Source organism: Strongylocentrotus purpuratus, unplaced genomic scaffold, assembly GCF_000002235.5.
Source record: "Strongylocentrotus purpuratus isolate Spur 01 unplaced genomic scaffold, Spur_5.0 spur5_scaffold_2, whole genome shotgun sequence".
In the NCBI taxonomy this organism is placed as follows: Eukaryota; Metazoa; Echinodermata; class Echinoidea; order Camarodonta; family Strongylocentrotidae; genus Strongylocentrotus; species Strongylocentrotus purpuratus.
In genome coordinates this window covers 17228837-17300925 of record NW_022145605.1, presented here as the reverse complement: position 1 = coordinate 17300925, position 72089 = coordinate 17228837, and the positions used below count along the sequence as shown (strand labels likewise).

The window sequence follows — 72089 nt, the reverse complement described above, 5'->3', positions numbered from 1 at the left end:
ACTTTGTCTCTTGAATGAAAGTACTAGGAATGTCAAGCTCTATGAATACTCTATTAAAGTAATGATAAATTCTATCAATTTTGACTTTCATTAGCGTAAAGTCTACAATTCAAGAGAAAGGTGGTTTTTCTCACTTTTTCTGCTTCTTCCCGCTGATTTTTTCTTCCTATCTTTCTCTAGAAGAAAGCTCTCAGTTGATATGCATGTTACTTTGTTTCTTGAATGAAAGTGTCAACAATTTCATGCTCTATGAATAATCTATTAAAGTAATCCCAAATTCTATCAATTTTCTAAATAATATGGACTAGATCTGACTAGCTATAAAGGCCTACTGCAGACTTAGATTTCAATTATAGCGACAAAGTTCTAAAATGTGTTCCAAATTCGATGCCATTCTAAATATTTTCATATTCTTTATTTCTGATCTTTGTTTCTGAAATCTGATCCCATTATTGTTAAACTGCTGACCTCTGGAAAATTACAATAAGATGCATTACAAATCTGTTATTTGCTTGTTTTGTGCCCCACACAATTGTGTACATCAAAATATGAAAAGAATGAGCATTGAATGCAAAATAGGAGAAGGGCAGCAAATGGGGAAAATTGGGGAGGAAGGACACACAGATAAAAAATGAAATCCTACCTATAATAACAAAACACTCTCAATCTCTAAAGAAGAATTAAATATTACAAATAAAGGCTGACCATGGACACAAACATTAAGGTTTACATGTATGAGATGGCATGAATAGATGGGCCAGGTAGTGAATCATCTGGTCTGAATTATGATACAATGCTGCTCTTGATCACGAATCCACTGGTGTGTCTCTTGATAAGGTCAATACTCATAATGCCACTTGTATGTGTGCAGATAATCTTTTGATTGCATTGATGTCATCCTTCGTCGAAAGTAAACAACAAGCTATGACTAAGAGCTTCATATTTGTGAGAGCTTATTCTTAAGATCATCAACGATGTATGATCAGATTGGCCGTTGAGAGCCAGAAGGGCGTTAACTTGTATCCTTTTTAAATTGAGTTTACGCCTTTCTAGCTGTCAGCAGACGAGATGTACCTCTTGTCATGTTTGAGTATAAGGGAAAGATGGGAGATAGAGAGGGAAAAGTGGTGTACAGAAAAATGGTATCTACTCCGGATCATTTACAATGTTTGAACAGATTGAATGCTGAACGGAAGAAAGGCGTTTATCCTTTTACAATGAATGTATGCCCTTCTGGCTCTCAGCAGATGAGATATGTATCTTTTGTCATGTTTGAGGACAAGGGAATTTTGGATGAAAGAAAAGGAATTGAAGTGTAAAGAAAATTGTAATCTTCTTCGGATCATATACAATGTATGAACAGGTTGACCGCTGAACGGGAAAAAGGAGTTCAGTTAACAAGTTTTACTGCCTTTCTGGGTTTCAGCAGATGGGACATACATTTTGGCCATATGCAAACAGATACAGATAAAATCCATATCATACAAATATGGGAAATGGAAGGGGAATACTACTACTGCATTTAAGAATACAGAGACATCGTGAGAGAAAGAGAGAGTGAGAGGCATATATATACATGTACCCAGCGAAAGCAAACTTATTTTCAAATCGCTATTGGAAAGTGAAAATTCCTTAACCACAGAGTATTCTTATCAACCACAGTTTTTTTTTTTAATGTCCATTTATTATTTCCTTCATTCATAAATAATTTCATATGGCATCATTCATGCAGCAAATATCGAGGGAGCATTCACCACTGATATGCATGACTTGTATTTCTAGTGCATTATTCAAAATCTGTAAAAAACTGGCCAGAGTGGAGAGAAATCGATCCCATCTCTCTATACATGATTCAGACTCAGTATACAACTTTGCACTACCGGTATACCATGTTTTGGTCACGCTCCTATGCCCCCCCCCCCCCTCCTCTCTCTCTCTCTCTCTCCCTAACAGAAGTAAACACATTCAGATACCAGTCTTGCTCTCTGATGAGCCTAAAATCATCTTAACAAATTGAACAAATTAAATATTTTTTTCTATTTAACATCCCCCCCCCCCCCAAAAAAAAAAAAAAAATTGGAATTGTTGATGCGAGTTGCCAAATTGGTAATCTTACAATCCCAATCCTTCTTTGGCATTTGGAAAATCCTTCTTTATTTGAAAATTATGACTATATTTTATCCCCTTTCTGGGAGCGGGAAGGCAGGGTTTTCTTCAAGTTATACATCTAAAATATGACCGAGTAGATAATTCCCTGTTCATCATCACTTAACTACAAATTTACTGTATGCAGACTTGATTCTATGAATAATTCAACTTCATCAGAATAAGGTGAACGACCCATATCCACCCCCCCCCCTCACCCCCACATTGTCAACTTCATTATAAATCTAATGCACTCTGGTACTAAATACATCTTTCCCTAAAGCATCATTAGCATAGTGTCACTGGGGACAAATTTCTCTCAAATCCCCCCCCCCCCCCCCCTCTCCAATCAAGAAGAAAAAAAAATATCCCGATCCTTCATCCCGAGGGCCTTGTTGTTCCTATAAAGCAAAGACATAAAAATGCACTGCTGGAACACGTTCCTTGCAGGAGCAGCGGAGGCCATTTAAAAATCAAGAAACAAAAATATTATTCAGACATGATACATGAGCCATCAAACTGCTAGTGTAAGTGCCCTAGGTGGAATTCATAAGGAGAGCGAGTAGATACACACTAGAGGGTGATTCACACTAGTAATTTAACTTTTGAGTAGGTAGAATGTGTAATTGCTCAAGGAGGAATTTACAAAGAGATTGAGTACATACACTATAGGGGGTGATTCATATGCACTAGGGGATGATTCACATTTATAGATTAATCACCAAGCAGCCAATGTAATTGTCTAAGGTGGAACTCAAGAGAAAGTGAGGGACCATTTCACATTCATTATTTAGCCATGAAATTGCTGGTGTAAATGCCCTATGAGGAATTCAAAGACAAGTGAGTAATTATACTTGCAATTTTAACCATCATTCCCGCAAGTTAATTTTATGGAAGAAATGCTTTGAGGCATGGATTGTCCTAGGGCAGAATTTTCAGTTGTTTTGTGTTACAATTAAAGCGATAATTTGATAGACATTTAATTAATGTTAAATGTTTCCTAATGAGGCAAAATAATAGCATGGCCTTAATGTTGAACTGCAAAAAAATAAAATTAAGTTTTGATCTGACTTGTTAATGATCTTTGAAAAAATATATCATGCACCTGCAATTTTTTTTTTTAAAGCTGCAGGTTGTGTTACGGGACAAAGGATGAAATACATGATTGTGTCTCATATATTCTGACAAAATACATGAAAATTTAAAATAACATGAAACTTGTATTTTTACTGCTAACTTGCAAAGATCTATCCACACTTGAAGGAATTACTTTGATGAATATCTATTGCTCTTGATCAACAAGATAATGGAAATGTAGCAAAGTGTGAACACAGCCTAGTTAGAGCCCTTGTAATGACAGAGTATCGATGTATACTTCATATTCATCATGTGTTATCGTTTGTCTTTCATTCATTCATTCATCACTCTCTCTCTCTCCCAAACTCCGACAACACATCCCACCTTGTTATCCATGCCTGCGTACTTGGCTTGGCTTGGCGGTGGAGATAATTGGGTGTAGATGTATGCATAAGTGGGGTAAGATGATGACGACCAGAGATCCCACAAGAATTGGTTGACTTATCTCCCATGCATATTGGAGATGAATTACAGCCGAGACTTGATCCACATTTTCTTAAACCGAGCTCAGTGACTCAACCAGGCTTTTTTTCCTCCCCTCTGTATCATTCCATCTTTTAGATACTATATGCTCTGGCCAAAAAATTGTTCAGTTGAAATGATGTTGTCCCTGTTTCCCATCCTTTTCTGGAAAATCATACTATAGGCTAGTCTTGAGTAGCGGATACGTACTACTCACCCGAAAACTGGAAAGAGCAAATTTCAACAGTCTTATAAATGGTAGTAAAAAAAACCTGATGATTTTTCAAAATGATCTTTTGGTTATGTTAATGGGCATATTCACAATCTACCTAGTTCCTAACCTACCAGCAAGATGCCATAGCATTTGTTAAAGCACATTTCATAGTACATTTCAGGAGATATCAAGTACATTTCATAGTACATTTCAGGAGATATCAAGTACATTTCATAGTACATTTCATAGTACATTTCAGGAGATATCTACATGTACTACATCATTCCTGGCATAGCACAGAGATGAGCTGGAATTGTCTATGGTCAAATCAATGCTAATTGGGCTCTCGCTTTACACTAATGTGATCCTTCAGAGACTATTTGTTTGACAAGCACTTCAATCTTCAACAGCCTGCCATTTAACAATCAATATCAGAGAATACAGAAAGAGGAAGAGAGCACAGGAACAAGACAGAGATATAGAGAGAGAGAGAGAGAGAGAGAGAGAGAGAGAGAGAGAGAGAGAGAGAGATGATGAAAGAGAAGGGAGAGAGAAAGAGAAACAAAGAAAGAGAAAGAGAGAAATAGAGAGAGCAAAATAAGAATTACATAGTGAGAGCAAAAAAAGAAAAAGAGACAATTATAAACAGCCTAAGAAAGAGGGAATAACATAAGAAAGAACAAATCTCCAAACAATGGTAACAAGACACACCTTCAAACCAATATTGTATTGTTTAAACTAGATACAATATTGATTTAAAAGCCGACTAATTACATGTACTTTCTACTTCTACATCCTATCACACAAGTATTTTTTCTTCATGAATTGAGCTCATCATTCTATTTGGCCTTCACAGTCTATTTAACATGTGAAATGTAAACATGAAATATATGTTGTAATTAGTTTTGTATAATTAGCTTTTATTGTATCAATAAAATTGCTTAAAACAAAGGTTTGTTGTCTCTAATTAACGTAGCATGATGTAAAACATAGAGCATGTATCATCTCATTCAGGAATTTACAAATGATATCCACCATTTCAATTGAGGTTTGTGTATCTTTTTTTTTAAATACTGATCTATTTATTGCTGAATTAGTAGACATCTTCAAAATAGATGTTGTTAAGTATGGCAACTAAAGTAAGGTCCAACTGTAATGAACACTCGTTTATTTAGGGTATGCTATTTCTGTAAGCTAACAAGATGCAAATGCAGCAAACTGTGAACTAATATAATTTGTTTTTAAATCATGACATTAAAGATGTTTTAAACTTGAGACACTAAGGGATCTCAAACAAATATCTTTGATATTCTTTTTACTTTTATTAGCTAAACAGAAAGCATATCAGACAAATGCAGAGAATGTTAAACAGAAGTTCTTGCTAAGCACATGAATGCACCATTTTATGCAAAGCAAGGTGTCTCCCATCATCTTCAATGAAGAAACTATGTGAGAGAAATGATGTCAAGAGCGGATGCAACCCATGAAGGCTAGCAGAAGCCCTCCAGTGGACGAGGCACTGTACTTCTCGGCCAGGTTACGATTGAGTCATCCCACGGACACGCATTAAAAGAAAGTCGAGAACGACCCGGAGCCTCTGGTTCTCCGGGCGTCCTCGTCACGGCTCGTCGGCCGACATATCAGGGTTAATGGGACGGTTAGGAGCGCAATGTGAGCAGGGTGTAAGTCAATGGGACAGAGACGGGGCTAGGAGTGGGTGTCGGGTGACCCGCGCATCCGCTTCCTAAACAATGGGGTTGCGATCCCGGCTCGAAGCGTGGCGCGGGGCTAGGAGGTTAGATAGGGATGAATTCCATTAGTAATGACAATGTTACAGTATTTGTGTCTTTGAAGAAATAACAGAGGACAGCAGTATGCATCCACTTAGACTTTAGAATAGAAAATTTAGATTAACAAACATTAAGTTAAAGTTCTATGTCCCCCTCCCCCCCCCCCCCCCCCCCCTCGAAAATGGAAAAGAAAGAAAACATTGTCTGCTGGAGCTATATGAGAGTTAATTTATGGTCTTAAATAACAAGCTTCTGACTCTAAATGTTTTCCTAAGGACATTCATTTTCAATAAAGTAACAAACTAGCTTGTACTTTTTGTAACTCAGTGAGGGAATTGGATTTACATGGTCCTGACTGCACTTGGGCTCAATATTTCAAAATTATACCTAAAATATATCTGAAAAACTATTTCCATCATCTCTTACATCCTTGTAGGGATGAGTCAGAAAGTGTTTATTCTTCAGTGTGATAAAGACAAATCTGAACAACTTGATTCTTCAATGTATTTACATTTCACTGAGGTCAAATCAATAATCAACACCAAGCAAATTGCTTCCACCAGCGACATCCAAAGATCCCCGGGAACGCATCGGTTGGACATCGGCAAGAAGACCGCTCCCTTTTATTAATTTGCGCTGAAATCCAAGACAAATGCGGAAAAGCAAACAAAAAATCAGGTCAGAATCTGGGCCATCTATGTTTTATAAGTGACTCGTAGGAACGAGAAGCGGAACGGAAATGGAGAAAGCGTTTTTACTGAGGGTCGGTTTTCTGTTGATGGCGATTCGGCTATTATTTTGCCTTACGTGGGTACCATTTGCACTATTTTCACAGTTATGTGAAGGGATTTGGTTTCGCCATTGGCCTGATTAGAAATGCATTTCTAGTTGGGGGATGGTGTGAGTGTGAATGTGTTGTGTGTTTGTGTTGCTGAGCTGAGCAAACAGGTCATAATTCATCTGCAGAGAGCCAGAAGGGTGTTAAGCCTATGTTGAATGGTATGGCTTAATGCCTTTCTTGTTCCGAGTGGAAGATGTTCATTGGCTAGCCTAGACATGTTCTTATTATCACCCCAACGAATACGTTAAGTACAATTCATTTCTGAGAGTCAAAAGAGCATTAACTCATTGTACTCTGAGCCAGAAGGGTGTTAATTCTGTATATATAATGATATAAGTTACTGCCCTTCTAGTTCTCAGCAGAGGGTAGCATAGGTTCATATCTTGACCTGAAAGCATCACTACATCATTTGCTAAGATACAGAAGGGTGCTTGCTATGCATGCAAAATGACTTGGTTTAATGCCCTTCTGGCTCTCAGCGGGCAATACCATCTGTTTGGAGCAAGAAGGGCATTCCCTCTGTATATAATGGTACAAGATAATGCCCTTTTGACACTGAGGAGACAATGTGTGTGGTGGATAGCTTAAATAATATGTTCATATCTTCACCTGCAAGCACTTGTATGACGTATGTGAGAACCAAAGGGCATTAACTCAATTCCATAAGATGTGGCTTATACATCCTTCTGCTTCTAAGCTTACAATATATACTTTCAGATTGCATTTAAAGCCCCACCGCACTAGTTTAGCCAGGAGGGATTAGACCTCCCTGCATGGTCACTGACATGTGATTATCTCATCAAATAAGCTCTCAATTAACATAAGAAAAAGAGGATCATGGGGGACCAATGGTAGGCATTGTTTGCTATATAGAGGGCGCAAGTAGCTATAAGTAGTGCAGTGGGGCTTTAATTTTGGATTAAAACAGGGTGCCCCAAACCACATCAGATGATTTTACCTCAAAGGAAAGAGGATATGGGATGCAGCTGAAAATGGTTGCAGAACATATTAAAAGAACGAATGCACCTGCTCATCTACTTGGCCGGTTGCATAGTTACAAACCACAAGAGAATGATCTACCCTGAAAGGAAATATCATCTGTTCAGAGCCAGAGGGGTGTTAACTCATATACCTTAACACATAGTTAATGCCCTTCTGGCGCTAAACAGATGATATGGGGTACATAAAAATGTGGTTAATACTAATGAATGAATCCATATTCAGGCAAACATAAATGTTTTCAGTAACTTGAAGCAGGCCCTTTTCAAAAATAGATTTGATTGATTAGGTGAGCTGGGTTTTCTTAGCACATGCTTGGAAAAAAAAGATTGCATGGGTGAGCACAATAATGAAATCTTTAAATTGTGAAAATCTACTGGTAATCAATTCTACACATTTTTTACAATTTAATTTTCACATGAGTAGTTCACTAGTTGTGTCTCATATCTTAATTTAAAATGGGGCAATATTTAATGGATAAAAGTCCCAGGGACTTCAGTGAGAAATGGGGCTGGGTGAATCCCCCCCCCCCTAAAAAAGGACTTTAAATTAAATGAGTGAAAATCAAGTTATATTAGGAAAATAAGGTTATATTATGAAACTAATTTCTTCTGAAATACTCAAGAGGTAGAAGATAATACAGATAGGAAGCAACAAGAAAAGTGTGTACAACCGCTTGATTTTACAACAAAGCGTCCTTCCTTTCATGACTTGGTCTCTATACCCAAACCCTATACCAACTTCCTTTATCACCCAAACACCTTCCCACATGCCATTCAAACCCACACAATAAGAGTCATTATCATCAACTTGGGAAATACAAAGGAGATCATTTGGCAAGCCAGCTAACACCAAATAGCCAACTTAAGCACTTGTTTACAGACCCATTCTATTAGTTTGGTGTTGGGTGTGGGGGCCTATTAAGCAGACCCCTAACAGGGACAATAATGGCTTTGTCTTCAATTAGGAAACGTCTTAATAGGTTGAATAGGCGGTTTATTGCTTTTGTTTGACACGCTGGGAGTGACAGGTTCACACAACACAGGGCCGCTTTAATTTGTTCTCAATGAGCCTTTATGATGAATGCTGGTGATTAGCGCGCACACATTGACCGTGTATTAGAGCATGACTGTGCCCCTTACCGGCTTCTTTGAGTTATTCATGACAGGATCATTTACTGCATTCCTGTGAAACATTAAATGATTGTACATTTCTTTGTTTGATTTCATTCACATCAGAATTCTTTCCAGAATCAGGGTAATTGACGTCATACCCATGAAACATTCAAAATATTGCTAGCAAATTTTTCATTTTTTCTTCTCCTTTTTTTTCTTGGGGGAGGGGGGGGGGGGGGGAGATACAGAGTGATTATAGTCGAGAAATTTTTTTAAAATATAAAATACTAATGAACAAAATCAACCTAGAACCATTTTCCGTCTCCTACAATACAAAATTCTGAATATTTCAGTATTTACACAATTAAGTTGAGAGAGAAAACCTTTCAAAATAATGTTTTATAAAAATGCAGTGAAACTTTGCATTGAAACATTACACCATCTATCATTTTCAGTTCCTTTGCTTTCAATGAATGAAACTTGAGGAGGAAAAAGTAATGTTTTTGAAGCAGGATTATGCGTATTAAATGTCTCCCGAGTCTCCAGTGGTTTTAATACGCAACTTGATTCTCTGAACGTTCCTGCATATTTACAGTAAATATCAATTACACCGTACCAATCATGATTAATTGCTTGGTGCCAGCTCCTACTCAAGTGACCAACTCAACATATCCGTCCGTCCGCTGAGAGCGAGAAGGGCAGTAACATGTGAAGTGATAGGAATTAATGCCTTTTGACTCTCATTAAAGGATATCATCGACACAATCTGGATTCCAGTGACCAACTCAACATTTCCATCTGCTTAATGCCAGAAGGGCAGTAACATGTGAAGTGATAGGAATTAATGCCTTTCTGGCTCTTAATAGAGGATATCATTGACAAAATCCGGATTCCAGCGATCAACTCAACATATCCGTCCGTCTGCTGAGAGCCAGAAGGGCGTTAACATTATGTGAAGTGATTTGAGTGAATGCCCTTCAGACTCTCAACAAAGGAAATCATTGATAAAACCTGGATTCCAGCGACCAACTGAACATATCCATCTGCTGAGAGCGAGAAGGGCGTTAACACTAGGGAAAGTGATTTGAGTTAATACCATTCTGGCTTTCAAAAAGGGATATCATTGACAAAATCTGGATTCCAGCGACCAACTGAACATATCTCTCTGCTTAGAGCCAGAAGGGTGTTAACACGAGGTAAAGTGATTTGAGTTAATGCCCTTCTGACTCTTAATAGAGGATATTGTCTACAAAAGACTTACAGCTGCAATGAGCAGTTTAGATGTAGGATGGATGTCATTTCATGGTGAAGGAGAACGATGTATCAGAAAAAAACTCACATCACCCTCTTATATCGTAAATGTCTTTAAACTAACTTCATTTTTCAATAACTTCTGAGTTTTGAAAAACCCAATTGAAATAATTTTTTGATTCAACTAATCCAATGTGTTTATCAAGGAACGTGCATGGTCAAAGGTAGAAGTAGAAGAGTGAATCAAATTTAAATTCATAATATCAAAAGTCCCTTGAAGTCTTTCTGCAGTAGAAAGATGGAATATAACGCCACAAACCAAAAACATTTTTCCAATATCTCTCAAAAATATGAGAGAAAGCACCCCCCCCCCCCCATGGCCCACAACAACAACTTTGAATATATTTTATCCCCACTATGAAAAACTTCTCGAAAATAATCTTCACAATGTTTAACATCAAATTGAACAACTGTATGGTATATCCCTTGAATGAAAAGCTTAAAAAATTAATCTTCGTGATGTTCAACATCAATGAGAACATCTCCATGGCAACACACACACACAACTCCATTTTCCTGTTTTCTCTGGTATTGGGAGATGACACCACTTCAAGCATGAGGAGTTGGAGAATAAGCTTGAAACATCATCCATTTACTCTCTCCCAGATACAAAGCAGAGAAGATGACAAGAGGAGGTATCCATTCAAGAATCAACTTCTACTGGATCTCCATTTTGACAGTATGAACCACCATCATAGGACAAAACAGGAATCACAAAGGGTGTGTTCATATCTTGTGAAGCTACAAGGAACATGACATTCTAATAAAAATTGCCAATTTGAAGTACAATCACCTTCAAAGGATTTGTAGGTGGGAGAGGCAGAATCAGGTTCCTTGTTCACATATATACAACAGTCTGTAGTGCAGACTCCACTTGCAAGCATACTCATTTAATGAATTTTGGGTTGAGCCATGACTAAACCAGATTGATGTTGTTTTTTTTTTAAAGCGAATGTAGAATGGAAACCTCCTACTCAGGGTCTAAATATATGTAAGTCTACAGCCAAACTAATAAAAATGCTAGATACTCTCCATTTTGGTGTTGCTTGCAGAATAACAAGGTGGCATCATGTGATGTCATTTCAACATGTATTGCAGTTGGATACATGCAGAGACTCCAGAAAGTTTGATTTGACTAAACTCTTCTTTAATACACACTTTTAGCTGTACCTTAAATCACTGATCTCATGTACATGAAAGGCAAATATCTAATGAACGTAACCATTGTTAAACCAAACATCTTTCAAAGCAAAGATTCCAGGCTGGGGAAAAAGAAACATTAAATGAACACAGCCACTGAAGAACAAGAGAGAAATCACTACAAACCTTGGAGGTACACGAGGATGATTTTCAGGGCTCTGCCAGAGTAATTTTGAAACACAATCCACAGCTCAATCCTTACCTGACAAACATTACAGGGAAAACTTGACATTCCCGATAGATCAATAGCCACAAGAAACTCAGCTAGGATTACAGAGACATGCACGAATAAAGCTAAATCTGAGATCTCTGTTACCAATGTCAAAGGGAGAAATTGGAAATGATTGTACCGAATGCTTCTCCGATGTCTCCGATGAAGAAAACAGTGACAGAAAGTTGTAAACATCTTTTTACGGCTATACAGCAAAATCGTGATATTGATATCTTTTCTATATTACAGATTAGCATAAATTTGGAAGGGATTGAATCAGAGTTTTTTCATGCACCGTGAGATCTGAGCTCTAGGGTTACATATACGTAAAGCTCAATCTGAGTTCTTGGTTACTCGCGTCAAGGGAAGAAATCAGAAAGGATTGCACAGCAGCAAATGTCAATGAAGAAGAAAACAATCACAGATAATTGTAAACATGTTGTCATGTCCATACAGTAAAGGCATGATGTTGATCCCTTTTTTTATGTTACAAAGTCAACATAAATCTGGACAGCATATATGCAACTGCTTTTTTTCATCACATTATCACATTTACAGGGTGAAGAATGATTATAGAACACACTAGACATGTGTGATTGAATAAAATAGAGAAAGTGATAATCTCTAAAGACGTCTTTGAAGAAATTTCTATCATCGATGAAAACTTCTCGTTTATGCCTCTCCAGCTATCACAATTGATTGTAAGATTAAAATAAAAATAAAATTAGGATGCTCAATAATCTGGCAAAATCGATGCAAACAATACATGTCTTCAACACAGAGGAGAAAGGAAATGTGGGATGAGAAAGAGACAACAGATTATCATTCATTTCCTCTCCATTTAACATTCTTAGAAAAGAAGATATCAAGAATTACACATAAGTAAATCATTGTTGTTTCTTCTTCAAGCATTAGCATCTGTAATAAGTATAATTGACAAAGGATACAATCATGAATGAAGAACTAGTAAGGCGTCCAATAAAGGATGATTTACCGGGCTGGCCCACTAATAGGATTGCAGACTGTAATCAGATTTCCTCTCAATGTCTGAAGAAGCACCCCTAAGGTGACAGCCGCTTTATTCCAATTATATTCCATCATCGTTTCCTAATTCTATTGACAGCTGCATAATCATGGGAATCGGAGAAGAATCGATCACATATCTGGAAAGTTTTCTCCATGATCATTTGTTGTTGTTGTAGAATTCAGACTATAACGTTTATGATATAATATAATGGCGATTGTTCCTTCCGGCCACTCTTACAAAGAAGAAAATGTTTCACTTCTTCATCACTTTTGCTCAATGTTCATATATACGTGAGACAATGGAATCATCATGAATATCCAGAATAGAGAGTTGTAGGCCTACACATAGTTGCAAATCAATAACTAAATTGTAAATCATTTTCTGCAAACTGCCTTCCAAACTGAGATGTTTTTCTATACCAAGTTGGAGGAATGACAAATATGCTGTGATCCTTCAACATTAAATGCAGGATGTGTTCGATATTTTGGTTCCAAGATCAAAACCACCTTCCAGAAAGCGTCACACTGCTAGTCTCTCCAATACACACATCTTCAATGAAAAGATGATTCAGCAGGCCACAGCATCATAACTTCCTGTTGTACTTTTCCAGAGATCCTATTAGAAGTCTAGATGCTGCACATCCTCCATACAATTCTCAGAATTTAGTGATCCTTGGAGTTTTGAGAAGTATTTCTCATAGAGATTTAACAGTTGGTAACAATGCCATCTCCTTCAAGTATACATCCATTCCTCTAAGCATATTTTTTTTCTGATAAAAAAAATACATGCTAAAAGTGGCTGTGGTGCATAATTCCATCTTCTAGATTCCCATGTGAAAGTATTCACAACATCTTTGTCATAACCACTTGAAGATCCGTAACAATGGACACAAACAGAAAACACCTTCCCTCTCATCAAAACAACATTTTACAGGATCCTGTGGCTCATAATGGTAAGTCCTGGATCGTGCAGAGTATGACGGACATCTATACAACTGCTCAAATTAAGAAGCATTTAACAGTGGACACCCAAACACGCCGAGATGTAAACCAGACCACCTGCTGGCTCAAGAGGACAAAACTGTTCTAAACCACTCACTGTCCCATCCCATTGACTGACCGATCATTGATGGACGGACAGACACTGGGCTTTGTGTAGGGTCACTCAAGTATAGTTCCCACTCTCACTGGATAGTTGGCACTGTCTTTGGTTCAAATTCCTCCTCCAATGTTGGCAGGTATCGGTCACTTTGGAAGTGGCAGACTTTGTGACGGACTCGGTCTCGGATCCCTTTAAGGCTGTACCACCAGGGAAAATGATAAGTAGGCTACAAGATGTAAGATGGTTCTGTACAGAATGGTGCCTTTGAGCGGAGAGATTCACAGCTCCTGGCTCCCACAATATGGGAACTTCAAAACTTCTTGCATAAAGAAAAAAACATGATAGGAAAAAACTCTCTTTTTTAGAGAGAATAGCAGTTCTGCAAACATTGCACACCTAGGAATAAGACCAGGGAATATTAAAGCCCCCTCTGACTCATGTTTGGGTGAACTAAGGGGATCGAGGCTTTCGGAAGACTGGACAAAGGACGTTATTGACGTTTAAGCCTCGGACTACTAATGCCAGAACATTTCACCCTTTTACCATCTCACTCTATCGCAATGTCTTGATACAAATTCTTGTTCCATCAGCTCAAGTCTCAAGGACCTCAACATCCTTTCTTGTAACCCCTGATGGGTGCAGATTAATGTAATCCGCTCCCCTTTTAATCACCATTGTCAGGAGGATGCCACCACAAGGCTTAATCGATTGATAAACTAGATGGAATTCGACTGCGCGCAGTCGAAAATGATGCCTCCGTTATAGAGCAATTTTACAAACCAAAACAGAAAAAAAAAATTGAATTCACGTTCAATGGTAATCCATTGACAGGTTCTCAGAATATTGTGATTACAAGCAATTTCTCATATACATATATGACCCTTTGATCTTTGACCTCATGACCATAAAATCTACTCAGTTCATTGGCTCTGCAAGATGTTCTGAGTTAAATAGTAATCCATCTGTCAGTTCTAATGAGAATGCGTTCACAAGCTATTTTTGCATACATAATGGGCCCATGACCTTTGACCTTTGACCTTATGAACCAAGAATCTACTCAGTTCATTGGCTCTGCAAGTAACAAACATGACCTAATTTTGGCATGAATCCATCAATCGGTTCTTGAGATAACGCGATCACAAGCTGTTTTTGCATTCATAATGTGCGCTGTGGCCTTTGACCTTTGACCTACGTGCTCCAAAATCTAATCAGATTGTCTTCCTATGGTGATACACACTATCATTAAGTTTGAAGTTTAAATCTCCAGTGGTTCTTGAGATATTATGATAACAATCTCAATGTATGGAATTTCATAAGTTGACCTCTGTGACCCTTGACCTTTGACCTACGTGCTCCAAAATCTAATCAGATCGTCTTCCTATGGTGATACATACTATCCTTAAGTTTGAAGTTTTTACATCTCCAGTGGTTCTTGAGATATCATGATAACAATCTCAATGTATGGAATTTCATAAGTTGACCTCTATGACCCTTTACCTTTGACCTACGTGCTCCAAAATGTAATCAGATTGTTTTCCTATAGTGATACACACTATCACTAAGTTTGAAGTTTAAATCTCCAGTGGTTCTTGAGATATCATGATAACAATCTCAATGTATGGAATTTCATAAGTTGACCTCTGTGACCCTTGACCTTTGACATACGTGCTCCAAAATCTAATCAGATCGTCTTCCTATGGTGATACATACTATCCTTAAGTTTGAAGTTTAAATCTCAAATGGTTCTTGAGATATCGCGCTAACAAACTCAATACAAGGAATTTCATAAGTTGACCTCTGTGACCTGTGACCTTTGACCTACGTACTCCAAAATCTAATCAGATCGTCTTCCTATGGTGATAAATACTATTCCCGAGTCTTAAGTTTAAATCTTAAATGGTTCTTGAGATATTGTGATAACGGTCAAACGGGACGGACGGACGGACGTACGGACGGACGGACGTACGGACGGACGTACGGACGGACGGACGTACGGACGGACGTACGGACGGACAACCCGAAAACATGATGCCTCCGGCACCACCTTCGGTGGCGGAGGCATAAAAATGTCAAGTACCAAAAAGGAATCTTGAAATTGATCCCTTTGCATTTGATGGTGCTTCGTAGTATAGCGAGAGTTCATTAAGATGATTGGATAATGAAAGCTAAAACTCTTTAATAATGTTGGTATTGACTGGGATGAGAATGTAACAGCTGACAAAGTTTAAAAGTGCTTTGAAAGTGTGTACATGATAGTGTCAACTCAAAAGGAACATTCTGTAAAGACCATGTAGGCCTATATGCAGACTGGGCTGCAATGATACTTATGAAATGATGAGGTGTCTGAATTAATGTTTAGATAGAAGGAAGAGAGATGGAAGGAAGAGAGAGACAAAGACAGAGAGAGACAGAGGGAGAGATAGAGAAAGAGAGAAAAAAATAAAACAAAGATAATTAAATTAAGATGAAGTGTTAAAACATATCAGAGAGGAGAGAAAGAGAGAGAGAAAAAAAAGAGAGAGAGAAAAAGGGAGAGGAAGAGAGAAAAAGGGAGAGGAAGAGAAAAAAAATTAAGAAAGATAAAGAAGTGAACAAAAAAGAAAAAAAGAAAAAAGGTAAAGAAGTGAACAAAAAAGAACAAAAGAAAGAAAGAGAAAGCAAGAAAGAAAGAAAGAAAATAGAAAGATACGGGTAGAAACATAATATATATGCAGGCAGAAAGACATATTCATCCTTACAGACAAACATATGGGAATCATCCTAGAAAGCCGAAAATAGAAGAGGACTTTGGAAAGAGACAAAAGAGAGAGGGGGCAGGGTTGAATCAGACAAAGGCAATTATTTTGTTTTTTTCCTTTTTGAAAGTTAACCATCAACCTTCACATTCCTTTCTCTATTTTGAACAATGGTATTTGAAATTGAGATGGGTGTCCTCTTCACCTGCAGACAAAGGTAATTATATGTCCTATCTGCCGTTGTCCTTCTCATCTTTATTGTGTAGTGTATCAACTATTAGACTTTTATTCCAAACTAATAACTGATGACACGAATGGATTCATACAGTCTCCTGCTATCTTCCTTAACCCACTTAATGCCTATTGAAAATGAAAAGCCTAGTTCTCAAACATTTGGAAATGAGCTGCATATCCTTACAAACAAAAATTTCAAAAATTAAAGGAGATCTTAAAAGATTAATGCTTTGAGAGTATAAAGGGAACAAATCATTCTTTACAAATGCCACACACACTCAGAGTGAACTTCTTGGCATACTGCATTTTATGCTAGTGCATCACGAATGTAGTTTCTAACTGTCATATGCAATGTTTGAATGAAAAACTTTAATTATTTTCTTAACAGAAGTAATATTGAAAGCTAAGAACTGGAATAAAGGATTCAAGCATGAAACGAAAAACATTCAGAATAATAAGAATGATGGATGGGGCACCTTTATTACTTACTCATCTGAAACCCACACTGCTCCGCAAAATCCAAGAAAGATTAAGTCATACGGATCAGTGCTAGTCCGGCCCGAATCTCTTTTTAATTACAAATCTGTCTGCTGGAGGGGGATGAAGAAATATGATAAGGTTCACCGAAAAAATCAGGATTTCTTCATCTCTCATTTGCATCTCATCATTCCTCGGGCAAGGCGCAGTATGTCATGGACAATTATAGTTGGAGGGTATGATATGTAGAGTGCACATGAAAATGAGGATAGACTGTGGGGATTGGATGACATTTGGCGAGGGATAAACATCCTTTTAAAGGGGAGATTCCTTATTCGCAGTTGATGTTCATGAGGATTTACTTATATTTTACAAATTAAATATAATATCTGTATATTCATGTGTAGGCTTAAATTTACATTATTTTAAGTTTACGATATGTAAATACAGGTACATGTAGGCTAATTTTAAAAAAATGGAATTCTACCTTATTTGAAGGGCCAGAATTATACTTCGCTTGAACGGGAAGGGCTATGATCCTACTGAGTTAAATGGAAGTATAGATGAATTCAAATATGATCCTTTCATTCATCTTTTGTCATGCCACTGGCAGAAGGTCGTTAGGACATGTGCAGGCCACAAAGCAAAATCAGACAAATTGCTTCAAACATTTTGACTGCTCTATACATAGTACACCATTTTTAAATGGCAGGAATTTCTCTCTCTCAATTAATAAAAAAAGAGAATTTTTTTTTTAACTACCTATTTTGTTAGTAGTTTTTTTTCAAATAAGCACATATCTTTTTAATTTAAAGGCACTCTGATGCTAACGGCCTTCTGCTCAACTCAATAGTCCTAGTACATGGTGAGCAAAACTGTGCAACACACTATCGGCCTGCCAGCTGCACAAAAACTTCCATTACATATGTTAACATTTTCTTTCAGTAAGTTTCGACAAGATGTGTGTGGCCTTCACTCTGAGATGTACATCCCTGTAATCATCTATTACTCTTTGGAAAAGTAGATCCTAGGTTTGGAGGGCCAAAATCTTCATTGTTCTTCGCTGTTTTGAACCTGATTCTGACTCGACACGACAAGGTATTTGACTAGAAGTTGTTGTCAGGTTCTAGCTTAAGCCATGCAATGACAGGACAGGGATAAACAGATCAATGCGTGGGTCACTTGGATTGACTTCTGTATAGGGACGTCTTCATCAGCTTGAGTTTGCCAAATAACCCGCTATTTTAACTATCCCGATCGCAAATTAGCCAGTTCATTTCCGTCTTCATCAGCCCGCAGTTGCCATCAGCGGGATATTTGGTTGAGAAAATATCCCAAGAAATCTTGGTTCCACTATTTGAGAAATAGCGGGCTAATTTGCACCCGTCTGAGCTAGTTTGTGATGAGCGTATAGGTCTGGTGAAGACGCAATTACGAGCTTCGTTAAAATATCCAGAGTCTGAAAATTTATAGCGGGTTATTTGGCAAACTTCAGCTTATGAATACAGGCCTTAATACATGTATGTGACAGCGATACTGGGAGAGGGATAACAAAAGAGGGGTGGAGTAGAAGAAAGAAAAGAACTGATAATGTGGAGAACCTACAGTATAAATTGTATACAAAAAGTACTTGTCAGACATAATGCAAATGTATTTTCTTGAGGCCAGCGACTGGCAATGTCAAACTAGACACAAGATTTTATGGAATTTCAGGATGCATATACAAATAAAATGGATTCTGTGCCTTTAAGACTCCTGGTGGCCTGCCATACAAGGTATACCTTGACAGAAATTGGTGTATTGGTGTAATATATATATATTGGTGGGATAAAGAACATAAATGAATTGCAGAATGCAAAAAAGCTGTATATTCACATTCACATTGGCCTTCTGTCTTTTCCTAGGTTCTAATAGCTGACTCTCCTGGGTATGGAGTGGCAAATGCAGAAAATTGCCTCGTCAAAAACCCTCATAGACCCCCATCATCATAATGCAAAGAGTTGTAATTAAATGACTAAAGATGATGATCAAAATGGATAGTCAAAGAACACCACCTCATCACTAGAAATAATACCATACATGTATCATGTATGTATATTCAGCCATCTCAAACATAAGACGTGGGTGTCATCCGAAAAAGGCTAAAGGCCTTCCAAATATTTCAAATTTCAATCCCACAAAGTGAAAGTAAACTTTCCTTTTCATTTGCACTTCACTGTTTACCTACAAAATACAGACCCCCTAGAACAAGCTGAGAAGACTAACAAGTGGTTTCCTCTACAAATAAAGTTTCCAAGGAAAAATCCTTTCTTTAAAATGCCAAGGGATTATGCAGAACCATGCATTGTATATTGGTTATTGGAGTCTTTAGACTTTCTATTTTCATTTCGTCTTATATGAAGATTTTTTTTCATGGTATTTAATAATCCAAAGCAGCAACCTAAATTGACCACAGCGATTGTGGTCAGCAGTAAAGTACCACCTCAAAGTTACAAAAATATTCCATTTACCAGGAAATATTACAAAAGTATACCATACTTTATGAAGAGATAATTATTCAACAAGAAATATAAAAATATTCAAAAGCCCCAAAATTTATGAAACCAAATTAAAGGTGACATAATTCATTTAATTTTATTTTAAATGTAAGAGTGGAAAGTATTTTCATATTGTCAACTTTTGACAATATACCAACAGTCTCTCTCTGTCTCTTTTCCTCTACCATGCACCTACCAAGTAGAAGAAAATCAACTTTGAATGATCCACTTTGAGGGAATTACTTCCTCCATCCATTAACAATTATGGACAATACTTGTGCAATAGTCGCCATCTTATTTAAATGGTTAACCCACACTTAGAAGTAATTAATGTCTGACAAGCTTAATAACTACAGTACATGCAGCTAGGAAACCAATTCATGGAATGAATCGTCACATCTGTCCACTACACAATAACCATAATGGCATCATAAAACCAATCAGACAGCAATTAAAAAAGGCCATTAATTAGCCATTAGTCTCAAAAGGACTGTCCTTGCATGTTTCCTCCACTACAGGTGAGGAATATAATTGGCTGACTTTATTGCTCATGTTATTAATCTCAGTGTGCCATTGGCTTGACATGAGCTTCAACGACAGACACCAAAACAAAACAAAAATAATGATGATAAAATAAAAGTCACTACCACCAAATGGCCAAGAATAGCTCAGTTTTAATTTTATACAGAGTCAGTTTTCCAGTGTGACTTGGGATTAGTACAAGTCCAGAGATATATCAGATAAATAAGTAGACATCTCTTCTCCCATTCCTAAAATCTGGCCTAAAATTGTAGGCTGAATGAACGGAACATGTATCATTATTCATTTATACAAGAAACATATTTACATTATGTTCCCTGCTTTTTGCAAACTTTATTCAAATATTTAGTAACTGATGCCATTCAGTCAATATCAAATTAGAACATTGTTCAAGCATCATGTTCAGTAGAATACTTGTTATTAAATTGATTTGAATATTTCAAGAAGGTTGAAAAGTGATTTTAATTATTCTATATCATGTTGAGAGCTAAAAAGGTGTTAACCCTGTGTGAAATGACTTGAATTAATGCCCTTCTGACGCTGAGCAGATAACTTTACTTTAAAAGGGACACAAAATTTATATCTTGTCTACCAATCAAAATTTGTGAATTCTGTAGCAATGAATCATACTACCCTAACCTACATGTAGTAATCAGGATATGAAATCTCTTTTAAAGCATGACAAAAAGAATATCCAACGCAATATCCAGAATAAAAGCAATTCTAGTCGACCATAAAATTATTTTCTCCCTGGGCAAGTATTGCCTTTTGCAAGAATCTTTCATTTCATCTTAAATAAACGCTGGTGTCAGACGAGTTCAAAAAGTCACCAAAAGTCAAGCAGTTCTTTTACGTCAAGGTGCTTAAAGTTTCACCCCTGTAAGGAGTTGCATTGCATTGTGTAATGCAGGGACCTGAACTTGTTTCCTGTCTCTGTACGTACATGTATACTGCAACAACAAATCAGAGGATATTTCAAAATGACATGGTATGAATTAAATCATGGCATGTTATGAATCAAAACAAAAGAGAGACATATTAAATAAAGTTTTGTGATAGTTCCAAATTGATTACAAGTCTTCCACTGGAAAATTACAGATATAAATCTCTTTATACAGAGTTGCAATTTATATCAAACTGGTGAATGTTTTGCATCAATCACCTCTCTGATAAACCTTGTTCCAGATCTCTCTTGAAATAGAATTATTAAAATTTCATTAAGAAATATTAAAATATTAATAGTTGCCCATCTTTATAAATAATTTTAATTTACAGAAATATTTTATTATAATATAACTATTTCTCCCCTAGTTTAGGAGAAGAAAACCTTTTTTCCCAAATTTTTTTATTTTTTATTTCTGTTAATATCTAATAACCATAATTTTACCTTTAAACTGAAAAGAGGTGCCTTATTGCACCCTTATAAGGAGCAAGAGGTTGAATATTTGCCCCTGTTCATGGAAAAGCAAACAATCCTCAGCTATCACTCCAAAATTCTTCGAGATGAAGGAAAAGACGAAAACTATGTGGTCCTAGAATAGTTGGATATCCACTTGCAAAAATAAACAGAAGTTTTTGACCTGACATTAGACCAAGTTCAAATCAAAATCACTGCTCTGACTCTGAGCTCCTTCAAAAACATCCGTGGGCACGCCAATGGATAAATCATAATCATTGTACAAAGCGTGGTACCAAGTTACTATTATGATGTCACAAAGACAAAAATAAATTTTGCAGCAAAATACTAGATATTCAATTTGGAGTTTGAAATAGCAGTGAGAAGAAGTTGATATCTTGTTATAGTATCAGGATAATAAATAATTAAGGGACAAAGACAAACTAGAAGTCAAGATGTTTCCCCTTTTTCTTAAATAGAAAGAAAAAATTATAACCAGGTAATCAATAACAGGCATTTGGGCATGTAAACAGAAACTATAAACAAACCAAACAAAAAGTCTTTTAGGGCCCAAATATTTTAAAGTAATGGGTTTTATTATGTACATGTTGTATATCTATAGGCAAGTATACTTAGGCCTATTTTAGAGTATGAAAGCACAGGAACCTTTCCAGAATTATATATCCTGTAGTACTGAAATATGTGCATAAAGTGCTCAAGGACAACAGATACATCTTCATCATTTAAAAACACAGTGCAAACATAAATCATTGATGAATATCACCAGTACACACAATAGAAAAAATGCATTCCCATGGACCAATAATTTGTTCATATTTGTCTATAGAGGGAGAAATACAAATTGTCTCCAAAAGCAAATCAACTTTGCTTCAACCAGGGAGCTTCAAACTAATCATACTTTGTCTGTTCAGGGCCAAAAGGGTGTTAGAATGTAAGTCTGTGTTAAAGTATAGGAGTTAATGCCCTTCTGGCTCCAAACAGATGATTTGTGAAATTGTTCCACCTCAACACCTAAGACCCCATCCCCCCCCCCCCCCCAAAAAAAAAAAAAAAAAAAAAAAAATTGTATCACACATTTATTCACTACAGTACCTAAACACAAGCATATCTACAAGGCACAGTACATGTAGCAAGATCGATCAGTCAATCAAAACTGAAAATATTTCATAACATGCATATGCACACATTCAAGACTGTTTGAAAACATCAATGAATGAAACCAAAACAGAACTGTACTAAAATATTTGAACACTGACTCCGTATTTGCACTCATCAGTGAGAGGACATAGAGGGCAGTGTTTCATTATGGCCTGGTTGACATTGAGTGACACAGGGGGGCTGCTATGCAAGCAAATACTTGAACTTGAATAAATACTCTGAGACATAAAGACCCTTCTCTCAAACAGGCCTTGTCCTTGAAGACATCATTCAAAGACTACTCATTGTATTGGAAGAGCAAGAAGGGTGCAACTTCCAAAATTCACAATTAGTTTGAAGATTATTTGTTCCACATTTGCATAAAAAAACAATTAAAATGTTTGTTTTGTTTTAAAGGCCCACTGCACTACTTGTAGCTACTTGCGCCCTCTATATAACAAACCATGCCTAATCGGTGACCATTGGTCCCCCATGATCCTCTTTTTCTTATGTTAACTGAGAGCTGAGTTGATGAGATAACCACCTGTCCAGTGACCTTGCAGGGCAGTCTAATCCCTCCTGTAAACTGTGGCAGATACGCTTTAAATACCAGCATATAAGCGTAGATTACACAAAAAATTAAAGATTTCAAATTAAGTATAATGTACAAAAAATAGGTATGAAGTTTTGAAATATATAGATATGACAGGCAAGGTAATACAATGTAAAATGGGGGAGCCTAAATAAAATGTAACAAAAAAGTAGTGATGTGTAATATTCAATTTCATTACAGCAGGATAAAAATCTATTTGATCAATCAGACATTTTGATCCTATTATTCTAACTTTAATAATCAATTTGCAAAATGATTTCCTAGTTATTGATAGTATCAATATTTACTGTTACTTTGAAACATTTTCAAATATTTCTAGAGAAGGATATCATTTGATACTTTTTTTCTTTGTTTAGAATTTCTTGGATGGGGATCATACACTTTCATGTTATCAATTTTAAGTGAAAATTGAATTGAAAAATCAACTTTGAAGGTGAATATATACGTCAAACAATTTTGACCAAATGCTGGCATAATAGCAACTATTACTAAAGAAAGACGTCATCAAGGCATTTTAGCATACATACGTCATTGGCTTTATGATCAAGATATAGGCAATTTATCATTTAAATGCCTACAATTACTAAAGGAATGTTGTATTTATGTTGAAACTGCACTATTTCAATACCGACAGCCAAGTCTCAATGAAACCGAAGTGCACGCTGGCTCCGCTAGTCTGGGCGAATGGTAAGTTCGACAAAGGCGACTGACCTAAAAAAAATGATAGAAACCCTCTGGTTCGTTTACAATGAATGAACAAAACATGATTAGGGTTGATTTGGTGATAGTTCAGTGAACTTTGATTGTTGGAAGTTAAAGCCAATTGTAAAACTTATGAATTTCTTTTGTATGGAAGTGATTAGTGGAGGATCGATAACACAATATTGAATTTTGGAGGAGACCGGTATTTATCTACGAATAAAGTTCATCCACTGCAAAATTTCATATTGGGAATGATGCTAATATAAAGGCCAATGAAATATATGGATTTCAGTAGATAAATCAATGCGAATGCCAATAATTATCTAGTGATCTTGTCATTTTTTTCATACCCAAATATATAAAAACAAAATAATACTCAAACAAAATAATAATTATTTTTAAAAAAAGAAATCAAACTTGTGGACGTTTGTAGACCCTAAGAAAACATATCCTAATGGAAGAAAGTGCAGAGAAGTGGACTTTCTAAGTGAGGCGAATCGGACGGCAGCATTTACAAAATCAATCTAATCTCCCATCTATCGATCTATTTTACCAGTTGCACACCCTTGTTTCTTGACCCTTTCTTGACCATTAGTTAACGCTCTAATCCCCGACTTTCCTTGCATTCCCAGACCGGGAGCCTCCAATGACATCAGTTCAATTGTCCACCTTCACTGAGAACAAAGTTTTCATCAAAGAACAATTGAATAGTCACTAATTCTATTTGACCAACAGTGCTAAAGCTTCTATTAAAAGGAAGGATTAAAGAAGGGGTTGATGGGCGGGCAGAATGGGAGGGGGGGGGGGGGGGTCGGTAGGGCATTGGTGAGTAAGAAATCCAATAATCAACTAGCTGACTCACTAATCTACAATGTATATTGTAGTTGAAATGAAATTTACTGCAGATCCTATATACAGTGTACCTAAATTTGTAGAATGGGCTGTAACATTGCTTTGTTGTTGTTTTTTTGTTTTTGCAGGGCATTAATTTTGACATTTTTTTTTGGAGTATGTATGTACATGTATGAGTCTCTGTGTTAAGATTGTTACATTTTGAGGCCCACAGAGTTTCTTATCCAACATGTGTATTCTGTAGTGGAATTATGTCACTTAGGTTTGAAGGGAAATCTTTTCCATCTAGTACATCAGAGAACAGGACCTTTTTAGTTTGTCTCCTTCTTGACAATTAATTATTAATTCATCAATACCAAACCAAAGATAACTCAAATTTGAAACCTAGCTACTTGAAAGTTGGAATACATGTATGTGCTGAATAAAAATGAAATGGCACGTAACAGGTTAACGTTACTAAACACGACGGACGACAAGTGCGTCACAAAATGAAGAAAGGTAAACTACCATAATAGCAGAACACCCTGCACATCATTTGATCAGTTTTGTAACAATCGCATATTGATGCTACCTCAAGCGGGGATTAAATTCCCATTAGGACCACTGCGCTGTCTGGGACTGAGCTGGCGGATCTTCAATGATGAATTGAATATTATTTTTGGTAACACTTTCAACACCAGTCAAACATAGCAATACGTGAGGCAATTTTAAAGGATATAATGATTCTGTTTTTTTTTCAAAAAAGTTCTGCAAATCGTATTTTTCAAACAAGGAGATATTGTGATTATTTCATGATAAAGCAAAAAAAGCTGTAAATCAAAGTAAGGGTGAAAGTAAAAATATAAAAACATTAATGAGCCACTTCTAAATCATTCATTCATGGTATACAAATAACTAAAATTTCTAATCAACTCTTGAATTAACAAAATATTCAGCCAATTATCTTTGTCCTCTGTAATTTGACTTCTTCTGTAATAATTTCTGTAACAATACAACAGTAATTGCATACACTTTTTTAAATAACTCTAGGACAATTCTTTACCTCACTACAACCTATGGAAATTATGTTTAGAATATATAAAATTTAAATTCAGGACCATTCTTTTCAAATATTATAAATGATTAAAACAACATATTAAAGGAAACCAAAACCTTCATACTAAGTTACTTTTATTGTAAAGTTTAAAAGATTTGAATGTAATCAGTGAAAAATTGAACAAAGTCGGGCAAGGAATAAGGAAGTAAGAGCTTTTTGAAATGACTAGTCACTAGAGGGCGGTATTCAATTTGATGACATCATCTGTAAACAACTCTCCATGCCTTTTGTACATAAAATTTCACAATTTTTTTGTTTTCTTCGTATTTATTTGTGTTCTTGATCCGACTTCATAACATGTGAAGTAGAATATCATTTTGCATTCTATATCTTGCTTTTGGGGGAGTACATTATCTCAATCACAAGAAAGAAGGAAAAACATGAAATTTGATGTACAAAAGGCATGGAGAGTTGTTCACAGATGATGTCATCAAATTGAATACCGCCCTCTAGTGACTAGTCATTTCAAAAAGCTCTTACTTCCTTATTCCTTGCCCGATTTTGTTCAAATTTTCACTGATATTTTTCAAATATCTTAAACTTTACAATAAAAGTAACTTAGTATGAAGGTTTTGGTTTCCTTTAATATATCAATAGGTGATGTGCTAGCGAAGCTACGGGGCATGGTACAGTATGTCATGATTTGCTTATTATCTGAAAATGTATTTGAACGTGAATAACCTGTATCATACTTGCATTCCACATTCATATGGCATGACTTTCGAAGTGTATTTCAGGGAAACTATGACGATTCTAAAATGTGCACTGTGAGGTATGGTGACAAATTTATCGAGATTAGGATGAGCTATCGATAATATATCTCGAGCACTTGTGCGGTTTAGCGCAAAAATCCCAAAATTATAAAGCATATTTCATAATGTTTCCGTTCTTCTGTTACGATTGCAAGATCAGTTTATCTCCTGACTAAACAAAATGGTGACAGGGTTAAGCTTTCCATCAATCAAAAATGAATAAAAATGGGTTGCTGTTGAATATTATTTATGGTATGTAGGGAGCACATGATTATGGACAACAAGAAAGGGAAGGATGCTTGGCGGAATATCCCTCATTTCCATCATGTAAATTTAAATAAAAAAGGTATTTTGAAAGTCCTATTCTAATGAGAAACGATAGCACAGCAATTTCACAAAATACAAAAACAAAAGAATCATCTTGAACATTTTAAAACTGTCACATACTCAAAATCTTCACTATATCTTTCTGACCAAATTCATTTGGTTTTCCAACAAAAAAAGGGGGAAGGAAGGCAAAAGTACCTGAATTCTTATGTTTGAAAGCATGTTAATACCAGCAAAATGTCAATATATTCAGGGAAATCTCGGAACAGAAATACATGGACATATTGTTAGGGGCATGCGGAGTGCTAGCTAAACCCGTTTGACTCCATGTACACGTTCTTTTCTACCTTTGCTATCCCGCTACATACATGAACACTTTAAATGCTAATTGACGGTCAGGGGGTCTAACTTGAGGGCCCTTTCGTATGACCAAAAATGTTCCATCCTTTTTTGTTTCCATTCAAGTGAGGAGCCACTTTTCTTCTTCCTTCTGTAAAAGGATCTCTTAAGGACCATGTTAGCAAACAACCTTGCACAAACAGCAGGGCATCTCAACAATGTGCTTTCATTTGAATCTTGAAATCTTCTTCAAGATTTATTAGACAATGCCTATCCGACCCAGTGTGCTCAAGTTTCACAAGCAAATACTATAGATAGTTAGTGGGGCCTTTCTTCCAAATGCTTTCAGTGAAGGAGTCTTATTTTAGCCAATCCAAAAGTAGGGTGTTAATAAAATGTGGTAGAGTCTTTAAACCTCATGGTTGTTCAAATATAGCAGTGAGAAGATATCATCTCATTCATCCCATTTTATTATCTAAATTGAAATTGATAAGTTTATTAAAAAAGGAAGCTTTTACCAACCTGTGCTCTTTCCCAGATTGGCTTAAAAATGGCCAGACAGCTGTCATAGTAAGCCTCATCCTCGTTTATCCTTCCATCATACCAACTATCATCATCCTCCCCATCCTCCTCTTCTTCTTCTTCTTCCTCCTCCTTCTCCTCCTCCTCCCCATCATCATCACAACTCTCCGTTGTGCACCGTTCAATCCATGTTCTCCTGGTGCTCATACTTCTTCTAAGGTCAGGTGGTCTTCGATCCTCAAGCACAAGTCGTTGTCAACTGCTACAAGGTCTGGCCTTGACACTGAACACATCATACTGATCCACTCAATCATTCATTGCTCTTTGGGGGACACTACTGAACACAACAGCAGTACGTGCGATAGCACCTACGACATCAATAATTTTTCACATATTGCTTAGCATGTTCATGTTCATGTGACAATGTACAATGTACAATGTACAATTCCAAACAAGATTAAGATAAAATCTAAGATAAGGTTGACTGAGATTCACCAAGCGTTTAAAGTCTTAGTCATTCAGGGTGTCAAATCTTCAACACTCGGGAAAAAGAAAAAGTATAGTTGCGACTAGAAGGGCATAATCCATGTGATACATCCTTTTGCTTCGGAACAGAACGGAACTGCACAAGATGCAACCGACTTTCGAAGACAACTTTAGGGTGTCAAATCCTCAGCATTCAGCAAATGAATCTTTAAGTATGTAATCACCTCGGCCAGAAGGGCATACATGTAGATAATCCGTGTGATACATCCTTTTGGTTCTCAACAGGTCAGAAAGCAAGACGTTAGTGCCAAATACTTGATAATCATCCAAAACATGTTACTGTCAAATCCAAACCCTTTGCAACACATCGCATCAATCCTCCTACAAAGGAATCAAAATCCTCTTTATCCATGATCTTCCGAATCAAACTAACCTTGCTCGCAAAAGACAAAAGTTCGGCTCTCAGAGCATTGAATCCATTAATTCCATCTCATTCCAAGAAGACTCGAGTCATTTGCATCATTGACCAGAACAAGATTCACAGTCTGCTAGTATTTGTTTGCTTCTTTGTTGCCTTCTTTCGAAAGGGGAGGGCAAAGACTGCTGTATTTGCTCAGTCCCTGTAAGTTGACTCACCGATTTGTGTTACTGGTCATTAGGACCGCCCCGGACATTTCAAGATTTTTTTTTTTCGCTTTTCATCCTTCGTGGTTGATGGAACAAAAAATGCTATTATGCAGCTCGAGTAGATAGAAATAATTGTGATGCAAATAGATCATAGGTTTCCTGTTGTTCCGCAGAATTATGCTGATGATGTGATCCAATTCTCTCAATGTATCAGCTTTTGTAAGCATTTCATGAAATATGCAACAATTTCAAAAATATGCAGCCATATGAGCCATTCAGAGAGTAACTAGGTCAGGCAGATGTGTTTATATCATAGATATTTCCTTTGGAATAAACAAATTCGAAATATGCGTGGAATGCTCCGATAACTAGCAATTCTTGCTCACAGAATTCAGATACATATGCAACAACTTCACAATGACTTGCACATTGTATATTCCGAAATGAACAATAATTCAGAACAATGTAAACAATCATACCCAGTATATATAGAACTCCATTGAAATCCATGAATATGCACACACTCATAGAACATGAACAAGTCTAACTCCTAATAATTGTGTTCCTTCATCCGCAGACCTCAAATTAGACTTGGTGTCGGATATCCCTCACGCAAACAACTGCCTCGAAAAAAGTTGATTGTTCCGCAGCGAGCAACGTGTGACAGAATCAGAGGCATGTAATGAGGTACTAATTGAATCCTTCGAGATCAAGATTTAACTTATTCCACAGAACGCAATGTTTCATAATGTTCACCCTCGAAATTTTATTGCATTTGAGGTACACAATGATATTGAAAGGCCCATGTGGTACGGGAGTATCACATGTGAGTCGTTGATTCTGCAGGCATACATATCTTATCACCCAGAACTAAGCCCCATATCTAAACAAAATATTGTAATTTTTGTCATCATCTATCGAACCCCCCTTCTTTTTCTGCAATCAATTTGCAAATAATGGGTTGGTAAATTCATAACTTCAATTGTTCGATCCTAATGACTGTTTCTTTGAATGGCAACAATTTGCCGGGGGCTGTTTATACTTGGTTGCAAGCTAACGTCATTCTGTTTCATTAAGTAAGAAATGAATAGGCAGTTAACTGGAGTGGATAGATATTGCTATCATAACAAACAACTATTCTTTAGAACATCACTTCGCTTAAAATATACAAATAGCGCGGGAAGTATAACAAGTATTACTTTTTTCTCAACTAACCTACAATTGACTTGTGTGTGAATGTGATTGTAGATATAGAGCACGATGAAATGTATCTAAATTGATCATCTTTGCTGATTAAACATGTGAATTAGAAAGACAGATATCAATATCTGTCATTATCCTTTAATTCATTATGATGGATGGAACATATCAGTAGTGTAAAATCTACTCAATTTGTCAAAATTGATCAATATTCATGAAATTAAAGCGAATCAAACTCTGTGGGAAATTTACAGTACCGGAACTATGAATACAGCAGAATTAAATACTCCTACACTTACATGTACAAGTCATCAAACTTAAAGAGGGATTTAACCCTTCATAGAAACTTGGCCCAAGTACGAACAGATATGTCAGAGACACAAAAAAGTGAAAGTTTGAGATAAATCAGACAGGGAATAATAATTTTATAAATTTGAGATGATACCGCAAAAGATATGGGGAGTCATCCAAAAGACAATTTGGTCATGCCAAGCATGATTTCACATGGAGAACCCTCCCCCACCCTGTGTATTTAAAACAAATATATGTTCTTTATACTATTCTAATCATGAACAATTCATTTCCTTGAAACAGTATGGATACCAGATCTTTTTGAGTTCTCCCTGGTCCCTTTTAAAATTATCTTTAATCATGAGATTGGGATAAAGCCTACTTTGAGTAAACATACCGTAATTAACGGTGTATTAACCGCACCTTTTTGCCGCCGAAAAAAATTCAAAGTCGGTGGTGCGGCTTATACACGGTACACCAAAACAAAAACAAACAAAAAATGTTTTTAAAGTTTCGATTTATGCCCCTCCACTTGGCGCTATGCCTGGCAATGCCTCCCAGCTCGGTAATCGGTGTGTTGACTCACCACTCGGAAACTAGAACAACACTCAAATTTGTCTGTCATCTTGGTTTGAAAGTAATCTTTCTGATAGATCTCAATATGTAGTTTATAATAATAATTCCTCCAATTTTTCTTCTATTACATGGTGTACCACAAGGTTCTATCCTAAGTCCCCTAAGAGGGGTGCGGTTAATACACGAGGGCGGTTTATACAACGTTAATTACGGTAAGTTGTTTTGTTTTTTATTCTTATAAAACTTCATTATCTAGTTTTCCTGAACTTTTTTCCCACCAAGTACAATAATAAAACAGATCAATTATCATTTTTAACTGTCCTAAACTAATCTTTCCACTCACAAAATGAAGGGGGACAAAGAGCTATATCACAAATGAACACCAGTGACAAAAGAAAACTCTGAAAAGATTTCATGTCTTTCATTTCATTTATGTCCATCCTGGGATAAAAAAAATCTTGTGAGTTGTAACCTGGAATGGAATAGCACCCTCAACGTCAAAAACATTATAGTGATAGTACAGAATGTTCATACAAAAGTTAACAATTGAAATCAATTGAATTATGTTACTGTGTACAATGCATACAAATCCAGGACAAATCTTGTTTTTAGACAACCTTGTTTCTCTCTTTCTCCATTTCTTTCCTTTTCACGGACCTTTGATCTTTTGCCATTCCCAGGAAGATTTCTGTAATTGAATCTTTATCTCAGAAACAAGGAAATGCTTGGGATTGGGCTCCAAACTTTTCAAAACCAGCTAACGGGACCCAGATTTACCATCTAGCATTTCCAATCGGAAGATTTAAACTGGTTACTTTTCTCCAAAGCTCCTTGGAAGTATTTTCTCAGAGTTTGACACCTCTATATATATTGCTCATTTCACATACAGTACAAAGGTAGATGATCTGTAATGTAGCAGAGAGTAAAAATCAACAAGTACTGGGGAGTGTTTCACAAAGACTAAGACCGACTTTAAGTTGGACTTAACTATGGCAGGCCGTTCATGCCACTGTTTTTCCTCACCATTTACTGGCATTTGTCTCTCAAGGGACGTACAAATTATGGTGAAAAATCTACAGAATATACATTTGTTGATAGTTCATTATTGAAGGAAAAAATGTAATCAACAGATCATATTGGTGAGAGCAACCAGTGGCATGAATGGCCTGCCATAGTTAAGTCCAACTTAAAGTCAATCTTAGTCTTTGTGAAACACTCCACTGGTCATTGATTTATCTTATGACTGCTATTAAGAGAGCAAGTACATGTACGTATTTTCTTGTAAGGAAACAAACAGTAGACATACAGCTGCAAATCCTATCCATGGGACTTGGTAATAATGAATTATTGCCATTCATACATAATGGCACAGGTGCATCAACTTGATTTTGAACCCAGGACCTCCCAGTTCCAAGACCACTGCTCTACCACTGAGTCGTTACTTTGTGACAGCATTGCTTTCTAACTTACCAACCATTCCTGACAAGCTTATTCAAAGAATAATATTTAATGCTTGGCAATGGTTGATTAATACAATGATAAATCAATCTGCAAATGAATGACTCACTCTAAAATAATTTCCTAGAACAGATTACAAGAAAAGCGCAGGGGACCAAACAAACAGATAAAGCTAATTTTGGCCAAATTCTTTCCTAAATGACCCATTATCGGAAATTATAGCCACAACTTGCCCTGAATCGTACCCCTTTATCCCAAATGATTATAGATTAGAAGTTGAGTATACTTGTACAGCACCAAACAAACCATTTGAGAGCACCTTTGAATTGCTAATTTGAGTATTGCAGTAATTTATCAGGGTGTTTTGTGTGGACATCCCAGTTTCTTAATAGTTTGCAGAGGCTACAATAAAAGCAGTGATCTGTTTACTTTTGCTAATGGTTATTACCTAGTTGTCCAGAATTAGGGATGTTGATAGTTGGCAAGAGCTGTAATAAAAGGTATAGAGTGACCAGTGTGCTTTTGCTAAATGGCTGTTAACTGGTTGTCCAGAATTAGGGGTACTTTACAAGTAGCTGGAGAATGTAATTGCCTTTGAGATGTCAACATGTAGTTCTAATCCTAATTAGAAATCAAATGGAGTGGTACTCAATACTAATCCATGATGATCTGTTTGGGAAGTGGAAAAAAGCAATGCAGATAAAAAATGTATATGTATTCCCTACAATAACTCTGGAAGAATAAATGTTTCCCATATATGTGTATATATATTAAAATTACCACCCCCTAGTTATGGTAGTTGATGATCATTTTTTTCTTCTTCTAAATTTTTTTTTCTTCATAAATATTTTGTTCTCTCTTCAATTGTCAGAAAGATTAAATAGGTTCAATGGTATGTGATAAACATTTATTTCATTTTTTTTTAAAATATAAAATAACACTTGAAAGGTATATTGTTATCTTAATATTACACTTAAGAAACATGTTGGCTTTCCATGGATTCATTTTCCTTGAAATGAAACAGAAATTCAACATTATGGATATATTCTGTTCTGAAACTGACAATTCTGGAATACTGCCCTCTCTTGACACATAATGAACAGGATTAGGTATTCCACATATTCTTGTGTAATATTGGTATTAAATAATGTACTGTAAAATGAGATTTGGCAATTTCTTTTCTTTTCATACTTGCAGTCTCGATACGAATGTTTATTGAAAATAAGTTATGAGGTTTCTGGAATAACATACATGCAGTCCTAGGGATATCTTATTACAGTAGAAATGAGATATAAATCAAAGATATATTGCAATAAACCCTGAGACAATAAATCGCACAGGTTTGTACTTTCATCGGTGGAATCTGCACTATTTCTGGTGAGAAAAACAAGCTTTTGCACAATATGGCTAGGGTTTTGACCTGGGTAAAATTCATGTAAAGCTTTCATTTCATCTGTTGACAGCCAGAAAGGTGTAAACTCACATTTTATAACACAGAGTTAATGCCCTCCTTGTTCTCAAGGGACGATTTATCAAATCACCCACCAAAGTGACTGCACTCTCGATGTACTGCACCAAGTACATTTCATCAACACAATAGCCACCACCTACCGGGCTTCCATATACGCCAGTCTCCCAATCCCCCGTCCTCCTAACTTACGTACTAAGTAATTGAGCATTAACCCCGCCCGCCACAACACCACATACCCAATACATGCATACCATTAAATACATTCATGTGACTCGAGCTAGTGTGGAGGAAGAAAAGGGGTTCTGGTGACCCCTGCATGCCTTCACGTCGGAAAAGACGAAATCCGATCAAAGGCAGAAATTTAGACTTGAAGTCACTCAACAGGTTCAAGAGCAAGAGGAGCACATAGGAGGGGCCACAGGGGGTCAGGAACTGTACCCCGGGGTGGTTATGGGGGTGGTGATGCTGGTAGTGGTGGTGGTAAGGCTATACATGTAGATATGGATGTGAGTAGCTCAAGAGTTTGGGAATGTTTCTTCGACTACTCAGCATTGAAGCATGATTCTTAAGTAGCGTGACTATTGGCTATCACTCACCGGGCATGTTTAATGGGGACATATTTAGGCTGTGTTCAATGCCGTGAAACATGTGTAGATATACATTTTAAAAAGACAGAAATAAAATCCATAAGTGTCTAAATATAGAAAACTAAGAAATGGTATGTAATAAACAAAATACAAAGAGGGGTTTGAAACATTTGAAACATGTAATGGATCATATCATTACAATGTTCTGGAGAATTTGGTTGTTTTTTTTTTAAATCAATAATACAATGATACAGACATTACCTTAAAATTTCACACAATGAATATTTTTGGATTATTATGGAATCACAAACATCCCCATATTTCAATGTTTTTACAAGAAATCTTAGCAGTCAGGTCCCCCAAAAAATGCTTTACAAATTCAGTGTACACTTAGAAGGGAAAAGAAATTTCAAGAGGTATAATGTACAGTGTTCAACAAGTGCTTTTCAATATTGGTAATAAATGATAATTTCCTTACTTTTCTTCATAACGAAAAGTAATTACTTTGAAAGGAAAAGACTCTAACATTTATTTTAAAAGGACCAGTAGCATTTTGCTTGACTAACAAAGAAGGTACATACAAATAAATAATGCCCCTCTGGCACTGGCTAACTTGACAAAATCGTTTCTAAACTCCAAAGTTCTCAAGAGAAATTTGTATGAAAAGTCATTTGTCACATTTGAGATTCACCAATTATCTGTTAAAGATGGGCTTGACGACAGATTTAATTTGATGCCCCAGATGCCCTCTGCAGCCGATAAGCTTCCAATTTACAAATACCATAACCATATCAAAGATGTTTTCTGAGTTTGCGGAATGCGGAGATGTTATTTCAAGGTCACTCTCTGACAAGAGTGGATTAGAAAAAAGAGGTTTTATCAACAGAAGGTACTTAGGAGAATAGATTGTCTTAGGGAGTTTGAGGATAAAGAAAATTAAGTGGAGTTCAACAACAGTTTATACTATTCTCTAGATCATTTCTTTATCCCTCTATTGGACTATCTTTCTCTTCTTCATCATCATGTTCTCTCTCTTGTGGTACACCAACCCCTCTCCCCATCTTCTCTCACTTGCTCCCTTACCCTCTCGCCCTCTCTCCTCGCACCCTCTCTCCTCTCACCTTCTCACCATCCTATTTAACCCTCTCTTCATCTACCTCTTGTTCTTCTTCCTCCCCTCCTCACATCTTTCCCCATTTTCTTCCTAGAATTCCTCTACATTTCTTTATCTATCCCCTCTACACTCTCTAGTCTCTACATCGTTCAGACATACAGTGTAAGTTGATGTAATTTACAATGTAGATAATCATATATCATTCATATAATTACTCAATTGTCAAACAATCTTCAAAAATTTTCATCATTATATGATGTATCATATACTGTATCATAACAATGCTAATGAAATAAACACCCCTTATCTTAGTTTACACTAACTGTACTGTATGTTAAAAAACAACATAATATTCCAGTTTAATGTAAATAACGATTACAATTTTTTTCATAAAAATAAATAGAATGATTCAATGTAAACATTCACACTTCACAGGCGTCATTGTTCACATTCTTCATAAGCACTGCTACTGAACAGCAACATGTAACTGAAAAAAGAGGGGAATTTCTATTTTGACTTTTAGTGGAATACAATGCAATCCTCAGGCGTTGACAGGCTTACGATCCCAAAGGGTCCACCTTACATGCAGGCTCAAAGCCATGGGGAGGGGGGATTATGTGAAAATCTTGAATTTATTGGCCCACTTTCTCCATGTTTGTTGTCAAAGACATTGCCCGCTTTGTGAGAATCCAGAAAGCAAGAAGTGTTGGTGAAATGCAGTAGCAAGCCTATATCAATCAATAACATAAAGCCCTTTTTCTGCTGAGAGCCAGAAGGGTGTTAAGGGCAATCATTTAACACAGACTTAATGCCCTTTTAGCACTGACCAACAATGTGTTTGCTTCTTTGTTTGAAAACATGCAACAGTCATTCTTTTGTTCTTATTGATGTAAGAATAAGAATGTTCATCCAAAAATGTTACTTTTGACATTCAAGAGTAACATACAAAAAGGACAGTCCAATAATATGCTCCCTCTTTTTATTATGTTTTACTTTATTTTTTATTTGTATCAATATTTAACATTTTATACTGGAATAAACATTATTATTAAATTAAACTGTGAATCTCATAACAAGATACCAACTTGCCTTATACTCTTTCAAATTTCCAAGCTATAAAAATGAACAAATTAGTTCGATCAATAACAACTTTTCATCGCTTAATAGATTGATGTTGCTGCCTTAATGTATGAAATAGTCATAGATATTACTTTTGCATAGCATTTGTATGATTCACATCTTCTGAGATGTGTGAATTTGAATGAATATCAAATAAGTCTATCCCCTCGATTATTCAGTTTAAAATTGTTTTCCGCATCCCTCCAGCCCCCATCAAAAAGAAATTGATGCCGCACCACAAAGATGTCTTTCAACAACTCTCATCACAGGCTACTTACACAGAAGTTGTTATTGTTAGGGTGCATATTGCATTTGTCAAGTATGATAACGATTCACCCATGGTTCAAAGAGGGCTCGATAACAAAAGCTTTTGAAAGGTTACTGAAAAACTATCATTGTACTTTCCTCCAACTGTTCTGCCTTTGACTGTCCATTCAGTCCCCCCTTCAGATTGCCTTTAATTGTATCTTTAAAAATCTAGTCTCACAAGATCTAAATATTAATAAAATTAAGTCAAATATTTACTCTTTGTGATAGAAAACTTGGGAGGGCCCCTCCGACAGTTTGCTCACTGAACATCTACATGTTTTTGTCATACTTACACCATACATAGACAAACTTCACGCTTGCTTTGTGCATTCATATTAATATTCTATTGGAATATGTTACAGAAATCTTTATGAATTATTTATGAAAATCCACCAGTGCTTGATACTATAATTAGAGAACTGTAATTAATGGGTGATACTCCAAACATACTCTTGTTGACATACCATACACTACAGCAAATTGCATTTTTTCAAGTATCTATCAAGTATTTCCTGTTGTAGGTTTCAGAATGTAGATCTCTAGTCAATGGATGTTATTTTAGGAATCTACAATGCACCATCTGATATTTGATGTGGGTTTCAATATGTAGATTGCCTGTCAATCAAAATAGTAGGGATGTCAAGTGTACACAAATGAAGTGCCTCTAAATTGTTCTGGTCTCTCTAAAAGTATATGGGGGATAATTCCTCTGGGGAGGTATATATTTCAAAAAGCTTATTGCAGTAAAATTGCAAAGTCATTAACACCTCCCAACGAGGGAATTCATGAATGAGAAACAATTTATCCAGACAGTTACTGTTGCATAAAGTAAAGAAGGCTAAGTGAGCGTATTTAAAATTTGAACTCACATCCAATTTTGCATCTGGCTATGTTTTTGGATGAAACTTTGCAGGCGTATTGGAGGTGACATTTGTGGAATGACAAATTTCTCTGACAACAACATTTTGTAGTCTTAAGACGTATTAGTTTTGCTTTCCATCGGTGCATGGCAGTATAAGCAGCACAGTTACATTAAAAACATTTGGCAGGAATGTGACGCAACATTTAAACTTGGTGATTAGTCTTCAAATTCATGCGTTCCCAGGACATTTCCACTTGAATTTTATTATTATTATTATTCTCGGTTTTGCAAATGTGTGATTGTTCCGCTAAACCTTACGTGATTGGCTACAACCAACTTTCTTTTCAGCATCTTTTCAAAAGTTGTCCTAGATTATCTACATTAAACACAAGGCAGAAGAAAGGTGGAGTTAGGGAAGAAGAATTCTGGGTATGGAAGCAACGTCTACCCCGATGACAAAGAAGACAATATTTCGGACGGATCAGTTTCATTTTTTCACACTGACGAGGACGGTCTACATGTAAAATGTAAACATGAGGTTCACACATGCGCAGCATTCTTCTCTACCAGAATTTCCCAATTACCCCAGAATCAATTTGATATGAAAATGATTTCACCCAGATCATCTCTTCCGAACAAAGCGGTGCTGCTGCTGCCGATGATTTCTCCAGAGTTCTGGGGCCACGACTAACTACTCCCAGACCGCCACATGCTAGCTAGCGGCTCATTCAGGACTCGGGAGTCTCCCAGCCCCTCCAAAAACAAAAAAAGGCACGGTAATGTGAAAAGGGGGGGTCAAAGATCGTATGTCATCCACAGAGAATGGAAAATGTCTGTGAAAACATGAGCTGGGATGGGAAAAGCTCGGATTCAGCACGTAAGCACACACTGATGAATGTAGCAGGAATGGGAGATCTATTCAGGCCATTGTCAACCCAACATTGTGGGGAAGATAAAGAGGAGAAAACAGAAAGATCAATTCTTTATATCTGGGTTTTGATGGAAAGAACGGCTTTCTCTTCAAATACAGGGGATTAAATTATTCCACTTTGCATTCATTCTACGAACGCCTCATTTTTTTTTCCTATTTTCTTCACATTGTACCCTACAAAGGATTTTCCTTGGGGGTTTTAGCCGATATTGACTGATAACATCTTGCGCACAGCAGTTGAACTTGGGATGGTCATAGAAATCTTCACACTCCAAATTGATACACTATTGATCTTCTGCAGACACGCTGCACTTGAAAATAACGAAATGACCCAATTGCCATGAGGACTAACAGATTAGTAAATATTTAATCATGAGCTTAGACTCATTAAATCTTTGACTCTCCTTTTAGAAAATGGGAACTTTTTGGCGGCTTTGCCACCACTATTTCAATAGTTATTCAATTATTGAAATAGGTGGAACTTACATACACATGTACATCTGTAGGTTCATGAAAGTACTTCTGCTATTATACTTAAGATCAGAATTTGTAGCTTTTTGATATAAGCCAACAGCCAACATTAAAGTGACATTTTTTTTGTATGGTATATTTACCAAGATGTATACATGTATATTTAGACCTGCTTACTTCCCTCATGTCTTCAAAAAAAAAGTGATGTTCGTAAATTACTGCTAAGTGTCCGAGTTGGTTTCATAATTTTGTTAATATCGTAAAGCACTTTGTGTTAGCACAAAATTGTTTACAAACAAATCATAAATCTACCACCTATAAATTGCATTCTTGTTATTTGATCTCAAATGGAGACTTCCTTTTGGAATTCCTTTCTGGAACAAACTATAAATTCTAGATGGAGTGCCCATTGTAAATCATGGGCCAGAACAAAAACCTGAAAGTCAAACACTCTTGCGTTTGCTAAGTAAATCTCTATTTTATAGAAAGTGTCTCTAAATGTGACGTCATAAAATTAAAATTAATTTTCATGGTATCTTTGCTATATCCGATACAAATTTGAATAAAATGTCTTTCCTTTTTAAAAAAATATCCTTAATTGCTTCATTTATACAGATCCAGCTTTAATACATGTACGCTGTTAATGCAATTGGTTTCAAAAGATGGGACAGACATTCAGAATTTGGACCAGAAAATATCTCCTGGAAAATGTATACATGTAGGTGCTACACAAAATGCTGACCAGTCGTTTTGGGGGTGGCCCCAGCAGCCATTTCAAAAAGCTTCTTGCCCCTAAATAAGGGCAAAAACTATTTAGTCAGTATAACCAACAGACGCTTCATAGCAAGAACTCTGCTTAATATTAAACTCACAGACAATGTCAAATTTATTGACCATCAAAACCTGCAGAGAGGTTTTATTGCTATGATTTGAAACCATTAAACTTGAATTTTTCTTGATAAGAAACAATGAAATGACCAATATATACCAACTGTCTCTAGAGTTTACCATAAATCAAAGAAACTACAGCATTGGCAGACGTATAGCACCTGTACTAGTGTGGCCTTATGAACTATATAATAAAAAAAAAAGTCTTTTAAGTTATGACCTTTTTCAAACCAGCTTAGCAATTTGTGTGTCTCAAGTAGAGAATTAGAAAACAGGATTCATATGTGATTTAAATCAATAAAATGTAGCAATTCACAGGCTGCAGAAACATGGACATACAGTGTTTTTACATTGTTATTTTTATATGTTTAATTGTTTATAACTTTTTTAAACAGTCTATAACTACTTAAAATATATACAGTATAGGCTTGGTAAACCTGTATTGAGAGCCAGATGGATCATACTCTATGAAAACTTCTATTAGTAAATTCCCTTCTTGTAAAAAGACAATATTTCAAAGACAAGAAGTAATATTTTTGCACTTTGTCAGGTTTATTCACCAAGGGGCTGGTACAATTTAATAATCACTACATTGACTGGCACACAAAATGTCTTGAGAGATATATTGCAAAGACAATTCCTGGTCAAAGCTTTGGTGCTTTGGGAGGTGAAGTGTGTGGCTTCATGGGTGATTAGAGAACTTTATTACCCCTTTCAAAATGCCAAACCAGGACAGTTGAGGTCATGTTTTAGAATTTAGATGTCCGCAGGTGAACTTGGCTGGGTACAGTAAGAATCCCACAAAGATTTAGGCACTGTCTGAAGTTATGTTCTTTCAGAATGAGCATTGAAATTACTCATTCCAAAATATCTAAATTGGCTCAACTGACAAAATGAACAATCTGAATAGTCTTCCATTTGAAATGAGCCCATAGTTTCAAGAGGAACATGTAAAATATTACTACCGGTACACTGTTTCAATAAGTTACATCCTGTTTAGTCAATAACTTCTTGAAAGAAATGTAAGAAATTAGCTTGATCATTTATTGCTACAACTATACATTTGTAGTATATTCAACTGTACAAGTTACCCTGATCTTGGACAAATAGTATTGTTAAAGAATTACTCTATTTCTAATTTTCTATTTGTCAACAAAAATGTGTTTACAATGGTAACCCTCTAATATTTCAAGGTAGAACTACCCACACACGCTGCTTTTACAGAGCTTCCTAAAGAATGCAGGTTTGTTTACTAATGGAGAACAAACCATAAAAAATGATAATCTGAAGATAATTGCTCAAAATATTTCTGCAGATCTGCACAAGAGATAAGATTGTGAAAGTGCGCTTATGGGGCGCCCACTTGTCATACAGAAGTGGCATGACTAATCTCTCAAAATATACAAGTTCCAACTGACATGGGTACCTTGTAAATAAGAAAATAAATAGTTCTTGTAAAATAAATCTGTCCTAAATCTGCATTCTGTAGATTTGATTCGGTTGGCCTACATTTTTGTTTGGTTGAGGATCAAATGTCTTAATAAACATTTGTAGGACATTGATTTTTAGTTCACTATGTATTGTACATGTACATGTACGTGCACATGTAAATGTACATGTTAAGTTTAGATTGATGATCAAAAAGCTTTATCAAGGTACTCCCAACATTGCGTCACCTTACAATGTGCTTCCAATCAGCACACGGTATGATGTTTTGTCAAATGTATTTTATGTTGCATGTAAGACCAATGGACAATGAATCTCTGTATAATTATGTTGACAATACAACTTTAATCTCTATTCTTTTAACTTTCGTGACACCTTCATGTACATGTGTATTTGGAGACAGACAATATTGAGAAAATTCTAACAGTTCCTCATGACAGAGACTCACCACTTCAAACATTTCAAAAAACCCTAAATATTCAATAACTCATTGATCTATTTATCACAGCCTCAGCTATGCGTTAGCCCTCATTACAGCATAAATCAATGGGGGTGTTCTGCACTGCAGCTCCCAAACTGAAGGGTTGTTCCAGATTCTCCTATGCACAAAAAATTCCCTTGAATCGGGTAGATTTTCCAGGGTGAAATAATCAATAGCTTGGGGGCCTTCAGCAACGGACAAGTACAATCAGGGGGCTTTTACACACAGTTTAGTATTGACTATTTGTCCTATAGGTGTGCTATATAATACAGGGTCATCGATTAAATTTGGAGTAAACATTATTACTGGTTTTGATATCAGAAGCTGCATACAAAATGTACCTTACTTATCCGCCTCATCATCAGTAACAATTGCATCGACCAATTAAATGTACTTTTGAAGCTGTTCCAAATACAGTAGACTGTTATCGTTTTTTGTTTTGTTAAGTGTACAATATACATTATTAGATGCTGCTTATAAGTATTGGCTTGCATGGTGATGTAGATATACAGAAGGCTTGCAGATGCACCATGTAAGAGAGAGGAAGGATTGAGGAGTCCTGAAAAGGACTCTCGGTAAAATCTTTCTTGAGGGTGTGTACATTATGTACAATATATATGTTTCCTTAGTTTAGCAATGAAACACTAATGGAAGTTCTTTAAATATGCAGTTATGATGATGTAGTTCGTAATTGTGGGTGTGATTTTGCTTCATTATGTAACAAAGACCAATATATATGCTTGTAGAATTATAGTATGCCTACATGTGCATTACTGTGTATTCAAACTCCACACATTTCCTTCTATACTGTAGTTCTTTGATTTATTGTTTGTTTAATTTCACTAGTGGAAAGAAAAAAATTAAAATGTTTCATCCTAAAAAACTCATACAACGAGGCATCAATCTTCAGTAACTCAAGGTCAAAACGCATACAATTTCTAAAGCCGGCTTTCACAAGATAAATTGCCCTTTGTAGCAGCTACAAATCAAATATTTCATGCATTATCAAATAGTCCTTTTCTGAATCGTTTTCACACTTCGACTGGGAGTGTATTGACAGAGCTATCACTTCAGCAAAGCTGAGAAACTTTGGTCTTTTACGAGATCTGATTGTAGCAAATTTGCACAAAGAGGTACAAACTTTGATAATTTCTGTCAACAGTGTCACAGAGGCTCTTGAGACGAAGACCAGAATGAGACAAGTGTATCAAACTTTTACAAACTAAAGATTGTGATATGATTCAATAACTGTATCAGAGGGTGATGAAATTTAAACAATGTTGTCAGGTGAACGCCACACTTTGAAAAAAAAATTTTTTATTGACAGGGACTAAATGTGACATTTTCAAATGTATATACCTGTACATGTACATGTATGTTTGATATATGTATTAGCTTTTGGCGCTTCCCAGAGTACAAATATATTAATTTTAGTTGTATTTTGTTCATATAACACATGTATTCAAAAGAAAGGAACAAGAACAAATAAGCAATTGTACATGCTTATAGTTATATCTACAGAGTATAGCTTCTTTGCTCCCCCCCCCCCCCCCCACCTGTTTAAAAACTGTTAAGAATTCCCCTTTTTTATTAACAAGACCATCTAAATATATGCTGCTAAGAAAGAAAAAAGAAATTGGGTCAAGCATGAATGCAAGAAGAATGCAAGAAGAATGGAAAACAAAAAGAACTCTTTATTGACTCCAATGCTAAATGAACAAATAAGCAGAAAATGGAATATCAAGGAAAATTGAAAGAGTTCATTGAAAGATGTGGAGACAATAACGTACATGTATTTGAAGTACATTGCCTGCCTGCCTGCAAGAGGGCCGTTACTGATATTGACAATGGTTGTTACTGTCTTCTTGCAGGCAGCCGGTGACAAATCGGTAATTGCAAAAAAGATACACAGCAAATGCAGAATATCAATGAGCTCATTAACATGTACGAGGCATTGTTTGCAGATCAACGTGCTAACCCTAAACTAGAAAACAAGTGATGTAGAAGATCCATACTCCAAGTAAGATCAAGGACTTGTAACTTCACCCAGATCATGTTTGGGGGTATGTTTTTTTGTGTGTTCTATTTTTTCTCCATTTGGTAATTCAGTTTACCGGTAGACATTGTACTTGTAAGTGGAAATTAAACAGAGAGTCTTGTTTGTTCTTTGCATAAATTTGAAATCATTTACAACTTTTTCGAATTTAAAAGAAAAAAAAGGATGCATTTTTGCCAAGTTGGGAAAACTCTCTTTTGAAACTTTACTTTAGAAAGTTTAATTATCAAATGTAGTGTCATTTATGGTTGTTGTACATTGTAAATAGGCATTTACATCCTTTTAAAAATTAAAGCATCGAAACGCATACATGTACATGTATTTGTGTTTCAAATGACTAGACCTACATGGATAAAATAATCTCATGTAGAATATAAAAAGAAATGTCTATAGAAAGATTAAATGTAAGCATGCACTTAACAATACCCCTTTACCCCCCCCCCCCCACACCCTCCCCCTTTCAGGTATTACCTTGCTAGGTATTACATGTACCTTGCTTTAACCTTTTTGCGACAGTTATTCCATATTTTGTGGTTTGATCATTATGAATTTGAGCTCTAAAAAAAATACCAGATACACAAGTAGAAAGGGCAAATATTTCTGCACACACTGCATCTATCTTTGTTTCATGACTATACTCCATTTGATACAAGGAATTTTAAAAAGGAAAACAAGTCTTTATCCTTAAATTAGCAACAATGTTGGGAGAGGTTAAGAGATTAAAATCATTGTCTTTCGATCAAAACTGATGATCTTTAAAAACATTTCGACAACATTCTCGTCTGTGTATATTGTTTTCGAGACATTGCATTTTATTTTATCATTGTAGTGATAAAAAACAAATATCATTGTTGCCAATTTGAAGATCAATATGTGATCAATTTAGCCCTAAAAATAAATCATGAGCTTAAAGGGTTAATAAATGTGTGATGTTGTTTACACATACTGCAGTAAACACTACAACGTGTAAGTGAAGTGCATTTTCTTTCAATCATTAACAATTTTTTTTCTGAAAAGTTCCTGACAGTAAACTACCGGTGCCCACCCTCCCCGATTCTCGTTGCACCTCTACTGCCCTTCCTTCTAAGAGACAGAGAGAGATCTAACAAGCCAATACACTTGTAAGGGTGTCCCCTTCAGGCGAAGGGTCATTACCACGGCAACGTGTATAAACGCTGCTCGATATGTGTTCACTTTTTTATGAGCAGTGGCAGAGGGGCTGTCGCTTCGGGCGCAAGTCTGTGCCAGCCAGCCGATTGGGTATGGGGTCACATGCCTGCCGCTACAGTAACTTTGTATGGGGTGGAGTTCTAGACCGGGCCATTTGATTATGACGAAAGGGAGTCCATTGTGAAATGTTTGAACAAATATATTTATGGATGCTTGTGTAAACATTCTGAAGGTGTGGAATTTCAGTTGATTGAATGAGGACTATGGAATCAAAAGTAAAGATTTAAAATGAGATGACTAAATGCTGTGTCTGATGGTAGACGTGAAGTCGGAATGATTTTGTTTTGCAGTAATGACTAGGATCATTTTACTAGCTTTAATAGAGTTAGATCGGGAAGTAGTCATACGCAAAATTGTTTAATCACGGCATAATATTTGTACCAGACTTGCTCTCTTATACAACTACGGTACATTTATACAAGCTTCATTAAAATATAGCATTTCCTTCACTTCCTTCTGGGACATTTCATTCTTTACTTTATTGATAACGAGTAACTAGATATATTTTCCCTACAATCTTTTTTATTTCTCATTATATATCAATCTAAAATTGAGATAAAACTAAAGAAATCCTGGGAAAACAATCGTGCAATCAAGTAAATACAGATTGCTATAATCAAGAAAACAGCAAAACTTGTAACTGAATGACTAAACTCTTGCTTTAGAATATTTGGTGGCCCGATGGTGCAGTATGGTGGCCCTTGGCCTGTATAGAGCCCTGCCTATTACCTGATGAGTGTATGAAGTTGATAACTTTACCTCGTCTTGGATCAGATAAGCAATGAAAGATGGTGATACTATGGTCATTATCACATGTCATTAGGTAACATGTGGGGCTTGGACTTGCCCTATGAAAGCGCTCCATAGCCCATTTTGGAAGAAAAAAGTGGGGTAGTTAGGCCTGTCACTAATACCCTTTTCTAACTGCACCGATTTTCATCGGATGCATCCGGACGCATCCGATGAAAGTGCCAGTTAGAAAGCAACAGAGGAGAAAAAGGCGATTAAATAGCCGATGAAAAGAAGAGAAATAGGCGATTAAATTCTCCTGCTCTAGAGCAGGAGAAATTCTCATTCTATCGGTGTGACACCGATGAAACGTGCAGTTAGAAAACGTTCTGGAGAAAAGGGCGATTAAAAAAGCGATTAAAATGGTCAAAGGTCGCAGTATACGCGCGCTTTACCGTAACCAGCTGTGTTTGTTGACTTATGGTTAAACAAGCTGCATGCTAGCTAGATGGAGCGCGGGCTTAATAATTACGTAATAATTCTTCACTTCCGGCGAGGGCTCGCCACAGCGAGTGAATTTCACCGGCAGTTAGAAACCGACAGGGGGAAAACTGCGGTTTCACCTTTGTTTACATAAGGAAAATTCAATCGGTATTTTCATCGGTGTGACTCCGATAGAGTGCAGTTAGAAAAGGGTATCATACACCATCTGTCATTTCCACTGATCAAGAAAGGTTTTATGCAGTTAGAATATGTCAAAGTTCATTTGTGTGATATTGCTATGATATTGAGGCTACAAATAAATGTTGCAGCAATATTCTTTATGCACTCTGGGTGCAGATTTGCAGAAAGCAGCGCAACAAATGCAAGATCCTGCAGTGTCTTAAAAGTAATTTGATAATTTTCTTACAAAGTCGTTTATGATGTGAATGGTTGAATTGAAAGAAAAAATTAGAACTAAGAGAAGAAAACAAAATTAAAGAAACAGTGTCACTTTTTTTATCAAAGTATAATTAAACATTTCATATGCCAGTAAACACTGTCATAAAACCTGCTAAAGAGGATGCTGCCATTTCTTATCTGCTTAGCTAAAAAAAATATTAAAAAATGAATAAATCATAACAATTCCTACCTTTGGCCACTTTGGATTTAGTTCCCTCGCCTTGATTGCGTCCGTGAGCGCCCTCTCAAAATCCTTGAGCTTCACGTGCGCCGCGGACCGATTACTGTACAGTATATGATTGGCCGGATCGAGGTCCAGCGCTTCGGTGTAGAGGCGTATAGCCCGCTGGAAGTCGGCGTTCTGACACGCCTCGTTGCTCTGCCGCACTTTCTCCTGAAACAGTGCCCTCTTGTCCGACATGGGCAGGCGCATGTTTCCGGTCGCCGCCGCTGTCGAGGTGGTGTAGTTCATTGTTGTTGCGGTGGTGGATGTGGTGGATGAGGCAGCAATGCTTGGAAGACTGGTGTTGCTATTGCTGTTGGAGCTATTGTTGGAGTCTCTACTGGTGGTGCTGACATCGTCTTGTGTCCCACCAGACGAGGACTTCTGCGGAAGAGAGAGAAAAATGTAAAAATGAATTTTTCTTGTTTCGTCTGTATACTGCCACTACTGAGCTATAAATGTGAAGTCCCTCATGCATGCAGGCAGTGGTGGTTCTAGAAGGGGGCATAGGGGCCCAAGCACCCCCTACCCCCTCCAACAACAAAACAAAATATTCAGGCACATGTAGATTGTAGAAAATGTGCTAGAACGCCAAGCCCCCCCCCCCCCCCTTCCAATAAAAATGTTCTTTTAGAAATGAGCCTTCATGACTTTGCTTGTAATATAGACTACACACGAACACCAATGCCAACCCATTTCCATTGTCACCATGAACTGTACGGGAAGACTCAACTACAAATGTATTTTAAGACATCATTCACAAATACCATACATGTACATATGAATGTACTTCCACATATACAAGTGCGACATGTGCTTATAAATAAATCTTGTGATGGTTAAAAATAATCCTTCAACTCCGCTCCATACTTGGGGGGTCACTTTGACAGTTGGCTCGGAAAGAAAAAGTTTGTTTGCTAACAACCAGTATGGTATAACTACATGATTTTGTGGCAATAACTCTCTGTTAAAGTAAATGAGTTATCGCCCTTCTGGCTCCAAATTGGTAAATCAATAATGATAAATCAAAATCGATTTTAGCAACTGTCCACCAAAAAAGTATATTCTAATCTCAATTGCATTAACTTCATCACATAGATCACTACTTGAAGTGAGTTTAAGAATATCCTTTTTTTCATATCAAGAAAAGGGAAAAGTTGAGTACTGGTAGATGGTAATGCCTTTACATTATAAAAGACAGTGTTCTTCTTCTTCTTCTTCTTCTTCAAGATAATCTGCCTCCTTCAATACTTCAATACTGAAGATTCTTGCAGATGAAGCGTACTCGGCAATGATCAAGGTTTATTACATACTGGTAACATAGAAGAAATTATATATTATGTGAGGATTTTTAATGTCGAAAATGACAAGAAAACGAAGCACTCTTGCTGAAAATCAAACGCAATGCACAAAGAATTTGATTTGTGTTAATTTATATTGGACAAAAAAACAGTGTGTCATCGTTCAAATATGAGAGTATAAGAGGCAATCTGTTCACGGACATTTCTTAATTGATATTTTTCCAAACTAACACACAACGAATGAGAAAGCTATCAAATCATTTCTATCTTTACCAGAACCCAACAGTCTCTTTAATAACACCCTTCTGGCTCTCAATAGATACCGTATTTGCCGGCGATAAGGCCGCACCGCCGCATAGGCCGCACCCCCAACTTGGACATTTCAAAGAGGAAAAAAAAAAAAAAAAAAAAAAACCCAACGGACAAAACAAAATAATCGTAATTTTCTTGTAAAACACTATTTTTTTTTTACAAACTGATACCAAATTCATCAATATTCTTATCATTTACCGGAAGTTTAGCTCAAAAAGTGATCGCGGGCAGATTTGGTGTCCGATACCCCTACCACAATGTACGGTGTAATGCGAAACTGCATGAAATGGAAAAACAAAATGGCGACTTCGGATGGATGCTTCGCGGCAGCTTCGTTAAATGGTCCCTTCCTTTACTTTTGCAATGCATTGGCACGAACTTAGATCAAGATCTATCGGTAAATGTTGGTTTAGCAATTTATTTTCGTATTCATGTCAACAATGCAAGATAAAACTGTCGGTAAGATGTGTTTAAATGTCCTGTACAATCTAGTTATTGTACCGTTAGTAGATCTAGTCCCATACGTGCAAATTCGTGCTGGTTTTGACTTTTTTTTTTTTACTCTTTCGTCGTAAAGGCCGCACCCCAACTTTTTGATATTTTCTCTTCCAAAAATACTGCGGCCTTTACGCCGGCAAATACGGTACATGTATATCCTCTGCAGAAGACAAAGAATGACATTTAAAGACACCTGTCACATGTATACATTTACAGGTGTCTTGAAATTCTAAATGTCATGTATGTATACAGTTACATACTGTGCACATGAAACTCAACAGCTTCCTAAAAGGATAAAAATCAATCACCGGAAAGACTTACTGCCTCACAGAGCGAAAACAGATGTATTGATAACATTTCATGCCTACATGTACAATGTACTATGTAGTAACCTAGTGACAAACAATAATCCTCAAACTGATATTATCTTGTGAAGTGTCTTTTGGCAGCCTACATGTACATTTGTACGTGTATACATGTACATCACAATCGGTACAGCTAATATTTTACTGTTACCATGAATTTTGCATGAGCTGTCCTTACTTTATCTGTTTGTGCACGACCATATCAAAAATAGATGTAAAATGTACAATTTAGATGGTGTGTTTATAAATTAAAAACTTCTCTCATGCTACTCATTTTTGTTATCATAACAACCCCTTCCCCCTCCATCTCTCTGCTATCAATTTGCCTGACTTGTTTGGTTCTTTTTTGCATGATTCGCTCTACCCCCCCCCCCTCTCTCTCTCTCTCTCTCTCTTCCATTTTCCCAGCTGACACCAAGTTTATTTGTGAAGCTAAAGATAGCATACAACATTCATGTTACATCCTCTAACCATAAATTATTGAACATGGAAGATCCACAGGTCTTTTCCTCACCATAAGACATTCTAGGACTTTATTTTGACACAGATGAAATAACCAACCTGTCCATGCAGCCTACTGTACAATGTACATGCACATTTCTCATAGTTTTGTTTTCAAACCTTAGAACAAGTCATATATTGTACAGTATGTGTACACATTTTTGACATGAGATCATGTCACTTGTTCAGAGCCAGTCACATACTTTTACAAAGAGTCAACGTCCTTTTGGTTTCTGAACAGACACTGTAAACTCTATTCCCTTCCTATATGTACATGTGTACATGTACAGTATATACATTTGTAAATGTTTTTAAAAAGTTCTTGCTCAAGGTCATCCCCTCCCCCCCCCCCCCCCCCCCCATAGATAAGATTTTGAAAACTTTTGCAATTATTAAATATTAATCAATTTCAAAGATATTTGATCACATTTCTGTATTCATGTCATATGAATCAATCCAATCTAAAAATGACCTTTCATTTTTACAAACTACATGTACATGTAAAGTACATTGTACACACTAGCTTTGTGATATAAATAACTTGAGAAATGCATCAATCTTGTGTAAAACAAAGCCTGAGAAAGTACATTACAACATAACAAAATGCACCCAAACATACATGTAGTAAACCACTCTAATACGAAAGTGCAGCCTGCTCCGAGCCAGGGTTCAAAATCATGACGGAAAATACTTAAGACAATCTATCTAAATCAATGCGGAATGAAACATGAATTGCAATTTGCCATCTTCGCGTCTCGACCGAGACCACGAGATTCCCTCCCAAGTTCACAGCTTCCATCAAACAATTTAGGTTTCCGCTGTCAGCAATAAAGTCTAATCAATGGATCACTCTCCCATTTGCTTGCACTCTTCGCTCTCCATCAGCGATATGACAAGCGCCTGTCTGGGTGATTTCTCATTTTTAAGAAACATCAGGGCCCATTCACACAGGCAGAAAGTGAGACTTAAATCATAATCCAGATGCCATTTGAGTCACGAACGTTCGCGCAGGTGCCTGCACTCTTCACTCTCCAGCAGCAAAATTACAAGGACCTGTCTGGGCGATTTCTTAATTTTGGCTCATAAATTAAAGAATTATTAGGCCCCATACAAAATAAGCAATAAGTGTGATTTGAATTATGATTTGAATTTTGAACACTCACCCAAGTTCTGCACATTTTTGTTCTCCATCAGTCATATATGACAAGGACACGTTTGGCAAATTTTACATATTTTGGGCCATCTAAGAAATAATAGGCCCATTCATACATGTACCCAAGCATATTGCGGGGTTTTAAACACAATTTTGTTTCACACCTGTTTACTTGTAGGATGTAAAACATCAATTTGTTATCCTCACTTCCCTTAACTTACTGCAGTTATAACATACAAGTTAAGTGTTCATCTGACCTTCAAACAAAACAAATTGCCATTATTCACAAAAAATGCACTAAAAGTGATTATTCAATCATAATCACAGTACTGTATCTCACTAATTAATGAGATTCTTAGGTTGACACACACAAAGAGGCGAGATTCTGATCACGCTTAAAAAACAATTCTTGAATCTTGCATGTGGCTCTGTGTGTGAATGACTCCAGTATGAAACTGCAGCAAAGTACTGCAATGAGGAGAACATCTTCAGCAGACTGCTCTGAAATGCATCATAATCAAATTGATCACAATTAAGGCATGCATAAAGACCTACTTTTCTTCATTTACCAATTACAGTGTTCTGTGGGCAGTACTGGTGTCCACTTTCTACATGTACCTTGTCTGCCTGTATTCTCAATCAGTATTTCTTTCAAAATTGAGAAATAAGAATTTGGTCCATGTATTTTTCTGCATGGAATTGTGGGCTATGAACATGAATATATATCATACATGTCCAAGGTTTTTATTATTTACCTTGAAAACTGTTTCTTATTGAAATCAAGAGAAAATTGACCTAAGTACATGTAGGAAGAACACACATTTTGTCTCCTCTGAGTGGTACCTAGGTTTTACGGTACATGTATTCCTGCCGAACTGACCAGACAGGTACATTTACAAGCTTATACGATCAACTTCCATTCATTATCCACTGGGCATTGATCTTCAGCGACATGTACTAAAGCAGTATGAAGACATCATCATCAGTCAGTCAGTCATCTTCCCTGCCTGGTTCACTTATCAAAACTATAGTTTCATTTTGATCAAGTAGCCTAAATCTCCTTTGCAGTGCTTCGTACATGTATTCCATTCATGTAAAGAGCATTACATTAAATATTTACGGTTCCATTTTCATCAGGTCGCCTAATCTCCTGTGCACTGCTTCGAACATGTATTCCATTCATGTAAGAGCGTTACATAAAATCCATTTTGATGAAGTTGCATCTAATCTCTTTTGCATCTAATCTCCTTTGCAGGGTTACCGGTATACATGAACATACATACTCCATGAGAGCATCAAAAAGTGACTTGTCTCATTTTTCTCATCTTCGATGCCATCTCAGTAAGAATTTTCATCCATGCTACATCAGTGCTACAGTCCATCGAATCAGAAATAAAAGAAGACAAATTCAATGGAATATTGATACAAGCAACAACTTTGATGAGTGTCCTATCATCCACTTCACTGGTGTCATATCAAAAGATATAAGTTTACGCTGTAACAATACAATAAATCCATCAATTTGGTTTTCAAGAACAGTTACAGTACATAGTACATTATGTAAACACAAGCACTCCAGGTTTCACGCAATAAAATGCAATGATACAAAAAGCCGATGATAAAAATAACAAATTCCATGAAACAGCAAATTATCAAGATCACCTACGCATGAGTAAACATGAACAAAACGTCAAAAAATGAAGGAGATTCATATGCCGCAACGTAGATTCAGTTGAAAAACATTCAAAAAATTAGGGAATGTTGTAATACAGCAGGCATGTACCCCAACATCGTCATTCCTTAAGAGTGACGAGACTCTTGCTGCTTCAGCAAGAGTAATGAACTCTCAGAAAAATGTCAATGACTCTTTACTTGGTAGGATGAGCAGGTGAGTTCCTTTCCGACCATTTCCCGTCACCGATTGACAAATTCCTTCCCTCTTGTCTTCATCACCTGTCTTTATGTTCGAGTTGAAATTCTGAATGATGGTAACATAATGCAGTTTTATTCCACCATCTACTGTATGCAGAAAAAATATCATATTCCATAATCCATACACAAATTCCTTTGCACAGATCGACAAAGATATTTTTCTCAAGAATCAAAGAAAAATATAGGGAAATAGGTACATGTATGTATGAATAAGAAATGCAACACTTTTTGTTATTTTTGTTATTTTTGTCTTAATAATGTACATGTGGCTTTATGATTATTTGATTGGGGGGTAACTAATGGAATTAAGGGTTATAGTTGGCCTACATGTACTGTACATACATGTATGTACATATGATGACTATCTCTACATATACATGTATGTGTATAGTCTGCATATAAACAGAGTTTTGTTATTATTCCCCTTCTTCTGTTGTACAGGCCACCTTGTTGTCGATGTGTACATGTATTTCATTGCTACAGAGTTGCCAACAAGTGCCTGTTTACATGGAATTTCAAGTGTATATGTCCAAAGATTGTTGTGTTGTGTACGTTTTTGTTGTGGGGATCATTTTCGTACATGTACTGTACATGTACATGTATGTATTAAAATGACACACTGTTTATCAAATTAAGTTATGTAGATGTAAAGTTACATACTTTCACCTTTTTGGATACCAACAAAAAAAGTTATAAAAACAAGTTCATTTTCAATGAAATGTTCTCAACCGTGCTGCATTTCCTTTCTCTCTATTCTTTATTTACAGCACAATGCACTCAAGAATGTGTCCCAACATTCCAATTCCCACCCCCTCCCTGTAAATTTCATAGTACATTTCACTGTCCCACACATGTAAACTCCTGCAAGTGATCTCTACATGTACAATGTATGTGTATATGGAGCAAGCGCATCAATGCATATACATGTATACTGGGGCTTGGAGGCTATTCAAACTGAAGTAACGCTATTGTGCTATAGAAAACAGCTTTAACCGTCCCTGTTTCATCCCATAGAACAACCTGTCCCCCTCTCCTCTATTGTTAGGCCCAAGGTTCTAAGCTCATCCTGTGTTTACACACACGGTGCAGTTATAAAACATCTCATTAAAGGGACGCATGCAAATGGAGTGGCCAGTTTCGGTTGGTCAATACAGAGTGTCCTCTACATGGGTTTTACTGGGTGACCATTGTTACGAGAGGCCCTGGACACAATGCAGTGTTGTTCTAGGACTGGGTTGCAGGGGCTTGGACCTTCTTATAGGAGAAGACCTGGAACCGTTGCAGTTCAGTGTACAGTAGGAGATGACTCTCAATTTCGAGTGCTCCCTCTTATTAGCTGGGATGATGGAATGAATTTTTTTTAAAGAAGGAATATGTACTATGATGCAATACAAGAAAGAGAAACACAATCTGTCACATCAACATGAATGCTATATTTATCTGCAGCTCCTTGTACAGTACATGTAGTTGAAGTGCAACTTCCGCATATTCCAAAAGGTTCATTCCACAAATAATTGTCTTGCAACAACAACATTTTGTGATTCATGAAAAGATTCTCACCGCAAAAAGGGCCAACATTTAATACAAAATTGTGCAAAAGTTTCTGGTCTACAATAGGACTAGCGATAATGGACATTATTAGAAGCAATGCACATCCTATATAAAAGCCCTGCACATAAACTAATAAAAAACTTCAATTAAAAACAAGTTTGCTAGTAATAAAACAAGTAGTATGCATGAATACTGGACAGTAGCACTGTTTTGTATTAAACATGTCCATGTATGACTACATTGTAAATTGTATACTAGTATATCCCATCTTTTATTAAAGAATAATTTGCATTTTAAATGTTATGATTCAAATTGAAAGAGTTGCCTGTATAATTAGGCGGAAGTACATTTGTATTTAAACTGCAAATACACTATTCCCTAGATATTCTAATGAAAAATACATGCACATTGTAATATGCCCACTATTTAACAGTAAGAGGTACATTTTTCCAAATGTCTGCAACAATATTTGTCAAGCAAAGCAGCTGGGGGCCGGGGATTAAGTCTGAAACTAATATAAAAGGACTTGGGTTTACTTAGATTAAAGCCGCACAAAGGGGAACTTCTGCACCAAGAAATATGATAACGTTGCGTGCTTAGCGGCCAGGAGAATCTATTAACGGAGAATGACTATTGTGTACCGGTTTTCTTTGCATCCCATTATACAGAGCTGTATTATGCACAATTCATTAGCATAGAAATGCTGTACAATGTCAATGGTGCCTTGACGGACAACAGGCTTTTACATTCAATGCGATACGATTTTGTTGTGTGCATCTCAAACTGCAGAGAAAGGTACATTCCTAATTTGAATTAAGTATTCTGTATTTATGGGCACTTCCAAAAAGAAAAAGAAAAATCTTAGAAGGGAATAAAGAAACAAACATTCTGCCCAAAGTGTCAGTCTTTGCAAATAAACAACAGGCATTCATGAACATGTTCATATAATGTAACGATGTAAGTGTGTTTGATCAAAATCGGTTTCTTCATGCCATCTCATAAAGTAAAACACGAGTCGAAAGTCACAAGTTCTTTCTGAAGTGACTAAATCATTGAAAGAATCTAGGCATACCGGTACACCATAGTTTTCATCTTCCATACGCAACACGGTGTACATCTAGCCAGTATGAACGCAAAACCTAGGCATACATGTACATGTACAAATTGTATGTACAGGTAGTGAGGTACTGTATTTTGTAGGAGAAGATTACCCTTGCATGAAATGCTCACAAATCTCATTAATGGTTCACATTCACGAGTATCATGCCTTGCAAAGACTTGTATCACAATCAGCACAACAATGAATATTTGCAATTCATGAAAGTTTCTTGAAAGTTTTTTACATTACAATGAAATCTCTTTGAAAGTCTCTAGTGTCAGTATATTCATCATCGCATCAAGTTATCTGTTTCTCTAATTGTACAAGTAATCGTTTGAAGAAACTATAGGAAATAGGAATGTATTCATAATTACATATTTATGTACTGCAGAGTGCAGACCCACAGAGATGTGTAGTATTATGATACAATATGTGCCATATTGAATAAAGGTTCATGTACATGTACTTTAGAATTAATCAACAAGTACCGACCCTTGAATTAACACAAACAAACAGCTAATATCAACAAAAAGTCTTGTACTTGGAGACTAGCCCAAACCATTCAGACACAACTTGCCAGAGTGACAGAGTCATATAATCTTTATGGTCAGCTATCTGATCTCCCTTATTGCTTCTTGATCATCCAGAAGGCCAACAAGGTCAGTGTTATCAGTCCAGTCCATCCTTGTCCTGAGATGACCCCTGGCTTCTGGTCTTCCCAGTCACTTCAATCACAGTGCTCACTGCTCACAGTACATTGCGATTTGAATCATGGACATTACTTTTCGTTGGTTTCATGTACACCAAAACTGGTATTTTGTTGTGATGTTGTACAGTTTTGTAGCTGTCCTTCATGGTGCAAGTCAAGATCTTATGAGTAAAGTACAGTGCATCAGTAATAATTTTCATGGTGGGGAAACTAAATTCTAGTAAAGTAAGTAAAGTTTTCAGGGTTTGAATTGGAAGAATTACATGTACATGGTGTAACCCTATAAAATATACCTACAGCTGTACATTTACAAAAGTGTATAAGTACAAGTCAAGATTTTAAAGAAATTACAGTAACATATATATCTCATCTTTTACAGTAACAAATCAAAGCACCCAGGCAAACCTTACCAAAGTGACAAAGCAATGAAATCTTCATGGTCAGCTATAAGATCTTTCTCATTGCTTCTTATATTAGTCAGAAACCAGAAATGATTATGATTTTATGTTCTCACACAAATTCTAAATCAAATAGTGGAAAGCCAAAAGCATCATAAGAATTTCATTTATCTTTCCTACATGTAACTGCTCTGATAAAGTAAAGCTTAATTGGTTTCTAAGGCAAAAATAAACACTGAGCTCTTCAATCACGCACACAATAAACGAAGGACAACAAAAACAGGTTGGCTTTTGCATTTTATATTCATATGTACTGTACATGTATATGTACATCTGTTTCCTTTAAATAGGATAAACAAGATTTATGTTATGAATAGGGCAATCGTTCATGCATAATAATAGTCTATTCAGTATTGGTCATTTTAAACCATCCCGCATGCAGCAGCCATAAAATAGACTAATGAGTTGTATTAGTTACAAATGACTGAATGCTTTGCTGATATGACAATGAAAATCTATCCCTAAGGATTTACAAAAACATTTTACATCAGTATTGTTATTCCCCTGCCCCACCTTCATACAGATTTCTACATGTACATGTAGATGTCAATTTGATGTCATCATGTACCCAGCTACTACATGTATACACTACACAACAAACAAACTAGTGCAAACAGATAGTGATGCTGTACTTCCTATGAAAATAAAATGATGCAACTTGCAACCTAAACAAAACTTTTAATTAAAAGAGGTACGTATACATCGTAGATACAAGTACATGTAGGACCTCTTTTGAGAGAAGATTTCATTTTTAGAAAATGATTGTGATATTTTGTTCAGAGCTTTTCGTTCAGTTCTCCAAATCTTGTTAAATTTCTTATGCTGAATCACCCTCTGCTCTAGTGATTTTTGTTGTCTTCCAGATAACAAATTAACATGAACCCGTACACGTATGTAGAATAGTAGATGCACACATCTACAGCAACATGTACATGTAGTGTGTGCTACTGCATCAATTGTAAATTATATTCTTAGCAAATAAAAATATGCAAATAGCATTACCGGTATACAGTATTCGTTTTCCATTTCATAATCCTTCATATTCAGTACTATACCACCTAAAGGGAAATTGCACTAAAAAGGATACGGCAGTTGTTTACTTGCCAAGTTGGCGACTTTGGAATGCCGACTCTGATAACCATCTCAGAGCGGTCTTACATGAATGATTCCTTTACAAATACTCTGAAACCTCATCATCGTTTTGTTTACCCACTGTCTGCTTTACTTTGTACGCCTTCTCAATGCGCGGCAAACACTCAGTCCCACATGCCTAATTTAGTGCGACGATTGTCTACCGGGTATTATAATACAAAACGTGTGATAACCAACAAATTCCTTTGATATGACCCATGAAACCACTCATATTCATCTTGCCGACCCCATAATTAGCATCATCGATTTGGAAGGGATTAAAAAATTAAGAATGCCCGAGTTCCAGCATTTATGTCAATTATCGGGGAAGAAGTGTGTCGCTTCAAATGATATTGCCAGTTCTGGGAGTGAAGATTGAAAGGGTTACATGCTGTGGGTCAAAGGTCAACTGCGGAGCCATGGATAGGGAGCGTCAATGGCTTGTCAGTTGAGGAGGGCACAATGGAGGGGTTGAATAGAGGGATTAGCAGGGTGTTGATTTGGAATGGAGGGCCTCGGTGGCGAGGGGCGAGGGACGGAGGGAGGGATGCCCCTAATGATCTTGGGTATGAAAGAGGTTATGGCAAGCTTCATTGATGCCAAATGAAACATGGCAACTCTTTCTTCTTTCAAGACGATCTATTTGGCTTGAACTTTTAAAGTTCTTTTTATGTCAATCACACATGTACTTTTATTTTGCTTTTCATTCATTACCAATATACATGTACTGTACATGTACATGTACATGCAGGTCTTCAGACTTCACTATTCAGCATAATAATCACATCACAATATAAACAAATGTTTGTAATTTGAGAAAGTTTCTTGGAGCAAATAACTGATACAGTTAAACAATTCACAAAGTGTCCTGGTTTTACAGTCCTTTAAAAATGGATGGATAATCTTCTTAAAGATTAATGGGCAGGTCCAAGGTTGAAGCTATCAACAACACCTTACAACTACACTAAGGACTTGTTCACACAGGATGAGTTAAACTGCTTAAAGATAAATTTGAGTTCTGATCATGTGATTGTATTGTGAAAGAAAAGGTGTGGAATGGATCAGAAAAAGTTGATCATGTAGCATGTTTGTAAGTATTGGTGTGTACTGCAAGGTCCTGGAGTCATCAAAATCATAATAAATTTGGCCCAATTTGACACAAAAAGATGTACATGTATATGGGACTACACAAATGGTGTCAGGCCTACATGTACTTTCCTTGATTTCCTTATCTTTCTATGCTCGTTACTCAGCCAGTATACATTTTCTACCAAAGTTGTTTGGCAAATGACATTTATTTGTATTCTTGAACATTCAGTGGATTCTGTGGGAATTAATTTTCATTTTTTTTACCAGAACCCAAGTCTATCTTTAAAAACCCTCTTCACCAAAATGAGAACCCGGTTAACAAGTATATGAATGGGAAGTCTGATGAAGAAAAAAATTAGCTGCGTGCAGCAGGGGCCCATAAATAATGCATGTTTGCATAATGTACAGTACATATAACAAGCAGAAATGTGAAGCTCACTACACTTGCATTATTTCCTTTTGCTATTATTTTTTTTCAAGGGGGAAGGGGGGAGGAGGGGGCACTTTATTGCCACATGTCTGAACAAGGTTTAAAAGTACAGGCTGTAGCCTACATGAAAATGTACAGGTGCAATGTAAATTCATAATTTATGTGCCTCCATGCGCTTCCATCGAATCAAACTTGCATGAAGCCCACTTGCGGAGTTGGGATTTCTCCGCAGTTTCTTTCATAATCTCACTCCAGAGATTTGAGGGCAATTTGTCATATTACAGAGACAGGCAATAAATGCAATTAGCTTTTAATGAAGTCGGTCCTCTGGTGTTTTAAAATGCCATCTGCGCCATTTGGCAAAAGATGTCAGACAAGACTTTCGGATCTTTTTTTATCAAGATGCTCATGGCACTGGAAATGGAGATTGAATTAGTGGAATGATTTTGACATCTTGAGCGACCAGACAGCAATTCCATTAACACCGCCATATTGACATGCAAATGGAAAAGCCAGAGCTTGACGTTTCATTCAGTTAGACTCAAGCTATATTTTACATTTTAATCGAGTGTACTTTGAAAGAAAGTTGGCATAAATGTACAGTACATCTACAAAATGCAGGCCTGACAAAAGTAATTTATTATTTTCTTAAGAGGAGCTGTAGCCTGTAGGGCTCAATAAATGCATGTTTAGCTCTTCTTATCACATTTTTAGCAAAACATTGTCATGTGCAATTACCAACTTGCATCATGCGCATGTTGCTTGCACCAAATCAAGTTTTACGAAAATATGAGTTTGGAATGTCAATACAAATACATTTATTGTAAATTTATTTGCCAAGAGTGACATCTGATCGCAGACAGTCAGACAATATTTTGAGTGGGTGAAGTCTCCTCTTCTTACATACTTTCCTTGTCTCTTTTGATAACTCTATCAATATTTAGCGTACCACAATCACCCAAGCTTATACAAATATTTATGTGTCACATCATGCAAAGTATGTGTATTTTATAACTGCCAGAAATATGTCAAAATATTTGAGATTATAATACATGTAGCTCTGTAAATAATGTTCATTCTAATAAAATACATACATGTAAGTTATAACAGAGAAGTCAACAAACCATACATTTGAAGCAGTTATTCGCCAGTGCTTTTTTAAACAGAGCTAATCATTCAGTCTCATGAAATCCCAACAGAAGTTTTCAAAAGGCCCAGGAGATCACCATGTCGGTTTTTGAGGACATTGGGTCTTATGAATCCTCAGATAGCATTTCAGGACAGGAGGCCCAGGAGAGAGACTGTGTTGGTCTAGCGGGTCATTGGTGACAGTCTCATTTGCTTTAGTCTACATTGTATTTACCTCTAAGGATCTAACACCACCTATGCAATAATATACTAAAACTGTAAACTACTATTTTGTAAATATAACAAATGTACATTTACATACACATGTACATGTATAGACCTATAAATGTACAACTCATCCATTGGACAACTGCTGCAGGCCAGCGAGCAGTATGGAGAACAGCTGTAAAGTGAAAGAGAAGACGGTCATTGTTGCTTCGCGACAGACAGCTACTACTACAGTACTAGACTAAGAGACTAATATATCAGGTGGTCATTCAAAACAAAAAACTTCTTGTACAGTTTGAGAATAACATCTTCACAAACAATGAAAACTATTTTCACCACACATAATAGTGGCCTTGCAAAGAGTGTGCATAGCCTACATGGAAAACAGTGCAGTTTGAGTTTAATGACATCACCATTCACCAACCACATCTCCAAAGCCAATATTGATTTCTGTGTGCACGCTTTCAGCAAAACAAGAGTTTGCCCTCCCAAAACAATGGATGGTCAATGGCATTTATAATTCAACATTCCAAGTGAATTAACACTTGCTCTACCATGTTATCACTTGGGGTAGACATATACATTTGAACCCCCCCCCCCCCTCCCAACAAAAAAAGCAACAAAAAAAGTTACAAATGTACTACAAGTACCGGTACAAGTGATGCACTGTACATGTACATGTATTGTGCCAGCATGAAAATCCTATCCAAACCAAATGCTATAGATTGCATAAATAACCAAGAAAACTATGTGTACATGCAACAGTGTCAAATATTTGTCAGTTATTATTGAAAGATCAGCATTGAAAACAGCTTCTAAGAAATTTGAATACAAAATATTCAACTACATGTACATAAATGTGTAAAAAGGAAAGTGAAAAAATGTCAATAAATTCCAGTATCTGAAGTGTGCACATCTGGGCGATGTTTTCTCCATGAAATACATCTTGGCAGCTGGGTAGGTCTGTGATTGATATTTCACCTAAGATGCATAGGCACAACCTGTTCATTTTAATCTTCCCGGGCAGTGTGACAAGGATGAACTTCACCGAATCAAGGAATGGCAAATAACCGCAGAATTACGAGACGCAACATTAATTTTCTCTCACTTTGAGTGATGGAGCATTAACAGAGTTGTTGCTGGGAGCTGAGAAGTAAATGTTTGTGATTCTTGAAAGAGGGAGGGGCATTTTCATTGTCACTGGGTGTCACTGAGGAGGTTTTCAGCATAGAAAATGGATATTGGTCCTCAATCGGACATGTTCTTATGGAAGTGTCAGCGTTGATTGTAAACATCTTGTATCATACAAGTAACAGAACATCAGAGGTTATTTTAGATGAACTCTCAATTCAGGTGAAAACTTTCCACGCCGATTACAATCATCGTTGCTCAATTCGTTGAAGAAATCTCTCACTTCAGGCATTAATGTCAACATATACTATTACTATCATTCCTCAATTCACTGAAAAAGAAAATAATCTTTGTAAATTCTGGTTTTCAGGGAAAATGGATCACTTCATTCACTTGATTACAGCTTACTTGGGGTCTTTTTCATGAACCTTTTGAAGGTGATATTTTTCCAAACTTAAAATGAAAACCATTCCTCAAATCATTGAAGGAAACAATTTAATAATCTTCAAAAATTCTAGTTTTCAGTCAAAATGAATAATTTTTATACAATTTAATATACCAAAGGCATATTATATGATATTCTCAATTAGATGAAAAGTGACACACCTAATGTCTTTTGAATATTCATTGACGAAACAAACCTCAGTCCTCATACAATGTACAGGTACATGTACATTGTAAATACTAGACTTCAGTCAAGATTAATACATGCTGATCAATACATCTACCTGTACAGTACTAACTGAATCTTCGAGGAAAAGTTCAGAAATGTGCAATGGGTTCTTCTTTTCTTTGTTCTGGACAGCATTCTTCTCTTCAAGTCTTTGTACAATATGACAGCTTTTGAGGTTGGTACGATCCAATCACCTGCATGCTTGTTAATAGAACCATCTCTATCTCTGGAACAGGGTTCAAATAATTCAACAATGACTAACTAGTGAACCTACTGTAGGTGCCTTTTGAGGACGTGATATTATGGATTGTTGTCTTCTTTTACAAAATGAAACTCTTAAAAATTCAAAATGGCGACGCTGTCATGTGACTGTGATATCCATATTGGACAAATTTTTTGTGTGTGTCATACTACAAACTATAGACACCTTATGAAGAGTTTTTATTATTTGTTTGTTTGTTATTGTATTTTATTTGTTTTGTCTTTTATTTTTCACAAAAAAATGTGTAGATCATTGATTCTTTCTACAAAGCAAAACTCCAATCGCAGTGTGTCTGCACAAAACATGTCAAGGCATGCAGTGACTACTACCGTTTGAACTCATTTCCAAACTTCAACTTTTTCTACAGAAAATCTAGCAAAACCTACGATGTACAGTGTAAAATCAGTATTCATTTAAAAACAAAAATGAAAGATAGTCATTACAAATGTACCAGTATTCTTTGAGTAGCATGCATCAACATGGCTCACTCCAGAAATTACATGCCAGGTGGATGCATATATTGTACATGTACATAGTACCATGTTCATTAGCTGAGCTATGGATAGTAAATAGAGATCTAGACTTTGTACTCTGTTGCATAATGCTTCCAGACAAAGTTGATGCATGCCTACAAAAATATTGATGCAATCTTAGCAAACATTTATTCGTCTTATCTCCTGATATTTAAACCTCACACCACCTTAAGCAGCAGAGACGGGAAGCTATGAAGGCTACCATGTTCCGCACACAACACAGTGAGGGGCTTGGCTCAGTCGGCTGAGCTCGTTATGTGTAAATTTTGGAGAACATTTAAGTATACAAATCTTTGAAGCTTGAATACCCATTTTGAATTTCTGTTTCTCCTGTCAATAAAAGGTCTTTGAGATACATTATTCCTAACTTCAAATGAATCAGCTTGTACAAGAAGTAAAGGACATGCACTAGTCCATGATTGATTTCAATTATAAAACCTTTATAATATACGGTACTCGTAAAATCAGTGTTCATCTCTCTGTAATTATGTACATAAAGGCCTTCATGACCTCTATAAAAGCTGGAATCTGCTCTGTAAATTTCATATTTTTGGTGATTCCCAAAGTCTTGAAATAAATATTCCTCATTTCAAAATGATCAGGTACAAATGTAATCCATAATTGCATGTGAAGATTTCAACTACACAATTCTAAAGAGACAATAAAACTGCACCTGTACGCATACATGTACAGTACATGTACATGTAGAATACTGCATGGTGACAATGTACTTCATATGGTGTTTCTAGACATGTACATTTGTATGGATTTCAATGAAACAGTACTAATTGTATATTTTGTAAAGTGATGCACGATGACCTTATTACACTTGGTGTTACATTATTTGTCATAAGTGGCATAAACACCAGGCAAGCACACTTGGGTTGTAATTGTAATAATGACTCATTATTAAAGAAACTTAAATCAACCATTGAACAGTTCAAGGTAGCCTAAATAAACTGAATCCTTTGTGCTACTGTAGCTCCGAGCTCGAGTTCAAGTCCCGGAATTTGTTGATTGAATATCAGAGGGAGAAAGTGAGCTTTCATAAATAATCAAAGGTGCACATGACACTCTTTAAATGACATGTTACCAGCTTTCATTTCCGTTTGGAGCTGCCATCATCGTGTGAACTTCTGGAAATTTGGAGGGTGTGGGAGAAGGCCGACATTTTTCACTGTTCAAGTTAAGGACAAAGTGATCAAAAGTAACAAAAAACATGTACATGTACATGTAAGTATCAACTAAACCTTCAAAGCGGATTTGCTTGAGCTTCTTCATTTTTAATTAAGAGTACTGATTACTGTACATAATGTGCACTTGTTTATTTTAGGATCCGTTTATGTGAAATCTGGCATTTCTAGGCTTGTGAATAAAGTTACTTAAAATAATAATTCTCTCAATGGTTTTTACTCGTTTTTTTGCTTGAATGCATATGAGGCCAAAATGTTATGTTCTTTGCATGTTTTGTTTTATCAGAATTGCAAAGGTACACATAATGTACATGTATGCACAGACAAGGGCGCTGCCCAGACGTGGGCACTCTAGCAATACTATTTCTTGTCTGACATTGACTTATCATGATGCTTTTTGAAATAGTATGAAGGGGAGCCCTATGGCTACAATGTACATGTATGTCTGCGCATCAAAAATTTCACTCAAAATTTGCAAGGATTTTCTATCGTATTCTCCTAGTGCTTCATCTCATTTTATTTCTTACATTCTAAAAAGAAAGTGTGCCGAAAATGTTGTCGAAATTCAAGCAAGAACAACATCATACTGTATTCACAAGGAAAGACATCTCATCTTTGCAAAAACAAAGGTTCCCATGTTTTTGAACTAATTCACTTTACACACAGTTCAGGATTTTTAAAGTAAAATATAGTATTTTGTAGCTTGTGAATAAGATTTATGAAATATTTTGTATGTCTCGCTTAGTATTTTTTATTTTTGTGGGGAAGGAATACGTATCGCTATAATAGAGACAGACATTTTGTGTTGCTTGCATGTTTTGTTTTATTAGAATCACACAGTTACGCCTATGCGCAGACAAGGGCGCTATGCAGATACATGTATGGGCACTCTGGCCATGCACAGTAAAATTCTAGATGATTTACGAATAGATCTAGTGCTGTGACTTGCGAGTTAGCATTTAATTTCTTATCCATTTAAACATAATATTTTCAGACAATTCTTCTTCTTCTTTGATGTAGTCTAACCTTGATGATTCTTGCAAGACAAAATTAACCAGTTACATGTATGATTATAAGGAGTAATGAACCCAAGAGGCTTTTGACATAATCGTAACTCATCATAAGCCTAAATCACCCTTTAAATCACAGAAAATACCACACATCAGATTTAGTAGTTAGTCAAACCTAAGCCAGAGCTGAACAGGCAGAGCTGAGGTGGCACTGACAGTGGTAATATGGATATATTATTAATGAATGAATTGGCAACTTTATTTGAATTTGATTTGCTATCTTTGAGGAATGCTCCGTCTAGTGAGAGACTACTGTACACTGTAACTGATGTCCGTGTTTTTGTGTCCTCTCAAGACTCAGTCAGAGACTCTCAGAGTCGGACAAGTCTGACTCTGAGACAGAGTTTGATTTAAGTTTTAATTTTGAAGTCCCACTCTCTTTCTTTCTTGACCTACCGAGACTTATGATAATAATATCAACTCTACATGTAGATCTAGAATCTACATGTAAGCCTATCTATAAATTTATACCGGTAATCAAAATATCCGGATTCTACCCCAAGTACAAACAAATCCTGTAAAGAGAATAATTGTGCATTGTTAGGGTTAGGTTTAGGGTTAGGGTAAGGATAGGGTTAGGATTAGGGTTAGGAATAGGGTTAGGGTTAGGATGAGGGTGGGCGTGAAGGTGAAAAATAGTGCAGGGGAATACATGTAGAGTCTAGGCCTAATTTATAGTGCGTAACTATTCTCTTTTCGGGCTTTTTTTTCTTCTTTGGGCAGAATCTGGAAAGAAACACCTTTAGATTTACGTTACTATAGTCTACCACAATACATTTTCATAAATGCAGAGAAGTAAACAATAATGAATATTGGTTCATTGAATAAGGCTCAGCCTCAGTGTGAGACGAACAAAAACGAAACACCGTTCCAAAGGCAAAGTCAAAGAATCTGGAGAATGAATAGGTCTAGTCTAGATCTAGAATCTAGATCTAGATAGACTAGATCTAGAATCTACCAAGTTTAGATTTACTAGTAATAGGGTCTAGATCTAAGTTAGGGCCTACGTTAAATATTAGTCTAATTAATATATTTTCACAAATGCATAGAAGTTAACAATAATGAATATTGGTAAATTGCTTAGGCTCAGCCTCAGTGTGAGACGAACAAAAACGAAACACCCTTCCAAAGAATCCAAGCTTCCAAGCTTCCTGCGAAACTAGATTCAGGAAGCAACGAAACGCGATACACAACGCCCGAGCTTGCCCAGTCACAGGCCGGACCCAGCCCGTTGCAAAGATAGCTACCGCCTCAGTTTCAAACGAACATTATCGAGGCTTCATGTAAAACGTATAAAAGTCCATATCTTACCTTGCCCCTCTTCTTCCTGTCTCTTATTTTCTCCATATTATTCCTGATAGTATTCCATTCTGATGTTTCTCCGAGAAAAGCATACAAATCCAGGGAAATTCGACACCGAGTTTAGCTAAACTAATTCGGCATTTTCGTCGTGAAGCGTCATCGAAGACGCCATCTTGAATCATAGCCTACAGCATGCTATTCCACAAAGAAGCTAACCCCCTCCGTAAGATTTTCCAAGAAAATGTAAAATAGTTTAAAATACAAGGTTATGCATTATTTATAAAATTCATATTACCTTTTGAAAGTTTTTAGTATATATCATATTACTACTGGTAGTTAAAAAGTGTGATTTTATTGACAAAACTATGAGTATTTGGCATTCAATTTATGAGTGATTGGAAGAACTCAATGGTAGCTACTACCAAGGGAAGAGCGCACTTTCGGAACATCTCGAGCTTTTGAAGGTTTTTTTCTTCAGAAAGAAGTTTTGACAATAGCTGTTTGCCAACAAAAGAGAATAAACTGATACACTCGGGTGCCTTTAGTTGTTTTCCTCGATTGGATTCGATACGTCTTCTTTTCTCTCAACGAGCGGTCGTAGTAAATCTTTGAAAGGTGAAGACCGTTGGCTGATTTAAATCAAAATAGGACTCCTTCAATTATATAAGATTGGCGTCATTCCACCAGAAACGTCAGAATAATTATACTTGATTTTTATGACTGGCTACTTCTCATGAAACTCACAACAACTTTTTAATAGGGACGCCGGTACTTCTTTTGTTATTTCAAATTTGTCTGAGAACTCCGAAAGAATCCTTGTAATTAACCACGTAATGGGCGGCGGGGAGGGGTGAATGGTCAAAATAACTGGGAAGCATGGGCACATCATCATTATTGGTAGCAACTATAGGGGGGGGGGGGGTGTCTATCGTGAATATTCGATGGATCCCCTTTTGTCGTATGTTCAATTGCCCACCAAATTCTTTTAGCCTGGTGAGGCCTTCAAATTTTTCGGCTGCCTATTCATTCACCCTGTCATATTCTTAGCCCACAAAACACAAATTAACACAAACCGGTATTACTTTCATATTTAAAATTAGGCATTTCTTTTTCATTCAATAAATACAACACTGATCAGAGCCCTTTCATTTTCTGATATGAACGCATTCAAAATGATCTTTCATTGCGCATCCGATAAACTTCACTAGGCCTGTATGAAATTTTACCAGGAAGCTCAGACTGATCTCTTAACCTCCTTCAACTTTTTATTTTTTGTATTTAAAAATAATTTATTATCTTTTTTTTATAAAGCAATTTTGTCATCAAAATAATACCATATGAGACAAAAATACAATATTAGAGCACCTTGCCGCCCAAGTATAGAGTGGTGAGGGTGCCCTGATGCAGGTGGTTTGCCAAAGTAAAATTATCGAGGAGGGGCAGCCGTCCCAAGCCCCCCCCCCCCCCCCCTCCCCCCTATATCCATAATATCGGATGAAAAGGCGACACGGTTGTACGGATCATGAAGCTCTTTGGAATGATCTCCTTTTCTTTTACAACGGTAGAGAGCGCCAAACAAAAAGCAATGCTGGAAAAAAAGAGACGGCGGTTTTGTTAGGGATGTGTGCATCGCTAGGCCAAAGAAAATTCGATACAATGTGTTTTCCGTTACACATGCCCCGACCATGCACCCTTCAATCTCGAAGTAGTAAAGAAAAATAAATGACGAAAGAGGGAGGGAGAAAGAGAGAAAGAGAAAGAGAAAGAGAGTGAGAAAGAGAGAGAGAGAGAGAGAGAGAGAGAGATTGAGAGAGAGAGAGAGAGAGAGAGGGGGGGAGAGTGAGAAACAGAGAGAGAGAGAGAGGGAGAGTGAGAAACAGAGAGAGAGAGAGAGGGAGAGAGAGTGAGAAACAGAGAGAGAGAGAGAGAGAGAGAAAAACGGAGAGAGAGAGAGAGAGAGAGAGGGGAGAGGGGGGCAGCAAGATGACAGAAGCCTGCGTGCCCCTCCCTCCCCTTTCGCATATACGCTTTCTATGCTACACTAGCTACAGTGGATAACAATCCGTCCTTTGGTTAGGAAGTTAAATGGAGGACCAGTTAGGAGGGAGTCGACACCTATCATTAATAGTGCACGTCATGTCACTTGAAGACCAGTGCACTCTTTATGGTACAAGAAATTAATGTAAGGGAGTGGACCCCTGTGTGTAGTTCGGGAAAGACCTGAAGGTTTGGCATACAGTAATAATGTCGATCCCCAATCATTATTTTATCCATAAGAACAAGGCCGCCATCCTAGTCAAGCTTCGCTTCGCACTTTTTCAAGTGATAGTTTGGATAATACTTTAAACTTATAATAATATGTTATAGAAATATTAAGTTTTGTTATTATATGTACATAAATTATGTTTTAAAAAAAAATTAAAAAAACATTTCGACATGAAGTTATCAGTGTATGTATATTTTGTATTATACCTTACATAATTATAATGTTCTTTGTTATTTTGTTATTATAATTGGAAAAATGCAGAAATCAAATCAAATCAAATCAAACATAATATCTCCCATCACCCCCCCCCCCTCCCCCGGCCCCCACCGTAAGTCAATATTTGTATTGGTTCTGTCCTGTTTTGGATGTCTATATTTTAATTTTAATGTTTTTTATTTCACTATTAGATGAACAGGGAGATAATTTATACAAGACCTCATTGTCATGCAGACGTATTATTAAATTCCGCAAAAATGAGGGTCTCTTCGCATTTCAAAATCATTCTTAATTCGTTCATCTAAGTAATTCGCAAGAACAAAATGACATCACTTTTAAGCACTGGCGTACCTATGGGGGGGGGGCAGGGGGGCAGAGTGCCCCCCCCCCCTGACGGGCTCCAGGGGAAAAAAAGAAAAAGGGGAAAGAAAAGAAAAAAAAGGAAAGGGAAGAAAAAAAGGAGAGAAAGAGAAAAAAAGGAAAAAAAGGAAAAGGAAAGAAAAAAGGAAGAAGAAGAGAAAAGGAAAAAAAGGGAAAAGAAAAGGAAAGGAAAAAAATGGGGAAATTAAAAAAAAAAAGACCATGGCCGTACGCACCAGGGGGGGGGGGGCAGTTGACCCCAGATATTTTGAAAACGTACAGTTTTTTTCCTGCAAATGTAGTGTAGGCCTATACCAAATCCTTCAATTCTACTTTTGAAAAAGCAAAAGTACCCTCATGACCAGTTCGGTCGCTCGAACTCCCTTCACTCCTTTTGCTTTTGAGATTCTTCGAAAACTTTTAACGCATCTTTCCCCCCTCCCCCACCAGAAAAATATTTCGCATACGGCCCTGAAAAATTGAGACAAATGAAAATAGGAAAATATAAGTGATATAACAAATTCGAAACTCTTCGCTGGCGCGAACTGCTTGCTAGCCTATTTTGTATTAAATGTTTTCACTTGCCCGTCCCCCTGAAAAAAAAGAAAAGGATTAGCATTGCCTAGAATACAATTGTGCCTGCCCCGACGGGCCCCGACCTGCAACCATGGCAACAATAACACACAGTGTATGTACCAAATGTTACTAAAAGAGAGTAATTCATTTTTCTCGCTCGCTACACTTGCTCGCGAATAAAATGAATAGATATTGCTTTGGAAACAATTGTGCCTACCCTTGACCTGCAACAATATCATTAAAAATGGAAGAGTTTTTACGCCCTCTCGCCAAAAAGGAATTGAATCGCGTTAACATGATTGCGTCCATTCTGACCTGCACCAATAAAAACTAGTTTATTTATTAATTTCTATTAAAAGAGAATTTTTTTTTTGCTTGCTCGCTATGCTCGCTCGCCAAAATGGGATTGACACCGCTAACGTGCCCGCCCCAACCTTGCTCGCTATGCTCGTGCTCGCCAAAACGGAATTAACATCACCTTAGACATGATTGTGTAAGCCCTGCCCTGCAACAAAAAAAATCTGAAATTTATGAACCAATTATCATTACAAAAATTTTGCTCGCTCGCCAAAATAGAAATAACACCGCTTTTAATAATCCCGTCCCTGACATGGAACAATGAACCCAAGTTTATGTACCATATTTTCCCTATAAAAGAGAAGTGATTTTTTTTTGCTCGCTCGCTACGCTCGCTCGCCAAAATAGAAATAACACCGCTTTTAATAATCACGTCCCTGACATGGAACAATGAACCCAAGTTTATGTACCATATTTTACCTATAAAAGAGAAGTGATTTTTTTGCTCGCTCGCTACGCTCGCTCGCCAAAATAGAAATAACACCGCTTTTAATAATCACGTCCCTGACATGGAACAATGAACCCAAGTTTATGTACCATATTTTCCCTACAAAAGAGAAGTGATTTTTTTGCTCGCTCGCTACGCTCGCTCGCCAAAATAGAAATAACACCGCTTTTAATAATCACGTCCCTGACATGGAACAATGAACCTAAGTTTTATGTACCGTATTTTCCCTATAAACGAGAAGTGATTTTTTTCGCTAGCTCGTGGAATTATGTGCGCAACACTAACCTGCTACAATATCATTAAAAAGAGAAATGTAGGGGGTTGCCTTCCCGCCAAAATGGGATTGACATTGCCTTAAACACGATTGTGCCCGCCCCCGACCTGCAACAATGAAACAAATTGTATATAGCAATTCATTGAGAGAAAGATGTATTTAGGCTCGTTAGCTAAAATGGGTATGAAATCACCTTAAACACAATATTGTTCC

At 36.6% G+C, this 72089-nt stretch overlaps 1 protein-coding gene across 1 annotated transcript; it reads right to left on the bottom strand.

Annotated features, from left to right (window-relative positions):
• Positions 1–46887: 46887 nt before the first annotated feature.
• On the bottom strand, positions 46888–67602 carry LOC581953 (protein TOM71). The gene is made up of 2 exons (XM_030991840.1): positions 67389–67602; positions 46888–47714 (listed from the first exon to the last, which is right to left on the bottom strand). The coding sequence occupies exons 1-2, from the start codon at positions 67422–67424 to the stop codon at positions 47250–47252; spliced, it is 501 nt and encodes a 166-aa protein (XP_030847700.1). The 5' UTR covers positions 67425–67602; the 3' UTR covers positions 46888–47249.
• Between the last annotated feature and the right edge of the window lie 4487 nt (positions 67603–72089).

Excerpts from the sequence above, each read along its gene's own strand:
- LOC581953 (XM_030991840.1), bottom strand. The coding sequence starts at position 67,424 with ATGGAGAAAATAAGAGACAGGAAGAAGAGGGGCAAG. Across the intron at positions 47,715-67,388 it reads ACAGGAAGAAGAGGGGCAAG|AAGTCCTCGTCTGGTGGGAC; the intron begins GTAAGATATGGA and ends TCTCTTCCGCAG.